The following is a 72,089-nucleotide window of genomic DNA, read 5'->3' as shown; positions in this document are numbered from 1 at the left end:
AATAACCAGCTCAAGATAATCTTTATGCCAAAGAGGCATATTTTGGAGTGGGGTATTCTGCTCCCCTTCACTGTATTGAGAAATCCTCCCAGTACAAAACACTTACATTAAAATTACATTAAAAGTATTTTGAAATGTATGATTGAGCTTCTGGGACAGTAAGGCAGTTCTTGGAGGCCCCATACAACAGGGCTAAAGTGATGTTTATGCTGAGAGTATATTTCTAATTCTGGTGGCCCAAGGCATGTAGTCTGGGATTCAAACCAGTCAGATGGAAGCTCCCTGCATAAAACATAAAAGGAGACTAACTTGAGAAATAAAAACGCATTCTGCAGAGGTAGGTGCTGGGGCTAGTTGCCAATCATAGCCATGCAGCAGGAAGAAAAAATAAGGAAGGAAGGGAGGGAAGGAGGGAAGGAGGAAAGAAGGAAGGAGGGAAGGAAGGAAGGAAGGAAGGAATGGAGGGAGGGAGGGAGGGAGGGAAGGAAGAAGGAAGGGAGGAAAGAAGGAAAGAAAAGAGAGAAAGAGCTTAAAGATATAGGGGAAAATAGAATGTAGGGAGAGAAGGAGAAGAAATGAAGGGAGAGAGGTGAAGGGGAAGAGGAAAGGGTCTTTTCACAGAATTTCTATCCTAAACTGAAACTTACGTGAGCTTGAGAATTAAAATTGAATTAATCTTTGTTCTCAGTAAACCAAGCTAAAAATTTAGTTTAAAATCTCTAGGTTGGTAGTATACTAAGGTGCTTAGGAGAACTAAGTGTAACTATGCTCTAGGAGAATGCACTTTAAGTCCAGACATCAAGGAATTCCCATTAAAAAAAAAAAAACTTTTCCAAGGAGCATGATTTGACAGTCATGACCTCAAGCCATCAAGAAATCAAGCCACCATCAGCAAGAGTCATCAGGAATAACAAACTGCAGAATGAGACACACCATGTCTGCTAATATGGAGTTACCAGATACAGGTTATCCAATAAATATGTTTACTGTGTTTTAAAGAAATAATAGAAGGAACTGAAGATAAGATGAAGAAGTAAGAGGTTATCAAATATGACCAGTCAGAACTGAAAATAGCCAAATAGAAGACAGAAAATGAAAAAAGTAATACTTGAAATTAGAAACACAATGGGTGTAGAAAACTGTTGCTCGTCCACCAGTTCTACAAAGACTGAGTCATTAGCCACTGCAGACGCTAACTGACCTGCACCCTGAAAAGAATGTAGGATGAGAAGTAGGATGGGGCACTCTGTGCTTTGGAAAACCAGACCTCTTATAGTTAGTTGTATGTCTCAGGAAGACTCTTGCATCTTCCCATACACGGAAAAGCACTAAAATCGTTAACTGAGATATCAGTTCCTTGTGACTAGCAGTAAACTTTAACAGAGATGTGTGCTTGACTACACAGATTCCCTAACCAAAAATCATATATATACTGACTTCTCCCCTACCTCGTGGAGCAGTTCCCTCAGAGCTACCGAGAGGCTGTTTCCAGGGCTATAGTCCTCAATACAGCCCCTGAATAAGACTGAAATTCATAACTCTCACATTGTGCATTTTTCTTTTACTTGACAGTTGCACAGCAGATTAGACACAACTGAAGAAAAGATAACCAAAACACAGTCAGAAAGTGATGAGATGGAAATTAGGAAAGAGGTTGAAAGTTTCAGGTCATAGAATGAGAAAACGTGAAGTATAGCTAATCAGTTTTCCAGAATGAGCCAATAGAATGAGAGAAAAAATTTTGAAGAGATATTGGTGAAGAAACTTTTGGAATTTATAGAGAATAACAATTTTCAGATTCAGTGAATCCAAGGAACCTCAAGCAAGATAAACAAAAAGAAATCTATACCTATTGAAAATGTACTGAAACAAAAGAACACCCAAAAGATTCCAAAGTTGCCAAAAAAGAACAGGTATTTACCTCCATCTTTAAAGTGCTAAGAGATTTTTATATTCAGTGAAACTGTCTTTCAAGAACAAGGGTAAAATAAAGACATTTGCAGACAAAGACAAAGGTTACAAGCAAAGAAACTCACTAAAGAACTTCTGAAGTATAATCAGCACTCTGTATCCACAGATTTTGCATCTGTGGATTCAACTAACCGCAGATCAAAAATATTCAGAAAAAGAATATTCCAGAAAGTTTCCAAAAGCAAAACTTGCATTAGCCATGAACTACTTACATAGCACTTACATTGTATTGACAACGATTTATGTGGCATTTAAATTGTATTAGGTATTATAACTAATCTAGAGATGACTTTAATTATACAGGAGGATGTGTGTGGGTTATATGCAAATACTACACGGTTTTATATAAGCGGCTTGAGCATCCAGGGATTTTTGTGTCCATGGAGGCCTTGGTCCAATCTCCTATGGATATTGAAGGACGACTGTATGTTTTTCTGGAAGAAGGAAAATGATCTCAGAAGGAAGGTCTCAGATGCAAGATGGAACAGTGAATGAAGAAAATAATAAATGCATGACTAAATCTGGAAACTCACTGATTACATAGAATAATAATGCCAAAAATGACTACTTTTTGCAAGTATAAAGATACGGAAGGGCTTTCCTGGTGGCACAGTGGTTAAGAATCCTCCTGTCAATGCAGGGGACACGGGTTCGAGCCCTGGTCCGGGAAGATCCCACATGCCGCGGAGCAACTAAGCCCGTGCGCCACAACTACCGAGCCTGCACTCTAGAGCCAGCGAGCCACAATTAGTTTAGCCCGCATGCCTAGAGCCCGTGCTCTGTAACAAGAAAAGCCATCGCAGTAAGAAGCCTGCGCACCACAATGAAGAGTAGCCCCTGGGCTTCCCTGGTGGCGCAGTGCTTGAGAGTCCGCCTGCCGATGCAGGGAACACGGGTTCGTGCCCCAGTCCGGGAAGATCCCACATGCCGCGGAGCGGCTGGGCCCGTGAGCCATGGCCGCTGAGCCTGCGTGTCCGGAGCCTGTGCTCCGCAACGGGAGAGGCCACAGCAGTGAGAGGCCCGCGTATCGCAAAAAAAAAAAAAAAAAAAAAGAGTAGCCCCCGCTCACCGCAACTAGAGAAAGCCCGTGCACTGCAATGAAGACCTAACGCAGCCAAAAATAAATAAATAAATAAATTTATGAGAAAAGAAAAGATAAGGCAGAATCAAAATCTTTGCTAAAAATAGCACTGAAGTTAGGAAAGGGGTAATCAGGGGCAAAGCATTCCAAAAATGCTGGTGTTTAAAATGAAGGTAAATGTTTAAGTTGAGACTTAAGTTAAATGTGAATATTAAACTCTCTAGGATCACTACTAAATATATATAAATAAAATGTATCATTTCCAAATTAGCAGAGCGAAAAAATGGAACATGGCAGGGGGATGCCTTAAATCAGTGCATTTACAGAAGTCAAAAACTGCAGAACGAAGTAATATATATTTTCAAATACATAGATGGTGAAATTACATTTTTTAAAAAGCAAGGGAGGGCTTCCCTGGTGGCGCAGTGGTTGAGAGTCCGCCTGCCGATGCAGGGGACACGGGTTCGTGCCCCGGCCTGGGAAGATCCCACATGCCGCGGAGCGGCTGGGCCCGTGAGCCATGGCCGCTGAGCCTGCACGTCCGGAGCCTGTGCTCCGCAACGGGAGAGGCCACAACAGTGAGAGGCCCACGTACTGCAAAAAAATAAAATAAAATAAAAATTAAAAAAAATTAAGCAAATAAAAATAGCATAGGAACAGAATAGTTCAGAAACAGTCCTTTGTATAAATTCACATGTAATCAGTAAGGAAACGATGGATTGTTTAGTCGGTGATTAGCTTATTATAAAGAGAAAAATAGATTTCTGCTTCCCAACATACATTAAGGTTAGCTCTACATGTTTTAAAGAACTGAATATGAAAACTATAAGGTAACAGAGAAAAATGTAGAAGAATATTTTTGCAGACTTAAGGTGAGAAGGAGTATTTTAAATAAAACCCCAATACTACAAGTCATAAGGTTTAAAAATAATTGATAGATAAACTTATGTTGAAATTAAGGATTTTTTTTCCAACAAAAATCACACAGATGAGATAACCTCATTGGTGAAAGATTGGGAGAAAATATTTGTGATACCTAAAATCTAAAAGGGATTTATTTCTAGAACAGAGACATGTCAACAAAAGACAGGAAACAATAGAAAAATGGACAAAGGATATGATACAATTTAAAGGAAAGGAAATACAAAGGCTAACAAGTATATAAATAGATGTTCAACCCTACTATTAATTGGAGAAATGCAAACTAAAAAGATTGAACTTTAGATAAATTTAGGTAGATAAACTAGACATTAGATAGATAACAATTAGGTAATCAAAAATATGTTAAGTTTTAGTAAAAACAGAGGGAAACGGGAACGATTATGTACTGCAGGTGGGACTGTAGTGTTTTAGCAATTCAGGAGAGCACACAGGTTGTCCTCAGCAGGTCCCATGAACAGGCATTCCTACCCCTGGCTATATTCCTAGAGCGATCTCCATGGAAGTCTACAGACTTGAGTCTGCACACAGGAACTTCACAAAGCAGGAAGCTAAAGGCATTACAGGTGTCCAATACTAGAGGAACAGATGAGTAAAATCTGGTATGGAACTGTTACACAGCAGTCGGAAGGAATACGAATACGGTCTTAAAAACAGTGTTGAGTTTTAAAAGTAAGGTAAAAGATCACAGCACGATACTATCTAAATAAATTAAAGACACATTTATATACAATCAGCAAGGTAACTCTTGCAGAATATATGTATTTATACATTGTATTTTTAAAAAATCCTTTGGGACCAGCGAATAGGAGCCTAACTTGAGTCACTACAATGAGGAATCACGGTCTCTCATCCAGCTCCCAGATATGGGCCAGTTATAGAGGCAGAGTCACTTGAATGAAGAGCCGATAGAGCTCCCTTGAGGAAGGACCCTTCATTACTGCCATAATTATGTACCATAAATCTTTTCCTAAATCTCTAACAAATAAGCATGAGGTCCTTTTCCAGGGTGACTAAGCACTGGGGAAAAGAACACTCCCAGACTTTGGGGATATAATTAGACACTGGATCTGAGCTGACCCTAATCACCATGGAACCTGTATCCTGCTTGGGTCCATTTGTCAAAGGGGCAGATGAAAGGGAAGTGTTGGCCTGAATTGGTCTCAAGTAGTCTGCAAACTCAACTTGTGACTGTTTCTCCAGTTCCTGGGTGTATAGTGGAAACTGTTGTAATAAAAATCTTTCAGCCATGGAGTAAGATATATTATGGTAGAAATGACAAAGTGGGAATCCCTCTGACTGCCTCTTCCTCCTAAAATATCAATCAAAACAACAGCACATCCTAAGGGAATCACAGAGATCAGTGCCACCCACCATGAAAGATGTGGAAAATGTGGGGATTGAAGGGTGACTCTTATGGCATCCCCACTTAATTCACTTGTCTGGCCTGTGAAGGAGACATATGTCTTGAGAATGCCTGTTAATTATCATAAACGTAAATCGCAAGTGGGACAACTCCAATTAAGGTATTTTTACAAATCCGGTCTGTTTCCTGGAGCAAATCAACCCAATTCAGTACCAGCAAATCATTGGGGTCAGGGACTATCTGTCATGATTTTCATATTAAGTGGTCAATTTTGTGGAAGACCAGAACAACTCAATAGGGATAGGACCACTAAGGGCTCAGGCCTTTCAGGAATGAAGGTTTCAAAAACTCAACCAAGTAAAAAAATCATCCAACCTTGTAAAGAATTCCAACCAGCTAAGCTGCTGGCTAAGGGAAAAGAGAATACGAATGGATAGAGGATGAATAAATATTATAAATATCAGCTAGCATAAATATCAACTAATCTTGTGATTATTTGCAGAAAGAAGTTCTAGACTAATCAGCATGTACTAACTGCACAGCTATACTACTCACATGTCATCTCTGAGCATCAGTTTCCTGGTCTATCCTGAGCTGAAGATAATCATATCTACTGTGCAAGGCTTACAGGATTATAATCAATATCTATGTATTTGACACTTAGTAGGTGTTCAGGACATGAAAAGCATCTTTTAGAGAGACACTAGGATCTAGTAGAAAGTGGTTAAGAGCTGAGACTTTGGGGTCAGAGTAGAGGTTGTAATCCCAAATATTTATAGACCCGGGGCATGATGGTTAAGTTCTCAAAGTCTTAAATTTCCTCTTCTGCAAAATGGAGTTAGATACACCTATTTAGCGGTTTTCTTGAAAATATTCAATTAGGTAGAGGATGACACTTGAAAGTACTAAAAAATAGAAGCAATTATTTTTACGAGGTAGAGTGCAAGTTCCTTAAACCTAGTGGGGGAAACACACATAAGTAGATATGTTCAATGTAAGGTGGGAAGTAGGAAGAAACATGTATGTTTGATGACCAGGGTGCAATGAGAACATGGCCAAGTGAATATAATGGAGATATTTAATCCAATCTGGTGGACACTGTTAACAGAACGAAGTCCAGAAAAGTAAAAGTGAATTTGCTCATGGTCCCAGATATAATTAAGGAGAGAGTTGAGACCAGAATATAGAACTTCTAACTATTGCACCAATTTCTTTTATGTGTCTAAATGTTATATTTGTATGAGATTTAAAATAAATACACCTTATTCAATTTTCCTATGCAGAATTCTCAGAAGATAAGATGCGTCTATCATATAATTATATCTTTTTGTGACTAATAACCAAAATATATGGGTTTCTTGTTTGGAACCTCTTACCTCTCATTCAAACCGATCTTTTCAACATAATATAATATGGTAAGACCCTTAACAACTATAGGAGCCATAAAGGAAGCAAAAGACCTTAATTCATTCACTCAAGAAATATTTTAATATCTTTTATGCCAGGAAACTTTCTACATGCTAAGAGTACAGAAGTCAATCAAAACAGACAAAACTGGGGGAGGATTATAAATACATAAGTAAAATATATAGAACTGTATCTGCCTTTATGGGACTTACGGTAAAACAAGCCTGCATGGGGATATGACTTACATATGTTTTCAAATCTTGCTGTTTAAAAAGAAGTGTTTAAATATACTTTGTAAAGTTAGGACTTGTTATAACTGTGTTTTTTGTAGCTCCAACATCTGAGAAGGGTGGCTGTGAAGAGACTGTTGAATATACACTAGGAAAACAATAAAGCTGGAGCTGAGGTTGAGAGAAGATAGAAAGTATTTCCTGATTAGTTAAACCATATCTATAGGGTTCATCCAGGCAACAGTAAAGCCCTTCATAGGAAGATGCAATCGCTATGGAAGGAAGGAAAAAGGAAATCTCAATGAAAGGGAATGAGAACCTCTGAGAATGACCCTGAGGAAAGGCTGGAAAAACTGGCAAGAATTTTAATACTCAGTCATAAAGTTGCAAGAAGAATGTTAGGTATTCTGACTCACAAATTAAGTCAAACTCTCAAAGCTCTGAAACATGCATAGCATGAGAGAGTTTGTGGCATGAAGCCCTGAGGTCTGGAGAGAAACTAAAGAATTTTTTTTTCAGTGAAGAATGAATGAAGAACAAGTGTTTATGAAACAGAGAAAAGAATGTTCATTATATTTAAGCATCTATATTTCTTTGATTCTTGTTCTAATTATATTTTTCAATCAGAAAAATAATCATGCTGGAATTCCCTGGCAGTCCAGTGGTTAGGACTCTGTACCCTCACTGCCGAGGGCCCAGGTTCAATCCCTAAAAATAAAAAGAAAGAAAGAAAAATAATCATGTTCAGGCTTAAAGCTTTATTTCCTTAGAAATTCCTAATAGGAAAAACGTGAAGTTCATATCTGAATCTTAGCTCTAATATGATGACTCCTCATTTGGACCATGAACCAAGGCTCAACGGATTCTGGCATATCCTCGTTTTAATATATGCGTATTCCCAGCACTAAGCTGGTACAATTCTAGCAAATACACGGTGACAGCAATTGTCACAGCCGGTCAGGACAACCCACAAGCAAAAAGAACTTCCGAGAAGCCAACATAGTTCTATGGTTTGTCCCCTCAAATATTTGACTACCACACATTAGATGTTGTTAGAGTGAACACAGCCCTACATTGTTGTCTCCAGCTATGTACAGACTGCTTTCATCGCCAGTTAGCTTTCCTTTCAGTGGCTAGAGTTTGTGTCTCACATCCTGGTCAGCCTCTTCTAATAGGCGGTCAGTTTTCACATGAAGAACTGAGAGAAAGTTTGTGTGAACATTCTTTTTTGTATGTTTAAAAATCATGACCAGAAAAGGAACCTATATCCTAAGGATAATGAATCAATAATAAAGACTTTTTTAGTGGCCAACAGAACATTTATGTGGGACATCTTTACAAAATCTAAACCTCATATCTTCGGGATGAAAAGGTTAATGGAGTTTGAATAAGAGAATGTATAGCTTCTCTTTCTCGATAACTATGGTTAATTACAAAAAAAAAAGTTCTCCCTAAATAAGTTTCTATATCAAATAATAGATAATAAAACCATCTTCCAGTTTTTTGTTTGTTTGTTTGTTTGTTTTGTGGTACACGGGGCTCTCACTGTTGTGTCCTCTCCCGTTGCGGAGCACAGGCTCCGGACGCGCAGGCTCAGCGGCCATGGCTCACGGGCCCAGCCGCTCCGCGGCATGTGGGATCTTCCCGGACCGGGGCACGAACCCACGTCCCCTGCATTGGCAGGCGGATTCTTAACCACTGCACCACCGGGGAAGCCCCTATCTTCCAGTTTTTAATAAAGGAACATCCAGTGTAAGGATTAGAAGCCTCACTTTAGAGGCAAAATAAAGGAGACAAGAAATATCACATGTTCTATTCTCTACAATCTGAAGAATGGGCTGCCCACGGAAAGCCTTTCCCATTCTACTCTAAGCAGAAAGAACTGCTGAACAACAATTTAGAAAGGTTAGAGCTCTTCTCAGTAACCCCAAAATTCCCAGTTTTAAGCCATGTTTTAGGTTATTCAGAACTATTCAATTCCCTGTAACAACAGAGAAACTTTTTAAATGGTCAGCATAAATAGAGTACATTGTGCAACTTCCCTCAACCAAACCACAAACTGTCACGGTGTAAACAGTCATATCCTTACAAGAGAGCAACTGAAAATTGTAGATCCAAAGTAGGGACCAGGGAAAAGGGACAATTTCTTTGAAATGTACCTTTATGTGCCTTCTGATGGGGAATACCTCTTTCTGTAAGTTTCAGAAATAATAAATAACAGTTATTTAGTGCTGTGTGCAAGATACTGTACTGATTTATTCTTTGTGGAATTCTATGAAAAATACATTGTTGTTATTGCTATTGTTATTATCTCCATTTTACAGGTGAGGAACATAGGCTTAAAGAGTAGGCGACTTGTCCTAGGGTGGTAGTAAGCAGAGGCAGATAGAAATGGTCAGATGCTGGGCAAGTTTTGAAAGTAAAGCCAAAAGCAAATGCTGATGGAGGTGATGCACATGTGAGAGAAAGAGAAGTCGAGGCTGATCTCTAGGTTTGGAGCCTGAGCGTTTAGAAGAAAAGAGGAAGCCTGCAGGGGGACACAGGTTTGGGATTATGGAGGCCAGGAGTTTGGCTGTGGAGACGTTACATTTGAGATGCCTATTAGACACCAGGACAGCAGTGTTAGGTAGGTAGTTAAATATGCAAGTTGGGTTCAAGAAAAAGGTTCAGGCCAGAGATATAAATATTCAGAGGTGGAGGAGATAAGGAGGAATCAACAAAGGAGAACGAGAAAGAGCAGGCAGTGCTGCAGAAGGGGATTCAGGAAGGAGTAGTATCTTAAGGTTAAGAGAAGAAAGGGGTATCTGGTGCGTCAATTGACCTACGTCAATGCTGGTGATAAGTTAAGTAAAACGCAACTGGAGGATTTCCTGATCACTGGATTTAGTAAGATGAGGACTCTGTAAAATGCAGTTTCTCTTTGATATTGGAATCCTTTTTCTTATTCTTTAAATGTGAAACTTCAAGCATATCAACACCTTATTATCCTCACCCCAATATTCAGCTTTTAATTTAGATTATACTTTTATCCTATCCATCCTTTTTTTTAAAAAAAAATATCCTATCCAGCCTTTACTAATACTACAACCTAATACAGGTCCCTGTGACCTCAGGACTGGGTTCCTGAGGCCCCTTCTACACTACCTCCTGATTTCCAGTCTCCTCACCAGCAGCCCATCCTGATTAGTCATCCTGGAGCAAAGGTCTTCTCAGGGATTCCCCAAGCTCTTTGTCTGTTATCAGAAACATACTAATAAGAGGCTTTTCTCACCCACTTCCCCACTCCAATGCACGAACATGCCTTCCAGATACCCAGCAGAGCTTGATGAACCTGTGAATGGCAAAGGTCTGCCTGGAGCCCACAGAAAAGAAGCCCCAGTTTGAACCACCAGTAGAATGGTTGGGCCCCTCCCTTTGCCACAATTTGATGGACTCTCTTAAATCTACCAGGAAAATGTGGGACATTGAAAAATACCAACGCTGATTAAACTGGGCAAAGGACTGATGCTTTCCAATAAAAAAATAAGCTCACACACCTAGTAGAATGATTAAAGTAAAATTGAAACAAAAACAAAGCCAACCTTACAGCACCAAATATTGGCAGAGTCAAGAAGCAGCCGGGACTCTCATTCGCTTCCTGTGGGAATGCAAAACCATGTGGCCACTTTGGAAAGTAGTCGGGCAGTTCCTTATAAAGTTAAATACTTAAAATAGGACCCATCAGTCCCGCTCCTAGGTATTTACCCAAAAGAAACTAAAACATATATTCACATACGCCCAGAAAGTAGGTTAAAAAAACCCATAAGTGAATATTTACAGCAGCTTTATTCATAATCACCCAAAACTGGAAACAACCCAAATGACCATCAAATGGTGAACAGATAAACAAATTGTTGTACATCCATAAAATGGAATTCAACTCAGGAATAAAAAGAACAAACTCCTGATGCCTCCAACAACATGGATGAATCTCAAAGGCATTATGCTAAGTAGAAAAGCCAGACACAAAAGGCTACATACCAAATGATTCCATTTATATGACATTCAGGAAAATGTTAAACTAAAGAGAGAGAAAACAGATTCCTGTTTACCAGGGACTGGTGGTGGTTGGAGGGTCTGACTACAAAGGAGCCTGAGGAAACTTTTTCGGTGATGGAAAAATTACTGTAACTTGATTGTTGTGCTAGTTACGTGCGTGTATAGGTTTATCAAAAATCATAGGGCTTCCCTGGTGGCGCAGTGATTGACAGTCCGCCTGCCGATGCAGGGGACACGGGTTCGTGCCCCGGTCCGGGAAGATCCCACGTGCCGCAGAGCAGCTGGGCCTGTGAGCCATGGCCACTGAGCCTGCGCGTCTGGAGCCTGTGCTCCACAGCGGGAGGGGCCACAACAGTGAGAGGCCCGCATACCGCAAAAAAAAAAAAAAAAAAAAAAATCATAGAACTGTACACCTAAAAGTGGAGAATTTTACTGCATGTAAATAATACCTCCATAAACCTAATTTTCGAAAGGAAGTTCCAGAAGGGCAGGTACTTTGTTATATTCACTGCTTTATCCCTAGCACCTAGAACAGTGACTGGCACATAGTAAGTATTTATAGAAAGGAAAGAATATAGGAAAGAGAGGAGGAAGGAAGGAAGGAAGGAAGGAAGGAAGGAAGGAAGGAAGGAAGGAAAGGAAGGGAGAGAGGGAAGGAGGGAGGGAAGAAGAAAGGAAGAAAGGAAAGAAAGAGAAGAGAAAGAAAGGACAGGAAGAGATAAAGGGAGGGGGAAAGGAAGATCTAATTCTAGATTTTAGGCTGAACAGTCTTTAGATTTTCTAATACAAAAATTCTAGAAACAGTAAGTAGCCCATTCTAGAGCCTTAATTTATTAAACATTTGATTTCAAATTTATAGTCTAGAGCAGAGAGACAAGGTCAATATAAGGATTAAGAAACTATATACATTTCTGGTTGAGATAATGCAGATATAAAACAAAAAAAGAAAACTCACAATATAGTACATTTTTAAATTGATTGGGAGTCTAAAAGAACATAGAACAAATTTACCTTTACATATAACTGTAGAATTTTCTATTCAAATTGCCTAAGCTAGGAGTCAAAATCAGTCATTCAAAGTTAGATTCCTCTGCACAGAATCATCAAAGTAAACATTAGTGAGTTCCAGTAGCCAGAAATAAAAATCTTAAAGAGAACTGCCTTTAATTAATCAGTGTGCTTTATGTCAAACTTCTACTATATTAAGTTCAAGTGTAAGAGTCTGTGTGGTCCCAAGGTATAGTGTATAGAGGATGCTTCAATTAGTAACAAGCTTAAGGAGTAACAGTAGCCAGGTCTTCATAAAACTATGTCCAAACATAATGTTGTCCAATTCATCTATTTTCTCAGTAGAGACTTCATTCATCCCACTACAGCAAATAAAGTAAGAAAAATAACAGCTCAGACCTTAATGCTAACTAGTCCTCCAGATTCTCACAGATAATACTAAATACACAAAAAAGCATTTAAAGGCTGGCAAGAAAATGTTTCAGTAACATACATATGCAGGAAAGAATTACGCTGTGAACATGACTCATCTATGTGTTACTACTGGCGAGAAAATGCATTGCTCTTCCTTCCTGGCAAGGAGTAAGTTCACCTTTCATAACACTTTCTTGCAAATGGGTAAAATGCTGGAGGAGGATGAGAACAGCCAAGCAAAACTGGAAGAAAAGAGTGAGAATGTTAGGTTTGTTTAATTAAGGCCACACCCAAACACTAACAGGAAAGGATTTTTGAAAAACTACCTTGTGAAGTATACGTATCAGCACCTATACAGAGGGAGTCAGTTAAGAACATGGTAGGGAAAGCAACTACAATGTTGGGAAATGAAATTAATTTTTAACAAAAAGTTGTTAGAATTAGTTATGTCTGTGGCAAGTAAGAAATGTAATAGTAAGACTGTTCATGAAAAGAGGGAAGGGAAAAGAAAACTTGGAGGCTGTTTTTCTCCTCTCTCTGCTTACTTGTTTTTAAACCTCAACAGTAACCAAGCAAAAGAGCCTGAGACCAACATGGTGACCACAGGTATGTAAAGAAAATGGCAGAAATGAAGGACATCATTTTCTAGCTTGGTAGATGTTCATGCGAGCCACCTATGTGATTTGAAATTCTCTAATAGATATATTAAATAAGCATAAAAAAGTATAAAGAGACAGAGGAAATTAATTTTGATAATATATTTTATTTAACCCAATATATTCAAAATTTATGATTGCTCAACATATCATCAAAATTAAAAGAATATTAATGTTATGTCCTACTTTTTTTTTTGTACTAAGTCTCCCAGATCCGGTAAGCATTTTGTACATCTCTATTTGGACAAACCACATTAAAAGTGCTCAGCGGCCACAGTAGCTAGTGGCAAGTCTAGGCTCTTCAAACATCTTTAGATATTTTACTCTTTCTCATTTCCTAACCTCCAAACCACACTGGGTTTACAGATTTTTAAATCCAAATCTTCACCTTTTAAAAATACATTGTATGCGCGGTCCATTTTTTGTTGTTGCTGTTCCAAAATCTTCCATGTAAAATAGAAGTGTTCGTTCACGTAAATCTGGACTAAAGCAATGTGTACAGTGAGTGATCTAGTTAAAAACTACAGTTGTGGGGCTCAACCAAGTCCCCAGCTCCTCTTCACTGCTGACACATTAACACACGCATTTTCAACCACAGAGTTGAAAAAAACAAATCTTTTGAAGTGATGATGAAGTAATGATTAGAATCTAACACCTTCGAAAAAGGAAACGCCTCGCTATAGCTATATAAACTTCTAGGCTCTAATTTTTTTCGACAGAGAAAATGACAACAATTTTTACCATCAAAAATTGTTATTTCTCTATTTTCTTTTTTTTTACTTAAAATAACAAAAAATAACTTAAATGTAATACAGTCATCATTACAATAATCATTTTATAATGAAACTATTACATTGCTGAAAATTTTAAGGATTGGGGGTTTTACCTGCAACCTCACCCAGTCAGAAATTCGGCCCAGGTCCTGCAAGTCAAGATCAGGATACTATTCACCTCCTTCATTTTGCCTCTGTCTCAGATTTCCAATTTTCCTGAGGTACCTTGCCCAGCACGTATGTGAAAACTGTAGCGGACACCAATTGTCTTCTTCCTGAAGCAGATTCTACTAATTTGCCTTTTTCTGGATGTTTTGCTTCTCACAGGTAGTCAGGTCCAAGTTCAACAGTGTAGCTAGGAAGTTAGGCCTTTTCTGACTCTCCCAGGCCTGCTTCTGGGAATTTGGTTTTATGCCAGTCCCTACCCTCTTCCTTGGCCGGCTTGGAGACAAAGACCCCCCCCAAACTGCAATAGCAAGATCCAGTTCTGTCCACATCACAAACCAATACCTGCGTGAGTAGGAAAAACCTATGAGCCAGTGAATTGTATTATCCTGAGAAAGTGCTCAGAGTCTAACTTTACATTTAGTATCTATGGTTAATGTTATGGGTCAGCTCGGTTGGGTCACAGTGCTGAGATAGTTGGTCAAACATTATTCTGGATGTTTCTGAGAGAGGGTTTTTGGATGAGATTTACATTTAAGTTGATGGACCTTGAGAAGGCAAATTGCCCTGCATAATTGAGGAGGGCCGAGAATGTACGGCTGGGGCAACTCAACCCAAAACCCATGACTGCTACGTAGCAGGGGAGGGCTGGAAGAGGTGCTGCAAGGACAACCACAGCGTTCAGAGCAGATCCCCACACTCTCCCTGACTTGGTCAGAAAGGCTATCGGCAGAGTCTATAAGTAACCAACTAAACGTGTGAAACGCTAAGCATGATTGCATAAGCCAAGCGAGATGTATTTTAAGCAATTAGCTCATATCATTATGGAGGCTGACAAGTCTAACATCTGCAGGGTGGGCTGGCAGCTGGAGACCCAGGAGCCGATGTTGCAGTTCAAGTCTGAAGGCTGTCGCTGGCAGAATTCCTTCTTGTAGTGGGAGGTCAGTCACTATTCTATTAAGACGTTCATCTCACTGAATGAGGCCCTCACTAATTGTCCGGCCCTGTGGCCTATCATGGGTCCCCCTGCCAGCCTTCTCTCTCATGGTGATTTTCTCTCAGAGGCCTGCTTCTCACCTCTTCTGTCCTTCATATCAGGGTCTATGTTCCTAAGTCCCAGTTGCAGGCAGGGTTCAAGGTCATCTCAAGAGGTTCCCAGTCCCATTTAAATCAGAGGATACAGGGACTTCCCTGGTGGTCCAGTGGTTAAGAATCCGTCTTGCAATGCAGGGGATGCCAGTTCGATCCCTATTCGGGGAACTAAGATCCCACATGCCGCGGGGCAACTACGCCCACGTGCCACAACTACAGAGCCTGCACGCTCTGGAGCCCACACGCCACAACTAGAGAGAAGCCCGACAACAGCAATGAAAGAATCCACGTGTCGCAGCTAAGACCTGACGCAGCCAAAAAATAAATAAATGCATGAATGTAATATTGTGTTAGTTTCAGGTGTATAGCAAAGTGATTTAGTAAAACATACATATTAAAAAAAAAAATCGGGCTTCCGTGGTGGCGCAGTGGTTAAGAATCCGCCTGCCAACGCAGGGGACACAGGTTCGAGCCCTGGTCCGGGAAGATCCCACATGCCGCGGAGCAGCTAAGCCCGTGGGCCACAACTACTGAACCTGTGCTCTAGAGACTGTGAGTTGCAACTACTGAGCCCGTGCACCACAGCTGCTGAGCCTAGGGTCCATGCTCTGCAACAAGAGAAGCCACCGCAGTGAGAAGCCCGTGCACTGCAACGAGGAGTAACCCCCGCTCGCCACAACTAGGGCAAGCCTGCACGCAGCAATGAAGACCCAAGGCGGCCAAAAATAAATGAATTAAAAAAAAACCAATCAGAGCATATGGCCTAGCACCTGTTTAAGGCTCCTGAACATTTCATGACAGTCAGCAAATCCCCAATATTCCATGACCGTCCTCGGCTTGTTTGTTCCATGTGCTCTGAGGAGTTTAGCAGGATTTCAGCTGTTGATAGAAATAATAAACAATCCATAACAGTAATAGAAAAGAGTTTTATTTGAGCCAAACTGAGAGCTATATAGCCTGGGAGACACAGATTCAAGAAGCACTTGAATTGTGTTCTGCTGGACCATAAAGTGGGGGAGTCTTATAAAGGCAAAACCTGCAAAACTACATAAGTCGTTTGTCAAGAATTATCACTGGAGCTGGCAAGAAATAAGGGTGATGGTTGTGCAAGGATTGGTTGGGATCCGAACTGGTTGCATAGTTACCTTGAGACCATAAGGCTGCAGCTGGAAGCTGACAGCAGATATTGTTTTGAGAACGGCTGATGCTGTCCTTGAGTTTGATACAGTTCAGAAAATTCAGGTTCTCAGTGATGCAGGAACATGCCTGAAACTAGATTCACAATGGCCACCTTGCTCTGTTTTGGATGCCTGGACCACGCTCCATTTTTTATTTTTAAATACATTCTTGTCTTTAATGGTTAATGCAGATGTATAATGCATGTTTGACAGGCCATAAGACAGGCTGTTCTAGTTAGCATAAAATTCAAGCCAAGTTATGCATAAGCCAGAATGACTTCCACATACACTAGTAGGTGAAAATTTCTTCCATCACACCTAACATACCAGCCAAAGTCTCAGCTTCAGCCCCACTAAATAACCAAAGTTAATGTCAGAAATGTCAAAATGGAATGGGCTTGTATATAGAGTGTGCTGGGATTTGGGGACAGAGGAAAGATGATGAAACTGTGACCAGATGATGCTAAGAAAAGAGAAATACTAGCTATGATTTCTCAAGCACTTTCTCTGTGCCAGGCATTGCACTAATACTTTTACCCCCATTCACTGAATCCTCACCTCTGCCCTACTGAGGTGAGTATCCACATCTCACAGACAAGAAAATTGAGGCACACAGAGATATAATAACTTACTGAAATGCACAGAGTTATTAAATAATGGGGCTGGGATCTGAGCCCAGACAGCCTGGTTTACCACACTCTTAATTAACTGCAGTATTCTCTGATAAAGGGACTACATACGTGCACAATCAGGAAATGACATCTCTCTCTGGGACTCTGCTGGGGGCATACTAAACAGTTTTACCTTCCTGAACTCCACTTTTTTTCTGTGTTTCCAGCATAACCATTCCTCTTCTTCTGATGCAGTTTTTTTTTTTAATTATGCTAATGTCTTCACTTAGGTCACAATTAAATTGTTCCTCCCTCTTTTGGCCTAAGAGATAAGTGTTAACTTCATTGCATCTTGATTTTAATAAGCAAGCTCCTTCATAGATAGAGAACAAACTGAAGGGTTGCCAGAGGTGGGAGGTGGAGGTGGGTGAAATGGGTGAAAGGTGTCAAAAGGTACAAACTTCAAACTTCCAGTTATAAGATAAGTAAGTCATGAAGATGTAATGTACAGCATGGTGACTCTAGTTAATAGTACTGTATTGTAAAAAAAAAAAAAAAAGAAAGTTACAGAGGGACTTCCCTTGTAGTCCAGTGGTTAAGACTCCCAATGCACGGGGCGCAGGTTCGATCCCTGGTGGGGGAACTAAGATTCCGCATCGTACTGTGCAGCCAAAAAAAAAAAAAAATTTAAATAATACTGTATTGTCTATTTGCAAGTTGCTAAGAGAGTAGCTCTTAAAAGTTCTTATCACAAGAAAAAAATGTTGTTAATTATGTGTGATGTTAGATGTTAACTAGACATTGTGGTGTATATACACACATTGTATACATTTGTATACAATGTATACAAATGTTGAATCGTGTTTTACAACTGAAACTAATAAAATATTATAGGTCAATTATACCTCAAAAAAAACCCAAACAAGTTCTTATGGTCTTCTACCTGACTGCCAGCGTTCTTAAATCTGACATGAGTGACTAAGGAATGGAGCGTGGTCGAGGTGCAGAGTTTGTGGGTCTCTAGTTCAGGAGTTATAAAAGGCAAAAACGGGAAATGCAAGCCGATTCGGTACTTGTATCATTGAAATTTATGGCAGTGAGCATTTTTCTTGGTCAAAGATAGTCATTTCTTAGTAGTCAATAGGAAAAAACGTACTGTTGAAATTTTGTATTTTATTTTGTCTGCCACTATTTGGTGGTTGCTAGGAGACCAAGGTAAGAGTAAAAACTGGTTTCAAGATTTAGTTCAAAAATTCCTGCCTCTTGTAAAGAATTTCCTGATTATTCTCCACCACTTTGAATAGAACTGACCACTCCCTGCTGTGTTCTACCTAGAGCTGACGCAGACTTCTATTACAAGACAAATAAAGCTGTGATACCATTTTTAGTTTACAACTCCCCCCCTTCTCTCTTATAAAATAAGTTCCTTCAGAAAAGGAATGATAGCTTATTCTTATCTATATCACTGTGTTGGGGGATATTGAGCAAATACTAATACAGCTAACATTTATCTACTTTCCTGTCAGGCCTGGGGCTAAGCAATATTCAAAACTATCTCATTTAACCTTCACAATGATCCTATGTGGTATACATTATTCTATCTCCACTTTACAGGTAATGAAACTGAGGCACAGAGAAGCTAAGTAACTTGACCAAGACCACATGGGCTATTCAATAGTGATGAACCCGGGCAGACCAGCCTCAGAGGCTTCATGCTTGACCATTGCACTGTACTGTCTCTCTCATAAAATGTCTGATGATGAACTGACTGAAGAAAAGACTGTCTTGCTCACTGCTAACCAGCAGCCTGGATTCTGTAACAAGATTAACACACTTCCACATGATAAATTTCCACGTAGATAAAATTGTTCTCTACATACTTTGGAGGACTATCTTAGTCTGTTCAGGCTGCTGTAACAGAATACCATAGACTGGGTGGCTTATCAACAACAGAAATTTATTTCTCACAGTTTTGGAGGCTGGGAAGTCCAAGACCAAAGTGTCAGCAGAATTGGTGTGGGTCCTCTTCCTGGCTCATAGACTGTCATCTTCTGGGACAAATGTGTTCTCTGGGGTTTCTCTTATAAGGGCACTAATGCCATTCATGAGGGCTCCACCTCATGACCTAATCACCCCCCAAAGGGCCCACCTCCTAATGCCATCACATTAGGAGTTAGGATTTTTAACATATGAATTGTTGGGGTTGAGGGGGACACAGACATTCAGTCTATAGCAAGTAGTAAGAAATTATCTTCTTATTTTGGTTTGATTTCTAGTCCAAAATATCATATTATGAATTCTTCTTTCACACAAACTTAATGTATTTCAATTCTCTTTCTAGAGGTCTGGATGGTAGGACATATACATTCTTTGATCAAAGTATTGATCATGATAGCTTTGTGGAAAGCTTTCATTAAAGGTTAATTTAAATGAAAGAATGATATGAAGTAGAGGTCCCAAACTCAAATGCCTACAGGAACCCAGAAGGTAGCATAAATAAGCAGCGTGTGAAGTGAATGAGACAGTGGGCCTGCGGTTCAACTGGGGAATGGTAGGCTGTAGAGAAAAATTGTTTGTTTTATGTTTCATGCTATGATTTTCTGAGCAAATTTTACTGACATTGGGGATCTGAGCTAAAAGAACAAGACTGGATGTGAATTTATGAGTGATTGCCTAATGAGAATTCCAGAGAGATTTACCTAGAGCTTTTTGTTTTCTTTAGCGTCAAAGAGCAATGAAAGCCCCTCACGCACCCACCCCACCTCATCCCCACCCCCGCAGGACCATGCAGACATCTTCTGTGATGTAAAGCTGGAGCCTCTAGTCTTATCTTGTATGTGGATAAATTGATTCACATCCCAAAGGGTAAGAACCCAGGATCCGTCTCCTTTGTGTCCTCAAGGAGAATTTATTCACAAGAGGGAGCAAAAGATTTCACTTTTTCTCTCAGAAAGGGAGACATATATAAATGTGTAGGCTGACTTGGGGGACAGTGATTTGCTCCCCTAAAGGAGACGCTGTTGCAAGCAACATGACATCGTATGGCCCAGGGATAAGAATCGGGACAGAGGGGAGACGGGATGATTATTTGCTGTAAGTAAATAATAATCTGCTCTGGGGCTCCCCTGGTGGCACAGTGGTTGGGAGTCCGCCTGCCGATGCAGGGGACACGGGTTCGTGCCCCGGTCCGGGAATATCCCACAAGCCGCGGAGCGGCTGGTACCGTGAGCCATGGCCGTTGAGCCTGCGCGTCCGGAGCCTGTGCTTCGCAACGGGAGAGGCCACAACAGTGAGAGGCCCGCGTACCGCAAAATAAATAAATAAATAATAATAATCTGCTCTGCTCTAGAAACCCAGTATTGGTGTACAGGATAATATTAATAAATATAAATATCAAAAACTTAAAAGGAATCTATACTCTACCTAGAACCAATGAAAATAAAATTATCTCTGCTGACCAAACAAAACATGTGTACAGGCTGACTTTAGTCCATGAGCGGCTAGTTTGCAGTAACTAGTATTAGGTGTGCCCTGTCTTTTGGAAAGTGGGTTGTCATATAATTTTAAAGGCACCTAAAAGACCCCTCTTTCAGAGCAAAATGCGTTACTCTCTCGGTTTTTGTCAAGACCTCCAATGTCATGGTTGTAAATTCATTGCTGTGCTAGTTAGAAAGTTATAATGCTAAAATATGTAGGAGTATTAACCCCAAAATGGCTTTCAAAATGCTCATATCTATAAATTAATCTATTATTCATCTTTACTCAGAGCCAGCTAAAAGCATCTGCCTGCAGATTACAGAACCATTTATCTAAATGTTGATCAAAGATTAAGGTGGAGAGAAACCTTAAGCTGAAGCCTTGTGACCCAGGGCAGTTCTAGGTATCCTCAAAGGAGGACTCCCAGTCTCTGAAAAGCAGCAAGAGGGCATTGGTGTGATGTGGGAAAGCACTTTGAGAGGAAGAAGCTCTGAAAGAGGAAGTGCGAAGCACTGGAGACAAGTTGCATGCTTCTTTACATGGCTTCGATCCTGCTCAGCAACAGTTTATCCAGCCCTGTGTTTTGTGTGATATTGAGAAATGTTTTCTAAAAGAACACGATAGCTGTCCTTTATGGAACTGACCACACATGGCTGGAAATTATGTTAGGTGGGTTCTTTTAGTTGCAAGGGACAGAGACACTCTGATTACCTTTAGTGACAAGGAATTTTGGTGCAAATGTATGGGAAAGTCAAAAGAGGAAACAATCACCATTGAAGCTGGTCCTTAGGGAGCACACTGGGGGAGCACTCTTCAGGGTACACAGCAGTGCTATGAAGCCTCTGGCTGCTGCTGCAGCTCCAAGACTTGGGCCTCTTGTTCTCCCCTCAACAAGGGATCTTCTTTGCCTACTATTCTAGTGTTCTACGTTCTGTTCCTGAGTTTCTTGTTTCTTCTTTTTTCTTTCTTCCCTCCCCCTCCCTGCCCCCCTCAGCCAACCTTCCTTCCATTGAGGTTTACATCCCAGCTCTCTGAAAGAGAATTTGTTTAGGTTGGTCTGACATTGAGTGTGAAAAAATGTCAACTTAATTAACAGAAAACCAAACTGGCAATGGCTTGAATCAATAGGGCTTTATTTTTCCTCCTATGACAAGAGTCCAGGGGTAGGTGATTGCAGATATTGGTTCAGCTGCTCAATGCTAACTTCAGTATCTCAGGTTTTCTATTTTTCTATTCTTCCATTTTTAGCTGTTGGTTTTTCATCCTTAATCGTGTTTCCTCATGGTTGCAAGATAGCAGCTGCAGATCCAGGCATCATGTGCCTACTTTTAAGGCAGGAAGATTAGAGAAGGGTCAAAGCCAGCAAGCTCTCTTGTTGCATCTCTCTCTCTCTCTCTCTCTCTCTCTCACACACACACACACACACACACGTGCTCACAGACTTCTGCTTACGCCCTGTTGACCGGAACTATGTCATATGACTATGCAGCTGCCATGAAGCTTGGGAAAGTGACTATTGAGCCTTTATAGACTCTATAGTGGGAAGGAAGCAAGGAGAAAGGTTATTAGCAGTCAGTCAATGAACAATGCCTGCCACAGTCATAATCTAGCATGTGGCATTGATCTTAGGCAGTGCTCCAAAACAAGCCATCTACTAGAAGACTCTGCAGTCTATGGATAACTGCCTTTGAGTCAGGGGTTTGATCTGATATGATCAGATGTCAGCATGAGAGCTCTCCTCAAAAGGGGGCTGTGTGCAGGGCAAGAACAGATAGTACTTGGTTTGGTACCAGTATGATATCCAAACATGGCTGAATTCTCATCAGTGATTTAATTATAGCTTGATCGACCATAAGTTTAACTATACCTGCTACATTCCCACAAGCTTGCTTTGTTCACAAGCTTGCTTTGTCCATTCATACATTTATTCAATAAATATTAATGGAATTATAGGCACTTACCCTGGTGCAGGGGATATGGCAGTGAAGAAAATAAGGAGCTTACTTTCTAGTGGAAGAGAGAATGTATGCTCCAATAATCCTGCTCTTCTCTTTGTAATAATCACCACAATTTCAGTGCGTATGTGTTTGTGGATACATAATGGCTAAAACATAGTTAAGTAAGGGGCAGTGTGGAGGCAAGGGTAGAGTGTGAGAAGGTAGGGGAGTATCGGCTTTAATTTATAGAACAATCAGAATTCAGAACTAAATGCTTTAGCCACAGGGGCTTCCCTGGTGGAGCAGTGGTTAAGAATCCGCCTGCCAATGCAGGGGACACAGGTTCGAGCCCTGGCCCGGGAAGATCCCACATGCTGTGAAGCAACTAAGCCCATGCGCTACAACTACTGAGCCTGTGCTCTAGAGCTTGCGTGCAACAACTACTGAGCCCGCGTGCCACAACTACTGAAGCCCACGTGCCTAGAGCCCGTGCTCCGCAACAAGAGAAGCCACCGCAATGAGAAGCCCACGCACCACGATGAAGAGTAGTCCCGCTCGCTGCAACTAGAGAAAGCCCGTGCACAGGAACAAAGACCCAACACAGCCAAAAATAAAAATAAAAAATAAAAAAATTTATTTTAAAAAGAAAAAATAAATGCTTTAGCCACAAACTTTTCAATCTGTTTCCTTTACAGGGAAAGCGGCAGACATTTCTGCTCTAGAGAAAAGGGGAAGGAAATGCTCGGGGCCAGGAGTCAAAGTGTGGTTGGTGCTGTACACCCAGTCTCTGTTCTTATTACAACATAGTTTTAATTTCTTAAATTATTTTATTTGGCCTCTATTTAACTTCCTCTAGGCCATGTTGAACGTGGCCTACAAAATGCAGCTTTGCTCCTGAGCAGCACTTCTCTTTACACTTGGCCCTGGATTTACCCACCCCATAGCCCACACTGGGTTTTTTTGGATTTAAAAACTCACCAGAGGATATAGTGGGGACCAACATATACTTGGACACTCTCTGGCCATTAGGCATTAGATGTTTACCAAGGGAACTGGCACTGTTCATTCGCCTTCTGTGTGACTATATAAGATTTATTTATTGGATTTTTAAATTATTTTACTGATCTTCCTCTTACCTCTCTGTGATTCTCCCTTCCCCCAGCTTTATTCAGGCTAATCCTCTTTTATCCTTCATAATTGTAACCACCTAAAGAAAGAATTGCCTTAAAACTTAGACTAAGTTCCTGTTTATGCTCCTGTAAATCCATGACTCTCCTTGATAATAGTTATAAGTTCAGTACTTATAACAGCTTGATTAACATCTGCTTAATCCCTCAGTAGACGGTAAGCTCCATTAGGGCAGGGGCCATGTCTGTCTTGCTCAGGTCTACACCTCAGTGTGGAGCAGTGTTGGATACACACAGTGGCACTCAATAATATTTAGTGAATTAATAAACATCTTTAGTCTCCAAGTGACTAGCACAGAGCCGCCAATGGATGCTGATTGTGAAGCTCTGCCCAGGACTATGAGATTTAGCTCCATCCTTGCCCTGCTGCTGGGAGTGCTACTGGCAGACACCCTAGGCTGCCAGTACTCGTTGGAGAATGCCTTACTTAAAGAAACAGGCAACCCCAAATCATGTCCCCTCTCTGGGTGGTTTGTATCCAATGACTAATCAATGCTGGGAGTTGAAGGTAAAGCCACTCGTGCCAATTCAAAGATACCTCTAGAAGGCCATCCTGGCTCCAAGGGGTCAGCTGAGGCCTTTGTTAGGATAGCATTATAGATCATCTTCTGCTCAATCCTGTTCCCTCCACCTCCCTTTCACAGGAATCGATCCCAAGAGCATACAAGAGCATGTCTTGCACATCAATCTCCCCCAAGAGTCTACTTCGTGGGTAACCCAACCTGTGATGTCTGCTACGAAGATATTTACTGAACTAAACTGAATATTATATTCAATTGATTTGAATGTTATGCTCCATAAACTCCCAAACAGCAACGATCATTTCTTACTTATCCTTGCAATGATTAGAAGGTGACTTTTATATAGTGAGTGCTATGATCTGAATGTTTGTGTGCCTCCAAAATTCATATGTTGAAATTCTAACTCCCAAAGGTGATGATATTAGGTGGTGTGGCCTTTGGGAGGTGCTTGAATCATGAGAGTGGAACCCTCATGAATGGGATTAGTGCTTTATAAAAGAGAGATCCTTCCTTCTTCTGTCATGCCAGGAAATAACTAGAAGCTTGCTAGCCAGAAGAGTAGCCCTCACCCGACCATGCTGGCTCTCTGTTCTCGGACTTCTAGTCTCCAGACTGTGAGAAATACAATTCCGTTGTCTATAAGCTACTGAGTTTGTGGTAGTTTGTTATAGCAACCCAAACAGACTAAGAGAGCGGACATCACAAATACATGAAATGAAATATTTCCCAAAACTTAGTCTAGTTGAGTTAAAGCCTTACTATGCAAAGTGTGGCCTTAGTGCCAGTGGCATTGGCACTCTTTGTGAATTTTGTTACAAATGCACCCTCAAGGCCCAACCTGAATCAGAACAACGAAATCCAAACTGCATTTTAACAAGAACCCAGGTGGTTCACATTGATTTTCAGAAATACTGAGCTAAGGGATTTATTCATATAAGTAAAATTAATATTTATTCATACAAATAAATGAATATTTTTCATATAAATAATATAAATAAAGCCTCTATTTTGTACAGCATCTTCATAAGGTTTTTCTCTAAAATTTTTACTTAATGCTAGTGTAATCATGCCTTCTTTCATCCAACAAATACTAAACGAGTGCCAAAGATTTCAGCCCTACAAAGCTTACATTCTAGAAGGGGGAGAAAAATAAAATCAATATGCATATCATAGAGTGTGAGAGAAGGTTAAGTGCCACGAAATAAACAGTAGGGCAGTGTAAAGAGGACGGGAAGGTGGGCTGCAATTTCAAATTTTTGCAGAAGGCCATAATAAGCAGAGACTTGAAGTAGGTTCGGTAGTTAGCCATGTGCACACCTGAGCACAAGCCTGGAGTGTTCTAGTAAGGGCAGAGGCCAATGCGCCTCGAGTAGAATAGGTGAGATGATGCAGAGTAATAGGAGATGTGGTCAGAGAGGAAAGATCTCGTGATGAGAGGCTGCTTAATAAATCGCTATTTGATATTTAATTGCTGAAAAGGTAATGCAAGTTATTTTTCCTCCAAGAATAAAGTAGTTCATGGCCGAGCCAATTCTATTTGGGCTATGCAAGTTTGCACAAACCATTTCACCCGCGAAGCTTCGGGTTCCTCAGCTACAAATGCAGGGATTAGAGAAGGCATGTAAGGGCTATTTCTGCCCTAAAATCTAAGTTCCCTGACGCATTGATGCCGAAGTCTTATATAAGATAAAGTAAGCATTGTGCTGGGTTGTGGCCTAGGGCAAAGTTCTGCAAGTCCAGAACACTGCAAAAAGAGGAAGATGCATCACGGAAGGTCATGCAAAGCTTAAAGAACATGACCATTGGACCCAAGTTACTCACAAACCTGCGAGCCAAGGTCGCGACCACAGACTGTCGTGCCCCTAACGCCGAGCTACCACAGAGGCGGCCTTCGCGTTGTAGTCCTCCTCCCCTCCCAGGCCCCGCTTCCCCGGGCACCTCCGCCACCCCGCGCACCTCACCCACCCCGCGCGTCTTAACTACCACGCTCAGGCCTAACTCCGCACCCCGGCCCCGCCTCCGCGCCCCGGGCCCCGCCCTCGCGCCCCGGGCCCCCCTCCCCCACTCTGGCCCCGCCTCCCGTCCAGGCCGGCCTGCCAGTCCTGGTGGCGGCTTTGCTGTCCGCGCCCCACTTTCCCGTCCACGCTCCGCCTCCCGCTGGCGGGATGGTCTGCGGTGGAGGAAATGACGCCAGCCTAGGCCCGAGGGCCGCGCCGGGGGCCTCCCGCAATTCTGGGCAGCACCGGAGTCGGTCCGGAGCAGCATGGCTCTCTTCCTTCTCCTCGTCCTTACCGTGCAGGCCGGAAGCTGGGCTGAGATGGGCGCCGCGGATCAGAAGCTGTCCTCAGGTATTGTCGCTCGCGGCAGCGCCGCGACCGGGTGGGGACGGGAGGGGAGAGAGGGAACCCCACCGGCCAGGAACCCTCCCCCGCGCTGAGGAGCCGCGTCCGCATTTGTCCTCGACTCTCGCATTTGTCTTTGATGCCCGGTGGCTTCGGGTTCTAAGGGGGCGGCCACCGGGAAGGCGACGCAGGGTTTCCGCGGTTTGCAGCCTTCCCTTCGCTTTCTCCGGCCCCTTCCGTGGTTACCAAAACAACAGAACACGTTCTCTTAATTTTTAAATAAGTGAGTTCCCTGGTCAGCAGTTGTACACTGTGGCCACAGCTCATGACTTACATATTCGTAAGGTAGGCCCCAAATCCTTAGAAGTTCTTTCGCCAGCTGAGAATTGTGAAAAGGCAGTAACCGCCTCTTACGTGTAAGTCTGGAGGTGGTCCAGTGCGTGCACTCATGAGCCCATTTGTCAGACAGTAAGGTCTCCTCGCATAGCCTAGTTCCTCGTTTATCTCCGCCTGCTTTTTGATGTTTCCCAGGAAACATGATAAGAACATGTTTTTTCTAAAGCTAGGTATAATGATAATTAAGAGCTCCAGTGAAATCAGTAGTTTTTCTGCAAAAGGGATAAACCTAGATTTTCAGAAAACCGGACAGTCTTGAGTGTCTCCTCTGTGCAGGCAGGTAGCAGCTGCCTGGAAGGGGTCAGGGAGACCCAGCCTCCTTTACCCTTGGCAAACTCTGGGTCTGCACCTCTGTGTTATGACTTCCTCAGTGAAACTTGTTAGATGTGCTCCATTCATATCCAGCTCTCCTTTGGCTTGCCGTTTAGAACTCAAGCAAACAAATATCATTCCTTGAAAAAGAAATTGTGCCAGGTGTTGGGAATACAAAAATGGGAATTATTTAGTTTCTGCCTTCAAGGATCGTGATTTTATAGCTAACAGTTATCAGGCACTATTTTAAGTTCTTATCACACCATTTCCCACAAGTCCTATAAAGTAGGTGCTGTTGTATCTCCAAATATGGATGAGAAACTGAGGCACAGAGAGGTCTAGCCAAGTTGCTGCTATTCACTGGGGGGCTTGGCAGTTGGGTTCCAGAGTCCAAGTTCTTGACTCTGCACTCTGCCATTACCTAGGGCGTTAGTCATCCACAAGGGCAGTTGCAATCCTTTGTGATAAGATATTGAACTTACACATAGGTTACTGGGAAGCAAGATATGGGTGTCTGCCTCTGAGCAGGGGAATCAGGAAAGACTTCACAAAGAAGGTGACCCCAGAGTTGGAACTGGAGGTGGAGAGAGACTTGTGTGTGCAGAGGAAGGGCTGTGAAACAGCAGGTTGAACTAGTGGAATAATTTAAGCATTTTATTGTACAGTACGTGTGTGAGGATATAAGGGGAGAAAGGATATGTGGAGAGGTAGGAACCAGTTAATGAAGTGCCTTGTCATGTGTAACAGCAAAGGACAGAAACACAGCTTTGGCTCTCACAGACAAAAAAAGGAATTTATTGGCCCAGAGAATCCAAGTGAGAGTTGAACAGAAAGGTACAGATGCCAGCTGGGCCTCAGGAAGTTGAACCTGGAACTCAAAAGTGCCCAGACCCTCCATTTCTTACTGCTGACTCAGTGTTGGCAGTCTTCTCGATTTGGCAGAAATCACGGATGTTGACAACTCTTGGGTTTTGGCATCTTGCAGCTTCCTCCACCATAACAAGATCCTGGAAGAAGGCTCTGATTTGCCTAGCTTGGGTCAGACGCCAGCTTGCATGGGAAGGATATTGTTACAGGTGGTGGCAGTAGGAGACTTCCCAGAAGAAGAGCAATAATGTTCCTGAAGGAAGTACAGGTGCTGAGCCAACAAAATAATAGGCTCGCTCTCCCTTGCTCAAGTCAGTGGACAGCCGTGGGGTTATTTTAAGGAGATAAATGGTTTCATGCAGGATCAGATAGGCCACTTAGAAAGACCATTCATCTTACAAAATAGTTTGGCGGTAGACTCAAAGGAGGGAGGTCACTTAGGAGACTGCTGCTCAAGTCGGGGAGGAGGCAGTTTAAATGGAGAAGAAGAAATTAGAAGACAGACTCAGCATAACTTGGTGATTCACTGGATGTGGGAAGAGAGGAAGAGGGTGACCGAAGTTCCTGGCTAGGGCAGAGCATTAAACCAAGTGCACGGCCCTTCCTTCTGAGTACAGAGCCCTCCTGAGCATGGGGCCCCTCGTGACTACACAATTCGTATGTCCTTGAAGCCGGCCCTGGGAGTAGGATTGCCTGCTTTCCCCCCACAGGGAGATCTTCTGTGGCTTCTGTACTCCAGCATTTTATAAACACAGGTGTCAGCCACCTTCTTCCCGTTTGTTTTTCCACTCTGGGTATCATCTGAAGAGCATACTGGTTTAGCACAGCAGTGGGGCTCTTAACTTGCCTTCTCCACTTGCTTATCAACTCTTCATTCCCTAACTTTAGGTAATGCTCTGGGTGTGTTGAAATTTTTCATTATTTTCTTTGGAATCTGTATGTTTTTCAGAGATTCAAAATACTTAAATCTGTGCATTTCAATTATATTTATTGAAGAGGGTATTAATAATAGTTTTTTCATTTTATTCTGATTCATGGTTTGTATGGATTTTTGAAAGATCCACCTTTTGCTTCTATATAAAAGAAACCCTAAAGAATTGAAGAGAAAAATAACCCCTTTAAAGAGCTGTCTTATACAATTTGACAGTAATAGCGCAATTTTTGTATAAGCTAAATGGATAATTTATGTTTCCATTTTAATTGGACAAAGAATCAGAATGAAAGACGTACCAGAATTAAGAGAGTTCCTGACAAGAAGGAATGAGTTTACTTGTAATTTTCTTATTAAGGGAGTGTATTTTAGATTATCCCAATACTATTCAATAGATATCCATTTCAATCATGTCCATTCTAAATAAATAATTTAATTTAATACATTGTTCAGATTTTGCAGTGCCGTCATGTGATGTGATGGTATGATAAATCAGGCAAAATTACTTGAAGCAAATGCTTGTGATGTCATCAGGAAACAGTTATCTCCAGTTCCTATTTATATATGGAGATTATTTTCCCCATCTTTTATTAAACTATCATAGAAATGATGCTTAAGCAGCTTTTGTTAATTAAAAACAACAAAACTTTACACACTGTCAAGTCTTTAAGTAGCTTCTCTAAGCCTTTTTTCTCTTTTTGATAAATATTACCTCCCTCCTAGGATGGTTTTGGTGCTTAACTGAGATAATGCATAACAAAGTTGAGCTCGTAGCTTGTCATGTAGTAAATGTTTAATATATGTTGGTGACTATCGTTCAATTATGTGCATCATTATTTTCACAAATATATTTTTAAATATTAAATTGATTTAGTTATGAATGAGAAATTGTGTCAGCTTTTAAAAAAACTCATCTAGGGCTTCCCAGGTGGCGCAGTGGTTGAGAGTCCGCCTGCCGATGCAGGGGACACGGGTTCGTGCCCCAGTCTGGGAAGATCCCACGGCCCGTGAGCCATGGCTGCTGAGCCTGCGCGTCCGGAGCCTGTGCTCCACAACGGGAGAGGCCACAACAGTGAGAGGCCCGCATACCGCAAAAAAAAAAAAAACTCATCCAGATCAATATGAAAAATTTAAAGTAAGCTCAGCAGCTGACTCCTTCCACCTATTTCCTGTTCTTCATAGACTGAAAAGGCCTCTTTAGTTTTTTCAGTTCCTAAACTATTTCTCAACTTAGAATGAATTAGTCCAAAAGGGAATTAGTCTTGAGAAATGACTTCTCTCAGGGACTGGATGGATCTAGTTCAATTAGAATTTATTGGCATGCCAAGCAACCCAACTAGATGAAATTGAATAAACAGGAACAATAATAGAACCCTGCATTTCAGATCAGGAAAGTGGCTGGGGAGAAGTTTTTTGGATAAGCCCTAACTTGGTGATTTGAGTGAAAGATCTGGGGGGATTTTAGTTAATTACGGGTTCAGCGTAAGCCACTCTTTGATATGCCCATCTCTTCAAAAAAAAAAAGGAGGAAAAGTATTTCATTCACATCAGGTGCATTACTTCTGGGCCCACATTTAAGAAAGAGAGAGTGAATGGTAAAACGTGAAGACAGACAGGAGGAAGAGAAGACTGCAGGGATACTAGGGGTCTTGACCCGGCTAAGGAGCTATCATATGGAAGGTGAAATGGTCCTGAAATATTTTAGATGTCCTCACATGAACCCTTAGTTCTGGTACTCTTTTTCTGAAGGTACAAGGAAATAACAGAAGGAAGTAGAAAAAGGACCGTTTTTCCATTAGTTTCACAAAGTGATGGATATGATTCATTTCAAAGCCCCCAAATATTGATATGTTTCAGTTTTAAAACTTCTATGAATGCTTGAAACACCATGTGCAAGAATTCTTAAATGTCTTTATTCATCTTAAATCTAGAGGATGCTGCTACTTGCTAAGAGAAAAAGTTGGAAAGCATTAAGAAAAAGTTATTTTATCAGCACTATAAAACCATTCAGTAGATAGATCATAATCATAAATATATCTGAAAAAGATGCCAAAGTCCGGATTTGATGTTTTTCACTTTTTCTGCCTGGATTTCTCATGCCATTTCTCATTTTGCAGTATAAGAAGAGACCTTTGTGAAAACGTCCATGGCCCCTCATCTTTAACACGAGGAAGTTGTTAGCTCTTTTCTCTGAGAGTTGTTCATTCAGTAAAGGGTCTGGGTGCTTTAATTTAGAGTGTTTGTTTTTGAGTTGTAGTGTCAGATGACCTAGAATCCTCCAAAACGATTTAATTACTGGCCCGTGTATCCTTACTTCTTCATGCTTCTCAGTTTGTCCTTCCCATAGAGAGGTTGGTGAGCACATAGTCACATGGTGTCTACAGAGTACAGAGCTCTGTTTGGCCTTAGATGCATGCATCTTTTATTTAGTCTTCGAATGCTATTATGTAAAAATCGGTGAACTACTGAGGCTGTGCCTCTTCCAGTAGAGGCACAGATACTTTTGGTGGTTATGGGATGGAGCACAGGAGGCAGCCCATGCTTCTGTCACCGTCCATGCAGAGGAAACCTGGAGATGTCTGTAGCTGTTTGCTTCCCCTTCTGCTGCCTTCCCCAGTAATTACTACAGAGCTGTTCTGGCTGCTGGTTCGGGGGCTTCCGTGACATCTCCACTGCCGCATCTAGCGGCACTGCTTCACCACTTGCTGATCTTCATATGTCTTTTCTGTTCTCTGCCTTGGTCTTTTTTCATATTTATCACCAGGAAACAGTTAGTTGTAACCAGAACTCTCCTTTTTGTCTGCATTGTACTTAGAATGTTGTGAAAAGTGATTCTTCTCTCCTTTGTTTGGTTTTGTTTAATCCTCAGCTGCTAGTTCCTAGAGGAGTTCTGGGAAGCAGATCTTAAAAGAGCTAAAGTTCACTCTGGATAGGATGCAGATACAATGCTCCAAATAACTCTGAACCCATTTCCAAAAACAACATGTGTTACAGAAAACTGTCGGCATTTTAAGAGCTAGGGAAATCTGCAAGATTATTCTACTTCGTGAAATCCTCTAGTAGAATCTTTCCTTTAACCCCACACTCTATTTCTACATATATTTTTATTGACATAGGGTAAATTTTTTATGAATAGAAGTTTGCTGTAAGCCTCAATTATTTATCTGAATATGAAGCCATGTAAACTTTAGGTTATAAAATTCTGAAACTTAAGAAAACGAGTTACTCATGTCAATTTATCATGAGATTTTAGCAAAGATGACAAAGGCAGATGTCTAATAACCGCATGGTTTCTCTTCTGGTAGCGTTAAAACCACAGGTTACATCCTTTGGTGTCAATATTCAAAAGTTTCTCCTATAATCTAGTAGTAATTTCTGTTTGCTAGTTCCGTTGAAACCTCTTCTCCTACCACCTGTCTTGATTGCTTTGGAAGCTATGGTTTAAGTCCTTATCCTAGTCTAACCATGTCAAGCTTTTACTTAAATTATGGGAAATATCACCTGACTCACACGAAAAACTAATCTAATGTAGCACAAGTCTATTGCTGTTTGTATTTTATAATGTATGATTCAGTAACCTCTTAAATTTAAATGCACTTTATTTGATATTCTAGAATACAGATTGATTTCTATATGCCTTTTCCTCAAATGCAGAAATTAATCTCAGATTGAGTACGTACAGTTAAAATGTCATTCCTATTGGGAATAATTTTTTTAAAGGGGGCTTAAAAGGAAGTGGAGAACTTCACTGGAAATGAGAAAGAGGATCCTTGTTACACAGTGGCAGGAAGCTTAGCAACACCATCACCTTCAGTAGCAGGGAAAGTAGGAAATGTACCTGGTGAGCCCAGTGGCCTAGTGAAGGAGGTTTCCAAGCAGATTGCAGGTGCCACGTGGTTTCTTCTTGTTTCTTGTAAAATATAAGATTAGAGAGAGTAATCGAGGGAAGGACTGTTAAACAAAAAGAAACCAGGACCTGACGGTTTGTAAATTCTCAGCCATGAGAGAAGCAAAAGATGCTAAAATTAAGAAATGGCTTCTGAGGGAAGTTCTGATTCATTATGAGTTTGCTTAACGTCAGGTACCTCTCTTTCTTATCTAGTTGCAAAATTATATTTGTATGTGTGATTATTATTTGATATCAATGTTGAATTGAACCTGGAGAGGGGTGCCTTAATTTCCTCCTCAACCATAGAATGCAAGCTGTTTGAGATGGTTGTTCTGAAGTTGAGGTGTGAACACACCATAGAAAAAGGAACCCTGTTAAGGAGACCTTAGTCTACCCTGCTGTGTATGGCCATGGGAACTCCACCAAAACCAGGGCTAAATCTGGCAAGACCAGTACTTCCTGACTCACCTGCAAGGAAATTGCTTAGAGAACCAAAGATGATAAGTACCAGCAGCCATCAACAGTATTCCAGAAAGAAAGAGTAAGTAGAAAAATGGTAGATATCTGATCACTGGCTGCAGGTCAAAGGGCATGTTGTGCTTACTGAGTACTTGAATCTGAGACATCCTTCCAACTTCATAATCTCAACCTTTAGGCACAAATCGTTTTGCTGCTTTGGTGAGTCATACGGAAGTTAGACATTTCAACAGTAACCAAAGCTATTCGCTGAGCGGGAAACATAAAATGTACTGGTTTATCAAAAAAATTCTGTTTTATTTATCTATTTATTTATTTATTTTATTGAAGTATAATTTACAATATATTAGCGTCAAGTGTATAACATAGTGATTCAGTATTTTTATAGATTATACTCCATTTAAAGTTATTATAGAATATTGGCTATCTTCCTTGTGTTGTACAGTATATTCTTGTAGCTTACTTATTTTAGACATAGTTTATGCCTCTTAATCCCCTACTCCTATCTTGCCCCACCCCCGCCCCGCTGGTAATCACTGGTTTGTTCTCTATATCTACGAGCCTGTTTCTCTTTTGCTATAGTCTGCCATTTGTTTTTAGATTGCACATATAAGTGATAACATACAGTATTTGTCTTTCTATGACTCATTTCACTAAGTATAATACCGTCTAGGTCCATCCATGTTGTTGCAAATGGCAAGATTTCATTCATTCTTTTTATGACTGAGTAGTATTCCATTGTGTCTATATACACCATATCTTCTTTATCCATTTATCCACTGATGGGCACATGAGTTACTTCCATATCTTGGCTATTGTAAATAATGATGCTATGAACATTGGGGTGCATGTATCTTTTCAAGTTAGTGTTTTCATTTTCTTCAGATATATACCGAGGAGTGGAATTGTTGGGTCATATGGTAGCTCTGTTTTTAGTTTTTTGAGGAATCTTCTTACTGTCCTCCACAGTGGCTGCACCCATTTACATTCTCACCAACAGTGCAAGAAGCTTCCCCTTTCTCCACACCCTCTCCAGCATTTATTGTTTGTAGATTTTTTGGTGATGGCCATTCTGACTGGTGTGAGATGATTTCTTATTGCATTCTGTTTTTAAATTAGTTTTTCCTCCTAAATAAAAAAGATTCCTGAAATTATAATAAAGCAGGGTTTCTCAGTGTTTGGCACTCGTGGCATTTTGGACTGCCAGAATGTGGAAAGCTATCCTGTGCATTATCGGATATCAGCAGGATCCCTAGTCTCTATCCTTTAGATGCCGGTAGCACCCCACCACTAACACCCAGTTAGGAGAACCAAAAATGTCTCCGACAGTGCCAGATGTCCATGGGGGACAAAATCACCCCTTGTGGAAAACCAGTGATATAAAGGAAAAAATAATCAGAAAAAAGGGAAAAAATGGCAGTAGAATCTAATTGTCCTTTAGTCCATATAACTCTTGATCCATGTTCTGCTTTGAAACGATAATACAGGTGCTAAATAGTTGTAAATTAAGACAATGTACCAGTTCAGGTTCAAATATTGGAATTTTTACTTTGGGAAAAATATAGTAGGTGTTTTCTTCAACAGTAAGCAAATAGCCTATGTGTGTGAAATTAACACCTCACTTGACAGGTGAGGAATTCTGAAGTAACTCTTTAGTAGTATAGCAAGGAAAGAACCCAGATTTCTTAATAGCCAACCCAGGGAATATTTTTCTTATTAGAGCAGTCTACTAAGTGTAAACATAAGTGATCGTCATTATCATCTGGGATACTTTAAAAAAGTATAAACTTTTGGCTCTCTTTGAATTTTTTAGGATGATAAGTTATGTTTGGAAGCCACTGTACCTGACCACATTGCTATTCATTTATTTATTTTATTTGTATAAGCACATCATGTTTAGTGGCGTTTTCCAGATAGATGGGATTGAATAAGCTTAAATTCCAGGTCATATTGCGAACTCTGTCTATACCTTCATGTTCATTCGTGAAGAAGGGAAGGAAAGGAGGGAAAGAAAGAGGGAGAGAGAGAGGAAGGGAGGAGATGTGTGTGTGTTCAATTTTTTAAGGGGTGCTGGACAATAACCTTTTACACTGAGCAGGGGAAAAAATAGCTGCTTTTAGTAACTAGATTATGGTCATGGTAGTGTTTGATTATAAGATGGTAAAATGACTTCTGCCTGTTCTCTTGTGTGACACTTTAATGTCTTCTCAACAAACGTTTTCTTAATTGGTTTAGAAGAGCAAAAGCAGGAAGAAATATAGGGTATGTTCTGAAAAAAGCCATGCACACCTCAGAGAGCAAAATGTTGATGAAACTGGAATGCTTGATGGCTCCGTCAGGCAATCATTAGGCATCTATTCCTGTGCTAGAGAAAAGGTAGTAAAAGTGTGTAATAGTCCTGGGTGGAGGGTTGAGAGCCCAGGTAGTATTTTAGAGTGAAATTGACCATCCCTCTTGTAGCCAGTTCTTCTCTAGACATTGAATACAGTCTGTGGTATCAAATATAGAAAATTCTAGTGATTAAATGAGTTGAGGATTATTATTGCAACAGGCAGTGCAGTTATTTATAAAAACTCCTCAAACATTCTAGGAATTTATTGCTCATACTATATTTGTGTTCCCCTTGCATTACAATGTTGTTTCAGTAATTTAAAATGAATTCAAACACTTCTATACATTTTTTAATAAAATTAATTTTTAGAAATACCTTAATTTAAATACGTTTATTATCTGTTCCGGTGAATTCTTTTCTTCAAGTACATATTTGGCTAATTTGGCTTCTTATATTGAGGTTTTCTAACGTTAATGTTAGTTTCTGACATCCATCCGTCTTACAGTGCCAACACCAACCAATCTTACCATTGAGGCCTATAACTTGAATACTGTTCTGTTTTGGGATTACCCAGTTATGCCACGGAGCCCTGTGTTTACCGTACAGGTGATGACCTATAGGTGAGTGTCACTCTTATCTTTTTCATTCTGTTTTTGCCTAGGTCCTTGCACGGTTCATGACTGTTTCCTTCCATCATTGTTCCTTCCCATGTGGCACAACTTCCTGAACGGCTTATAGACTTCCAGAAGTAATGCAAATTAAGGATGCAAATTAGTTCTTTTCAAAATACTTCCTGCCATTTAGTTCTTCTTCCTGTCAGAATTGAAGTAGAGGAGTATCACTAACTTCTGACATTTTATGGCATGACAAATAAAGGTGACAGTTCTGTATTAAAAACAGTGAAGTCCTCTTGCTTCCTATAGTGTATGTACTGTTGAATAGAAAGAAAAATTTAAAAAATTTTTTTGACAAGTGTTAGGAGTGATTGTAATATGTTGGATTCTGTAATTAAGTAATGACTCAATGAAATCGATTCATTTAAAGAACAGATTTTTAAAAATTACATGTGGAATGTGGTTTGTACAGGTCTTATTTTGAATTGAGCCTCTTTATTGTAAATGAATTTACTATAGACCTTCTAACCAAAGAGTAAAGGTTTCCTACTTTGTCTAGCTTCTCCATCCTATTCTTACTCAACTCTTTCTACCAGCTCCATGCTATGAATGGAAAGCAAAGCACAGACAGAGGTGGTTCAAGTTTATGTATTAACAATAAAAATTACCTTTGTGTTTCTTTTTCTTCATTTTAGGGACGGGCAATGGATTGATGCCTGCAATACCTCCCATCATTCTTGTAATATCTTTTCCATAATTGATGACCCATCAAGTCCTCTCTGGGCTAGAGTTAAAGCCAGGCTTGGACAAGAGGAATCAGTCTATGCACAGTCAAGAGAATTTATTTTATGCAAAGAAGGTGAGTGGAATGTATACATGTCTAAATTTCAATCTTATGCATGTCTTCTGTATATATTTGCTTTTATAAGCAGTTGCTAAAAATTATCAGAATGCCCCAGAAACATTTGGAGGAATTTAGGGAGTTCCTGTCTTCTCTTCTCCCAAGCCCCACAAAATAGGGTTAAGAGGCTCCCCTCACTTTGCCCCTTCTAAGCAGTGACACTTCCATCCCATGCAAGTGTGGGTCTGGACTCTGCACCCCTTCCTCTCTCTGTCCTCTGTCACTCCTCCCTTAGTCGCGTTCACTAGGACTGTGAGAGCTGCTCTCTGTCTTCCCCTCTACCTTAACTCCTCAAGGCCTTTGAGAATTTTAATACCAATTTAATACATTAAAAATTTTAGAGTTCCATAATCGCCTTCATCCTAGTTCAGCTTCAGCCCCCACCTTGGTTCTGCTCCTTCTTTTTTGGATCATGCCTACTTTTTTCTCTTCTACAGGCCCCTCCTCTACTTGCCCTTGAAGTAGTTTTATTCCCCAGAGTCCATGCTTTTGTCACCTGACAATTATACCATCTGTATGTCAGACTTTTCCCACACAGATTTTTCAAGGGCATACTATGTGCCAGAAAGTATGCTAGTTCCTGAGGATACATTGGTGAGTAAAGACAGACCTGCCTGGCGCACAGTAGGTGTGCAATAAATACGTGAAGAATAGGTAAATGGTTCACCTACAAGGTTCCAGACGTCAAAGACATATAGTAAATATTTGTGGAATCAGTGAATATCTAGTTCTGATTTTCATAATAAAAATTGAATGTATTTAGCAAACTTTTATAGAGCCTCATTCCAGGTATCCATAGGCATTGGAAATACAAAGAGTTTCAGTGAGGATTCAAAGATAACTAAAATGCCTTTTCTGAAACGATTTTTAGAGAACATTTTCTGTTTTCTGTTTAATGTTTTTTAATCTACAGAAGCAAAGATAAAGGAAAACTAACTTCTACTATGAAGAGCTTCTACTATGTCAAGGCTTTTTACCAAGATTCATTCACTAAGGACAGTTAAAATATCTTCTAGGTATCTGTGGAATGATTTAAATGTGGTCCTGCTTTAGAACAACAAGAACAAAAAGAGTAGGTTGATTGAGTTTTGGTAGTGATATGTAATACACTGTGAAGTTCCAAGGCTGGTACAAATTCTACTTCTTTTTTGTCCCCTCAGGGAAAATTGGACCACCTAAACTGGTTATCACAAAGAAGGAAGACCAAATCATTGTTGATATATTTCACCCTCTAATTACTGTAAATGAAAACGAACCCGAAGCCATATACGATGATGAAAATACTTGTTATACATTCACGTACAATGTGTTTGTGAGAATAAATGGAAGTGAGGTATGTTTCTATTTCATCTTTTTCAAAATGGAAATTTTTCTGTTGCTGGCATAAGTTGTTTCCATATGTGGTGTAATGAAAGTGGAATGTTCATGAATATTCAGGCAAGACTCATGGATCGTAAGTTTTACTAAGAAAAAAGAAATATATGAATGCTGCTGCAGGGAATCAGTACTGGCATTGATCTTTAACACTGGCCATGTGAAAACATTTTAAGTTTTTCTTTGCCTCTTTTAATAGCATGGTCCTAATCTAGGATATTAACCTGTGTTTTTCCATTTCTCCACTGGTAAGATGAGGATAATTTTAATCTTTTCCTCCTCATTGGTAGTTTTGTAGTGATATGAAATAACATGAAGCTCTAATTGGAATCTTTGTTTTTGAAAGAAAACACCAACAGTACTACTGTGTGACACGATTACATTCTAGCACTGGTGTGCAGACCACACGTTGACTAGACTTTTTCTGTTCCATCCATCCTCCACAGCACTGCCATTCCTTTATTTAACAATATTTGTTAAGCACACGCCTGGTGCCTTCTAGGCACCAGGAGATAGCCGTGAACAGTACAGACAAAAGAACTCCAGTGATAAGTACTGTGGAGAACAACACAGCAGAGAAGAGCGCTGGGCAGTAGTGGTTTCCAGCAGGCCGGCCAGGCCTCACTGGGAAGTGTTAACTGGAGCCAGGGCTGGAGGAGGTTAGGAGGTGAACTCTGTGGATGTATGTGGGAAGAGTGTGTCAGGCAGAGCCTGGCAATCGCACCAGGCATGTGAAGGGAGCAGCAAGGCTGGCTAGAGCGTGGGGGCAGATGAGGTCAGAGAGTTCACTGGGGGCCACTTCTCTAAGGGCTTTGGAGGGATTGGACTCTTATTCTCAGTGAGACATTGTGCCTCTGGAAAGATTTAAGCAGAAAAATGACATCTGATTTAGGTTTTACAACATCACTTTGGTTGCTAGCTGAGTTGTCTTTCTAAAGTGCAGATCTGACCATATTACTTCACTGCTTAAAACTCTTTAACAAATCCCCATCGGCTACAAAATAATATCTAGATCCTCTTCCATGGCACGGCCTGCAAGGCCTTCATGATTTGGCCTCTTGCATCATTTCCAGCTACCTGTCTCCCGTTCCTTCCAATTCATTTTCGTTTGTGCTTTGGTGAACTGCTTCCTGTTCTTAGTTGCCTGAAGGTACACTGCTCTTTCACAGAATGCCCTTCTCCACCTTTTCTACTTTGGAAAATTTCTGCCCGTTCTTCAGTATTCAGCTGGCATATCATCTCTCCTTCGAAATCTTTTCTGACAAGGTGGACTGTTTCCTCTTCTGTGGTCTGGTTGTTCCTTGTTCCATAGAGTGGTCCCCTAGGAGTACTTGTGACTCTCTTACATTTCTTTCTTATCTCTCTTCCACACTCTATCGTAAGTTATTTGAGGTCAGACACCACTGCCCTACCTTTGTGTTCTCAGGCCCTAGCACAGTGATCCATGCAGTGTGGCTGGTTGAATGAATGATCAACTCCCAGAGATTGCTTCAATCCCTTCTGTGTCACTGCCAAGAGATCCTACAGCCTTTGTATAATACCTGTGTTATTCTTACCATGAGATAGATGCTTTTCTCTCTCACCAGCTAAGTTTCTAGCACTAGAGGAATAGGACTAATGAACATTTGTTGGTTTGACAACTAAGAGTGAACATTACTGCTATTTGAGTTTTAAATTCATAATCTCTATTTTAATTTTTAAATTTATTATCTCTATAAAGAACATTTTAATGGATATATAGCACCATGCCATGTTGAAGTAAAAAATTGACTTATTGTTTGATATCAACACTATTTTCAGACATGTTCCCAACATTCATCATATTGAATGATATTTTCTTTTCAAATTAAAAGGAGTCATGCATTTTCATTGTTTTTTTTCCTCTTTCCAGACCACAAATAAAATGTACATAAAGAAGGAAGATGATTGTAATGAGACTCAGTGCTTCTTAAGTATTCCTGTGTCCTCGCTGAATTCTGAGTACTGCGTTTCAGCAGAAGGAGTCTCAGAAACGTGGGCTGTTACAACTGAGAAGTCGGAAGAACTTTGTATTACTGTTTCTGATAATAACAGCACAGAAGGTAAGTTCTTGCCATTTTTTCCTAAATGTAGTGAGTGATCACTAAAATAGGGTAATGTAAAAAGAGGCAATTTGTAATTTCAATAAACCTCTGCTCTTTTAAAAAATACTCAGTAGTTCCGTTCTTCAGAGAAGTTCTAAATTAAAAATAAGGCCATTTTTCAGGCATTAAGAGATACAAAGCAACCAATTTAGAAAGCCATGTGATGACCTTTTGACCCAGGAAAGAAAAAATATAACAAAAACATAAAGCCATGTGCATAAATGTCTGCATTTCAGGATCATGCATAATAATATAAGTTAGTTTATTACTCCAATATAACAAGATGTTATATATCCATTAAAATGTTCTTTATGGGGACAGTAAGTTTAAAAACTAAAAGCCGCAATGTTCATTGACTAAAATTGTGTGATATGTGAACTGGACAAGCATTGGAAATGAACATCCAAAAATAAATATAGATTGGTTTAAATGATGGATTGTACGTCAATTTTATAACACATTTTAAAATCATTATTTTTATTTTATTATTTCCTGTGTGTGTGAGGGGGATACATATGATAGAACTTCAGAACTGGCATTCTTATTTGGCAGGTACCTAACAAAAATTTAGACTTTTTTTTCATGGTACAAAATTTAAATGTTCATTATAGATAATTTATAAGGAAACAAAATTATCTGTAGTTCTAAGTTACAAACACTCAGTTACTCACAGTTTGGTGGTTTTTTTCCATCCTGTTTTTTCTTTTGCTATGTAGCCTTGATCATATTATGTAGTATATGTAACTTTGTATACTGCCCTAAGCATATGCTATAAATATTTTTCCATGTTATTTTACATACTTTATTAATATTATTTTTAATATCTCTAGAACATTTTATTATGAAGATCATATTTATTTAATGTTCCTCAATTTTTGGACTTTTGATTACTTGTAGATTTTTTGCTGATAAATCATGCTTTGGTGATTGTCTTTGGGTGTATATATAATTGTTTTGATTGTTCAGATGTTTTTAGAACATATCTTCTAGGTTAAAAAAGTGTACAAAAAATAACACAGTACAAATTTCTTTTTGAAGAATGGAAATCTAGGCTGAAGAATCAGACCAAACACCTAAAATTAATACTAAAAACTTTTAGGCCATTATATGAGGGTTTCAAATAGGTGACTTAAAATAATGCAGTGCATTTAATACCAGTTTGTGTTATACTATTTGGAGGAAGAAAATCCTCATCAATGCATAAAATTTGAAATAATATAAATGCCCTAGATTTATTTAAAAAAAAAAATCCTGAGTTACAAACTGGGCTGATACTGTGTCCACACGATGGCACCATCGTGGCTCATAAGCAGCATCCCCTACCTGCCTGCTCAGTGCTTCTAAGCAACGTGCCAGTGTTTCTTATGGAGTTATTTTATCTTTTCCTATTGTAATAATTTTTTTCACCTCCTGTAACAGGTGTGATTGATAGAGGCATTTATTTGAGTAACTTCCAGAGTCATTATTAGAATAGAAATTAAAGGTAATAAAATGCTATGAAGGAGGGCAAACACCACCACAATATGTAGAGTACTGTTAATTTGTTTGTTTGGTTTGTTTGTTTGGTTTTGGATTTGTTTGTTTGTTGTTTTTTTGTTTTTGGCTGTACCACACGGCATATGGGATCTTAGTTCCCCGACCAGGGATCGAACCCGTGCCTCACGCCTCTGCAGTGGAAGTGCGGAGTCTTAACCACTGGACCGCCAGGGAAGTCCCAAGTACTATTAATTTGGAAGAGAAGACTATGGAAAAAAAAATCTTGAAGATTGTGCTGTGAAAATAAAAAGCAGCATTAGAGAAAAATATACAACCGTGATTATAGATGTTTGTGCTCTGAAACAGATCTTCCCAATTTTATATTATTCGTTGTATCTGGTTTTCATTCGGGGGACTTTATTCCTGTTCAACTTTCCTGTGTGTGTGTGTGTGTGTGTGTGTGTGTGTGTGTGTACGTACACACCTGTGTATTTTTATAAGTTTTTGTAATCTTTAAATAAATAACAATTTAAGAATTCAGAAGGGTGGGACGACATTATTTTAAGAGTTAGAGACATTGCCAGAATTTATTTCTAAAGAGATATATTTAAAATTTTTTTCTTTTGCCTCTTCAACTGAGAGAAAAGCGTAACTCTAGAAACACTCTGTATTTGGGGCTGTAAGGAAATTGTTATGAAAAAGTTATTTTAGCCACATCATATCATGACAGTGTAGTCGCAGAAAGTTTAGGATCTCAAAGCTGGGAAGAATCATGTTGATATCTAGGACAGGTATGTAATTTTTTACTCATCTCTCCTGACTTCTGTGTCAGTGTTCTTTAAAACTGTGACCATATTAATTACCTGATATGTAAATGTGTTGAAGAATAGCACTAAGACTTTATAACTATCTGATGGATATAGCAGTGTTCCATTGTAATTCTAATTTGTGGTTTTTCCCTTTTCTTAGATCCTGTTTGGATTCCAATTGTTGCTGCTTTACTACTCTTTCTAGTACTTGCCCTGGTAGTTGTATGTTGTCTTGTTAAGAAGATGAATCCATTTAAGAGAGAAAACATCATGTTACCCAAATCCTTGGTAATATATTTAAATATTTTTTCTTTAATTGCATACAGTTGGCCCTTGAACAACACAGATTTGAACTGTGTGGGTCCACTTATACTTGAATTTTTTTCAATGAATATGCTGGAAATTTTTTGAGATTTGTGAGAATTTGAAAAAACTCTCAGACAAACCACATAGTTGAGAAATACTGAAAAAATTAAGAAAAAGTTAGGTATGTTATGAATGTATAAAATAGATGTAGATATAAATATAAGATGCAGAATATGTGTGAATTGACCATTTATGTTATTGGTAAGGCTTCTGGCCAACAGCAGGCTATTAGTAAAGTTTTTGGAGAGTCAAAAGTCATATGTGGATTTTTTGACTCCAGAGGCGCTCAGTGCCCTTAACCCTTGTATTGCTCAAGGGTCAAATGTACACTAAAATGTTAATTTGAAATTTTCGATAATTCTTAAAATTTGTTTTTTAAAGTAGAATGATGTTCAGCATGTCACCTATCATAAATAACTGAGTCTTCCACACATCCAAAGCCACATATTTTTTACTATGCACTATGCTTTTTTATGCATGGGGCAAAGGCACAGTGAGACAGTGCTAAGGAGCTTAAAGTCTAGTGGGAAAAATGATAAGTATTCAGTGGTTGTCCAGTGTGATAGGTTCAAAGACAGACGTTTATGTACATGCCAGTGAGGACTTCTTTTCTTGTACTTTTGCAGGGTAGGGTTAGTCATGGCTTTTCCAGAGACAGTGATGCCTGAACAGTCTTGAGGGACAGATAGGAGTTTACCCAGGTACTAAGGGACAGTGTGTGCTAAGGCCCAGTGTCAGGAAAGCGTGGCTTTTGAAAATCTGTAAATACAGAAACTCTTCATGGTGGTTAGAGGGTAGAAGGAAAGATGACCCAACAGTGAGTCTAAACGAGAAGTGTGACATTTTAATGCCTAACATTTAAAAGTCTTTGTCTGGGGCTTCCCTGGTGGCGCAGTGGTTGAGAGTCTGCCTGCCGATGCAGGGGATACGGGTTCGTGCCCCGATCCGGGAAGATCCCACATGCCGCCGGGAAGATCCCACATGCCGCCGGGAAGATCCCACATGCCGTGGAGCGGCTGGGCCCGTGAGCCATGGCCGCTGAGCCTGCGCGTCCGGAGCCTGTGCTCCACAATGGGAGAGGCCACAACAGTGAGAAGCCCGCGTACCGCAAAAAAAAAAAAAAAAAAAAAAAGTCTTTGTCTGATGAAAAGAACATTTAAAAGTATCAGAATGATAACTATTTAAATCAAATATGACAGGCAAAATATCTGTGATATGCAAAGGGCATATTTAAATGTGTTATGGAAACATTATCTTTAAGTAGCGGGGTTAAGAACTATCAACAGTTAGTAGACAATTCACCTATGAATTATAATGTTCTTACTACTAGTAGTTAAGCACGAACCAACCTTGCAGCGTGCTATTTTACACCCGCTAGAGAAGGAAAAATAAACCTGAATATCCATTAGTACCTTGTAATAAAACTGGTATACGCTGGCAAAAAGTAATTATAGCCCTGAGGGGAGGGTGAGCACACAGTGGGTGCACAGAGTAGTAGCATCCTAAACATGCCACACTCCTAGATTTAGTAATTCCTCTCTTAAGAATTCTTAAAAGATAATTTCATAAATAATAAAGACGTATAGAAATATTCACTTCAGCATGTTCTATAAATGGTGAAAATTGGAACACCTTAATACTTAGTATTAGAGAAATTATTTAAGCATCAGTGTAAAATTACTGAGCCCATGAAGATTAGAATTATGAAGACAAATGATGAAATACTACATAAAGTAAGTAGCTGTACTCCCATTACAAATGTAACATGCATACGTGTCGAAGGTAGTACACAAAAAGCAACATAGGTTGGTGAGATAGTGACTTTCTAAAAATTCTAAAATATTGTTTTTGATCTTAATATATTTCCATTAAAAAGAAAGAAAAGGCAACTATCAGATTCTATTACACTGTTATCCTAAATATGCCATTCAGTTGTATAGTTAACCATTACCATTAGACCATTTTTCTTTTGAGGATGAGCACTTAAGTTTAATAATTTATTTATTTATTTATTTATTTATTTATTTATTTATTTTTTTTACGGTACGCGGGCCTCTCACCGCTGCGGTCTCTCCCGTTGCGGAGCACAGGCTCCGGACGCGCAGGCCCAGCGGCCACGGCTCGCGGGCCCAGCCGCTCCGCGGCATGTGGGATCCTCCCGGACCAGGGCACGAACCCACGTCCCCTGCATCGGCAGGCGGACTCTCAACAACTGTGCCACCAGGGAAGCCCTAATTTATTATTTTTAATCACTGATTTCTCTTCCCCTAGCTGTCTGTGGTAAAAAGTGCCTCTTCAGAGACAAAATCTGAATCAAAATATATATCGCCCATCACCTACCAACCAATTGCCGCAGGAAGTGAGCAGCTCTCTCCAGGGACAATTTCAAGCGTGCATACTGAGGACAGTCCAGGAAAAGCAGAGCATGGAGAAGACCTTTCTAGTGAAACAGAAGTGGTGATGACTGAAGAAAACATTTCTGACTTGGCCTCTGGTAGCTCTCTGACCCCAGTAAAGGGAGAAAATTCTATGCATGCAAGCAGTAACCAGTCTGAAACCTGCAACATCACTTTAAATGTGTATCACTCCAGAAATGGTTCTGATGGTGGCCTTGTTGTATCAGAAAACTGCTCTGACTCAGAATTTCCCCCAAGTAATAAAACTGAAATAAAGACAGAAGGACGAGAGTCCATAACGCTGAGAAACACCATCACCTCCTTTGGTTATGACAAACCCCATGTGTTAGTGGATCTGCTTGTAGATGAAGGTGGTAAAGAGTCCTTGATTGGTTATAGGCCTACAGCAGATTCCAGAGAGTTTTCATAAGATCAACCAAGGTCACCAACTTGGAAGGATCTGCTTTTCCTGAACAGTTTTTCTGCTTTGATTTCATGAAAAGATCATGATTTCAGAAATTGTGTCTTCTTGGTATTAAGCAAGTGGAGTGTCATGGTTTAGATAAAAGTGTAAAGAGCCTGTTTGACACTGTCACTTTTGGTCGGAAAACTGCAGAGTCTTTAATAAAAAACAAAAACCACTGTCACATGTGAACCTTTCCATCTAGATTTGTGAACAGTAACAGTGAACGGTCTCTAATAACCCTGCTTCCTATAATGGTAGGTGTTATGCCCAGGGTCTTGTGTAACCACTTCAAGAGATAAAATGGATTTTTTCCTTTCTGTGCCTCAGCATGGTATTTGTTTTTGGAAGTTTATGTATATAGTCTTTCCTAATACTTTCAGAAAAAACATGAATGCTTTTCAAAATTGTCCTTAAAATTGAATTGAAATCAGTAGTGTTAATAGAGTGTGTAAATAAAAACATGTATATATTTTTTATGGAACATTGCATTTAAGGATTTTTTTATAATAAAGTAACTTCAAAGTTCATTTTGGTATTCATTTATTCAGGGTTAACTAGAATATTTTTTATTCATTTGCTTGTTTCCATCCATTAATGTTACAGAATCATTTTCTAATTATTCATCTCTGATCTTTAAAATAGTCCTAAAAATAGCCTAGTCTTTAAAAATGGTCCTTTTATATCTGTATCTTAATATTTAGCAATCAGTGTGCAGAACACACAAGCTGTGTGTCCCAAGCTGTTTGGGGGGAGAAGCAGAGATTTAGCTGTAGAGGGTGTAGCGTGGGGAGTCTCTAGCATAAAGATGGTGGTCAAAACCACAGGAGTGGGTGAGGAAGAGCTAAGTAGCATGTGGCGTGAAGAGAGAATCCCCAACCAGAGGCAAACCAAGCGTTTATATACCACAGAAAAGTTCTTGGGAATTACTAAGAGGATAGGAATTTTAAGACTCAAAAGTGAATTAACTGACTAAAAAAAAATGTTAAATACAAATTACGTGAGTAAATTAAGCCATGGAAAAAATATTTCTCCTCATTTAAAAGTGCAAATGGAAACGCGTTGCTGGTTTATTACTGGGAAAAAGGTACTAGTATACTCATTTGGGGTATACTCATAAGCAATGTCTTATGAATTGCTTTTTAAACTGGTATAGGAGTACACATAACATCCCATAAAAATCCATATCCTTTACAGAATCTAATCTCTATTGTAGGAAAATTATAAGAAGTAAATTTTTAAGGCAAATGAAAACTGTAGACATTAGAATGGGAAAAAGCAAAAATATGAAAATAATGGATATAGCCAAGGATAAGGTGATAGTTACCACTCTTCATAAGGAAGGTGATAGGTATTACCACCAAATGTAAACAGAGTACCTGTTCTTTTTACCCTAGCTAATTCTGATAATCTTTTTCATTTCTCCCAGTCTTTATAGAAAAAATAGTGCCTTCATTTACATTTCTTTCATAATTAGTAAAGTTGGGCATATTTTATATATTAGGTATTTATACTTCTGTGATGACTAAAGTTGTCCTTTGTCCATTTCTTTCTGGGCTGTGTACATCTTTTTTATTGACTGTATCCTTTGTCTGCCATGAGTTACACATTTATAATTTCTTGCCTTTCACCCAAGTCTTACTACGTAGATGTTTAAAACGTTTATAAAGTCAAATTCATTTTTCCTTTCATTCTTAAGAAAACTCCCTTTCCCAAGAAGATAAAAATTTTCACCCATGTTCTCTTCTACTATTCGGGATCTGCCTCTCTTGTCACATTCTTCCCTATGTGTCTCTGTGTCCAAGTCTCTCTTTATAAAAACACTAACCATTGGATTACGGCCCACTCTAATCCAGTAAAACCTCATTTTAATTTGATTAGATCTGCAAATAGGTTATTTCCACATAAGATCACAATCATAATTACGAAGGGTTATGACTTAACATATCTTTTTAGGACACACAATTCAACTCATCATCTATTTTCCCCTTATAAATTACTCAGTTGTCCCAACGCTACTTATTAAAACATCCAACTTTTCTGTGCTGATTTCAGATGTCAGATTTGTCATGTGCTGATCCTCAGTATTCCCGGGACTGTTCATTGTTTTGTCTTGTATCCATACCACACTGTTTTAATTCTTACAGCTTTGTACTGGGGTTGTTTTACCTTGTGAGCCCCTCCTTAATACTTTGGGTCAGTGTTCACTGCTCATGTTTCTCGCAAATGATTGTTCTTTCAGGTGAGTGGTAGAAATTTTTCCCAAGTTTCCCCCAAAATTTGGAGGTCCTTTTGGGATTTTTATTAACCTGCATTGACTTTGTACAATGTTTAGGAATAACTAGCACTTTCCAAATTTGATGTTCTGCAAGAATGGAGTATTGAATATAGTATTTCTTTATTCAAGTCTTATATCCCTCATTAGAGTTTTATGCTTCCTACAGGTGTATGGCATTTCTTACATTTAGTCCTTGATATTTTGTGTTGCTGATGGCAATATAATCTTGCATTATGACTTCGAAATGACTGTATGTAAGAAAACTATTGTTACAGATTGTTTTTCATCCAGCTAACATCTAAACTTTTCTTTTAATGAAGTTTCAGTTGATTGTCTGGTTTTCCCAGAATACAACTGTGTCGTCTATAAATAAGAATCATCTTGCCTTCTTGTTGCCAATAATGTACTTTGTATTTTATTCCCTTGTCTTCAAACTTTGATAAATTGGAATAGTCTGTTTCTCTAGAGCAACATACCTACTAAATTGGTCAAAAGCTGGTGACTGTGGGTAAATCACTTAGCCTCATGGGAGTTGGATTAAATTCTCTCTACCTTTGGCTCTAAGAATCAGTGTTTCCATTTACATTAACCAATAAGGGGATCCTCTTCCTGACACAGTTCTGATTCTTAAACTAATTTTTCCCCTAAATTACTACTGCTTTCCAAAAACTCGTGCCATTGCATCATCATTTCATGCCAAGTTAAATTGTCTAAGATTACTGCCTGTGTCACCTTTAGGATACTGGATTTTATGCCTAAGAAGAGTATAAATGGATGACTTAAATCATAAATCCCAGCTTCGTTTGTTCGGTGACTAGTTTATGAGGTGCAGGACTTACTCTACATTCTCCCCTTCTATGCTTCCACATTCTCCCCTTCTATGCCTCTATATTCTGGAGCTTGGACTCTTTTGGTCACTAGAGTTACCAGCTGGGAATGAATGAACAAACAAAAACACATGTATAATTATTGAACTGTTTTCAAAAATACCCACCTCGTCTCATCTTTACAACACCCCGTGAGGAGGAATTGCTGTCCGCATTTAAGGTGAGATTAAGAGACTTACCCAGTAAGTGGCGGAATGGGGATTCTGCTTCCAGTGCTTTCTCCAGTAGATCTCAGCTGCCGGCTGGTGGTTATGGCATAAATGTGTGGAATTATAGTCAGATGCTAAGAAAAGCTAGACAATTTGCAAAACTAACAAACAAAAAAACAGCTCTTTTTTTTAATGGATTTGTACCTGCTATTTTTTTTGTTTAGATACCATTCGTATGCAAATGGGCATAAATCTTTTTTTTAAATTCATTAATTAACTTATTTAATTTTTGGCAGCGTTGGGTCTTCGTTGCTGTGCGCAGGCCTTCTCTAGTTGCGGCGAGCAGGGGCCACTCTTTGTTGCTGTGCGCGGGCTTCTCATTGCGGTGGCTTCTCTTGTTGCTGAGCAACGGCTCTAGGCGTGCGGGCTTCAGTAGTTGTGGCACGCAGGCTCAGTAGTTGTGGCCCACAGGTTTAGCTGCTCGACCAGGGATTGAACCCATGTCCCCTGCATTGGCAGGAGGATTCTTAACCACTGCACCACCAGGGAAGTCCAAAATCATCTCTTCGGTTTTTTAAGAGTACCAATCTTCACGTTCCATAACAGGGTGCTAAACTCAGTGAACTGATTTTACCTCAACAGTTCCACCTGTGTTATGCCATCTATAGAACTGTTCTTTTCCATCATTTCCAGTGTTGTCGTGCAGGGCTGCATGGAACCAGATATGACTCTCTCCAGATCTGTAGGGATCCTCTGTTCCACATAGCAGGATTCCCACTTGACTCCTGCTGAATGTTTGGGAAACATTACTACAGCTGTCCCCACACACCCAGCCTGCAGGTAGGACTCATGTTTATCAAGTCTCTGTTATAAGCAGATGTTTGGCAAATTTCTCTTACTGATCCCCTAGAGACCTGGTGAGGCGAGTATTACACATTTTTTTCCAAGTGAGGAAACTGGGGCACAGGAAAGCTAAAGTTGTTAGGTAAACTAGAAATCACAGAGATATGCCTTGGGAATATAATAGGAACTCAGAATGTAAATGAAATTTTGAGGACAGCAGGGCTGAGGCCTTGTGCAGCTAGGGCATGGGGACAGGTGCAGCTCAGAGGCTAAGTCAGCCAAGCGCTGGGATATGGGAGACAGGAGCCCAGCATGACCTTGAGCAGGTCCCTCTGCGGGAGTCTGTCGGGCTGAGGGAAGGACACATCCCTTCCCCCAGGGATTGGGGGAAGGCAGACGGCCTCTGCAGTTATGAAGGTGGAGTCCCTATTTTGGGGAATATGGGATGTTTAAAAGAGTCCAGAGACCCCAGTAATCAAAACTTAGTCAGTGTTCTGGGTTTGTCTGGGCACTTGGGGGAGGGGGATAAAAATGGCATCCTATAGGACTTTGAGCACCAGGATGGGGACCCTGCTGCAAATGAATGAATCTTAGAGAAATGAATTTCAGACTCAAACTCGAGTTTCACTTATCTCCGAAGTCCAGGCTTTATCCACTGTGGTCTGATGTCTCTAGCTTCCTATGTAAACAAAGGGACACTAAACCTTCCACTTGTCTTTGAATATACGTTATTCTTTAACTTTGACAACAGGCACCTACCTCCAGGTACAGCCTTCAGTGAAGCTGTAAATACACTGGAATAAGTTACGATGGTTACTCATGATGCTATAATAAAATAGTACATAAAGTACTTTATGTAAAATAGTACATAAAGGCATTATTTTAAAATAGTACATAAAGGCATTTACATAAAGGTACTTTCCTTACTCTCAGGTTTATGAGGATTAAAAAAAATTTTTTAGAAGCTCAGTGTCCATCTTGTTGTATTGCCTGGATGTTTTACCTTTGCTCATGAATAATAAATGAACACTAATCTGTTTCTCTGCCCTTCAACTCCCAGAAAGCAAAACAATAGGAACGGGGATTTCCAAATTGCAAATGGTTGCCAAAGTCAGCGTATTTTTCTTCCCTGGGAATCATGAAAACACAACAATGAGAACTGAAGTGAAAAAGCTTCTCCACTTGGAAGGTTTGTTTTTTAATTCTCTCTGTAAAAACCCTTGGGTCAGAAAAAGTAATCTAAATTGCAGAATTGTTAAAGAAATAGATAGAGAAAAAAAATTACATTTCAGAGCCAAAGGGAGAGCCTGTGGGATACATTCCAGAGTAAATTCCTAGTGTAAATACTTGTACTGATATAAAATAAAGAATAAAACCAATGAAATAAACATCTGACAAAAGGAGTTTTTTGTAAAAAAAAGAAAAACAGATTAAATAGAAGAAAGAAGAAAGGAATTTTAAAAGGTAGAAGGAGATATGAATGAGACATTAAATTTTTAAAAAGCAGAATATATAACTAATCATAAAATCTGGTTCCTTGAAAAAATTTTAAAGATACATAACTAGCTAACCTAAGTAAAAATAAGAAAACAAGGGAGAAAATATCACTACTTAACGTAGGAAATTATAATAGGGAAACTACAGAAACGGAAATTGCATACATCATAAGGGAATGATTTGCTCAACTCTCTGCAAATACATTTAAAAGCATAAATGAAGTGCACACTCTTCTAAAGAAAATATAATTTGTAGACTTTTCTGAAGAGAATAAGGACCACGTAGCCCTTCATTACCAAGAAGGGATGAAGAAGATGACGTTGGCCCCCTGTGGATGGGCTCTGCTGGCTTGTTCAGTACTGGATGCCTAACCTGGGGCCTGGCACACAGCGCATGCTCAGTAAAGATTTGTTTGAGTGAATAGAGAAAGGAATGAATGGTCAAATCTTTCTTTATGGAATCAACATTACAAGTGAAAACAACACATGATTTTATAATAAACCTCATACCCTGAGGGCAGCGAGATCTGACTGCACCCCTCACTGTGTCCCTGCATGCTACGGAGCCTAGTCAGGTTCTCCTAGCCTCTCTGTGTCTCAGTTTCTTCATCTGTAACATCAGGATAATAATACAGACCTCCTGGGCTTGTTGTGATGATTAAGTAAGATAATGTATGAAAATGGGACTTCCCTGGTGGTCCAGTGGGTTAGGCTCCTTGCTCCCAATGCAGGGGGGCCGGGTTCAATCCCTGATCGGGGAACTAGATCCTGCATGCATGCTGCAACTAAGAAGCCCACATGCTGCGACTAAGGATCCCGCATGCCACAACTAAGACCTGGCACAGTCAAAATAAATAAATAAATTCATTCATTAACTTTAAAAACAGATAATGTACGAAAAGAATCCATCATAGTGCCCCACAATTATTAGATATTATTATCAACACTAAAACATCATTAAAATTGCTGTAAGAAATTTTATAAAGATGACATCTTGTAGATAAGCTTAAAATTTTTTTCTTTTGTTATGAAAATTTTCAAATATATACAAAAGTACAGAGTATAATGAACCCCCGTGCACCCAATACCCAGTTTCAATAATTATCAGCTCATGGCTGGTCATCCCCTTCCCCAAACACTTGGATTATTTTGAAGCACATCCCAGACTTTATGTCATGTCATCTATAATACTTCAATATCTATTTCTAAAGCAATAATAATAACCAAAATCCCATATCACACTTAAAAATAAATTAATAATGATTCCTTAATTAGATGAATTGTTGGTCGGCTGGAAGCCACAGGAGAAAAGAAGAGAATCGAGTCGGTCCAAGGCAGGGCTTTAGGTAAGTTCTCTCCAGATCCAACATGATAGAGGCATCCACTGTCACTGTCAAGGCGGTCTCTTTGTGCTGAGGGTCTGATGGCTGAGGGGTAGGGGGGGTGAGATAGAGGGGAGGGGAGGGAATAAGTTTGAAGCCAGCATTTCATGCCTGAAGAAAAGTAAAGCAAGGGTCTCCCATTATCTATAATTTTCTTACTTCCCAAAGCAAATCTCATTTCATTTGAAACAATTCTGTACAAATTCTTCTGCTTCCAAATTGGTGAGATTTTAGAATTGAATTGTATCTTTTCATTACCTTGAGTCACAGTTGGTAGTGTGGCTTTTATGCAGACTCTGATATCACACAGTGAGCTCATTTAAGGGTGACAAGACTAGTTTAGTTTCTGAAATTTGTTTTAAAGATTTTTTGATGTTGACCATTGTTTAAACTATTTATTGAATTTTGTTACAATATTGCTTCTGTTTTATGTTTTGTTTTTTTGGCCCCGAGACATGTGGGATCCTAGCTCGCTGAGCAGGGGTTGAAGCCTCACCCCGTGCATTGGAAGGTGAAGTCCTAACCACTGAATCACCAGGGAAGTCCCTGGTTTCTGAAATTTAACATAGCACAGAAGCTCACACATCTCTGAGAGAATTCAGTTCTTAGAATATTTGAGGCTCTGCTCTCTTTCCCCTATTTCCCCTTATTTGTTCTACAATATCAGGAACCCAGTGGAAACCCCAATTTCCTTCTCTGCTGCTACTTATTAAACCTTAAATTAAGATATTTTCTTTTTTTCTTAACTGGAATTTGAAGCAATTTGGTTGCTCCAAAACATAAGCTATTGGCATTAAAGATATTGAACATCGATGGTTCAAACCCAGATTTCTATTCCCCATTTAAAACCAAGGTGAATGAAAAGTCTAGAGTTCAGTGGCTAACATGAGCAAGGAGATGAAGGACGATGCTGAGGAGGTAGGAGACAAGGAGTCCCCAGAAGGGGCAAAGGGCACCTAAGATAGGCTGCTTGTTTCTTCTTTGAAAGCCTAAGCCAGCTTAGAAGCAATGGAAACTTCACCTGGAGGAGATAAGGAGTTTGGATTCAGAAGTCTGACCCAGCACAACGGCACTGGGAAACACCCTCCATCCTGCTGGGGAAGTATGCCTACTTCCCCCTTTAGAAGTCTGGTTTGGGTAGGTAGGGCAATGTCTATTTTATTTGCTGCTGCATCCTTGCTGCTGAGAACAATGCCTAGCACGTGGTAGGGCGGCAAATATATGTTCTTGACTTAATTAATTAATTAATTAATACTTAAATAATTATCGATTAATTAGTACTGCTCAGCAGCCTTCACTATTCCTTACTAAAGGGGCTATTCTACCAAGAACTTGAAAGTTTGACTACCCAAGAGGAAAAAGAAACCAACATATATTTCTTCTTTTGACCCAAAAAGCCCCTTTAAAACAATCTTTATGACTTTCTTGTGCTTTAATGTATAATTTTAGTGTCTCTAAAATCATGTGGTAAAAAAAATTCTTTTGGTAATAGAACTGATGTAGTGAATCATGGGCAAAGAACAGATGACCTAGTTTGATTAGATAAGAAGATAGGACAAAGATTTAATGTAGTTCAAAATGAACATTGCCCCCGCATTCATCCTTTTAAGGGATTACTTGGTTTGACGGGCTCAAAATCTTTATCAGCTAGGTTGCTGGAAACCGAGGGCAGGAATGGAAAAGGAAGAAGCATGAGCTGAGTGGGGCCCATTGACCGGGGCGGCTGTGGAGTGTGGGAGGGAGCCCTGCAGAGAGGCTGAGGGGGCAGAGGGTATGAGGTCTACACCAGGGAAGTTATTCGAGGAGCTTCCATGAAAGCAAGAAAAGGAAGAATCAACCAGAGACCCCACCTGCTTGAACCGCTGCCAGGGGCCCTGATCATTGCAACTGCCAAGGCGTTTACTCAGAATCACCCTGGCAGCCCCTCTGCCCTCTCTGCCAGAATCCCCGAAGGCCTCCTTCACTCACCTGCGAGCATCTTGCATAATTCCTCACCCTACCTGCCCTCTGGGCCACCCATCCTCAGTGTTTTGCCTTTTCTCAGCTAGCAAAGCTCCCAAAAAAACAAGCGTCCACATCAAAGTGACTTAACAGCAAATGTTTTCTGAAATGATTCTTCATACTTATTACCCCCAAATTATAATACAATATAATTTATGAACGAAATGAAATTGTATTTGCTTCAAGAACCATGGTTACAACCAAAAAGGGGATGTTGAGTGGGACGATTCGAGTTTCCTCTCCTGTCCAGAGCTGTCCTCCCCTTGAGGGGAACGCCGGTCGCCTGACCAGTCTCACTCGCAACCATGACACCTAAATGTTGTTTTCTAGGCTTCCTCATCGGTGTCCTCCTGCCTGGTGTGGTAGGTAAGTCCTTCATTTCTTTTTAATTGCTCACAGCTTTGTCATCTGAGTCTGCTCAAGGGGACTGTCAGACATGGCCGTGGTGCATTTCTGGGCTTTGTAAAAATTTCAGCTTTCTCCTGTCACTAACTGGTCCGGACAGACATGGGGTCCGTTTCCCTCTGCAGCCTGAATAACTGCATGCGGACTTCACGAGTAGCTACTAAAGAGGAGGCGCTCTTGTGGGTGCAAAAACTTCGCACAGGACAAACGTACACCCCTCTCTGTCTCCTTAGCCTTTCTTTCGCCTTCAAGGACAAGATAGCATACTGGTTACCAGCATAGCTCCTAAGCCAGACTGCCTGAATCTGGACTTCAACTCTGCCATTTTATTATCTAGAAAAACTGGGGCAACTAGCTTAAAGCCCCTCTGCCTCAGTTACTTCATCTGTAAGGTGGGGATTGTAGGTCACTGTGAGGATTAAATGAGTTAATACATGACAAGTGCTTAGAGCAGTGCCTAGCACAGAATAGACCATAAATAAACAACATGTGAGAATTTGCTGTGGGTATTCATGGAGAACTCTTCAAGAGCAGAGGGCATCGTATCATCCCAACATACCTCTGAGCAAGGTCATTAGGACCCCCAGTTAACAGATGCATACCTCTCAGTATAAGTGTCTCAAGTAACTTTCACAAGACTGTACAGTTGCCCAGTGACTGATAACATAACAACAATTCAATCCTCCATTTCCCAGAAATATGTGGATCTGAGTAGACTATGACTTTGGTCTTTGGTCAGACCAAGAACTCAATTAGCAGAATACGGCAGGAATTCAAGTGGTACCCAAATGACCTCGGCTCTGCATCTTACCAGACCTGTAACCATATGGACAAGATACACAACTTCTTTAGACCTCAGTTTCCCCACGTGTAAAATGTACTAATAAAAATACCTACCTTATTGGGTGGTTGTGAGAATGAAAGAAGGTGTAAAGCTTTGAGCACAGGGCCTGATATACATTTAAGGTTCAAATACGTTCAGTGATTAATGAAGGCCGGCCAGGGGGAGGAGGCGGAGGGAAAGAAGAAGGAATATCTTCAGCCTCTCGTTGCTCTGCTTGCTCCATTAGCTCCTCTCTCCTGAGGCTCTTCTGTGGGTTTGCTGTGACGGGTGAGAGGCAGGGTCCAGGACCAGACAGCCTGGTTACAAAATCAACCTCACCGTCTGCAGCTGCACCAGCTCTTTTACTTCTCCAAGACTTGGATTTTGGTCTGTAAGAGGAAGACCGCAATAATATCTTTTGCACAGATGAGCTGGGCAGACTCAGTGAAGACAGGTAAAATCCCCTCTGTGTCTGCTACAGAGGGATTGCTATTTTCTTTGATGGAGGTTAGCAGTGGTGTTACAAAAATGAGAGAAGAAATCTGAAGGCAGACAAGGTAAAGGACACTGGACTATCTATGTTCAGGACAGCAAATCGACTCTAGGAAGGATCTTCCGGAAAATGTGCGTGCTTGTCACCTCCTGAAAATTTCTGCTAAGTACAATTTTATGTGCTAAATACGATTGATCGGGTAGTGATCTGGGTGAACAAAACCAATGGTGGCATTTGACTCTTTCCAAGTACACATCACCACTTGATGCACTGAAGGAGGTCCAAAAATAAAAATAAAAACAAACAAAAACCAAATAACAGTAATGACACTATTTGGTTGGTAAAAATAACTACCTAAGGAAACAGCCCCATTCATTAGAAAATAACACATCTTGAATGTTCAGAGCTGAGACCATGGGCTTAGGAGAATTTGCTTCCGTCTTACTGATATTTGAGCAAAGACCTAAAGGAGATGAAGAAATGAGGCATGTGGAACACCCGGGAAGAGTATTCTAGGAGAAGGGAAGGGCCAAGGCAGAGACCTCGGATGGGGCCATTCCCAGCATGGTGGACCAGGAGAAAGGAGGTCACTCTGGAGAAGCCAGGGAGCAAGTGGTAGAAGATGAGAAAAAGACAGGGGATGTGCTTCCTCATTTCTCCTGCTCACCACCTATCCCTTAGCAGAAACTTTGGGCCTATTGGAGAGGCAAAGCTTTACCTCTGCCCATTTTAGGTTTTCAGCTGGGACTCTTTTTTTTTTTTTTTTTAACTTACACAGTGTTACATGTCAGATTTATTCAATAAAAAAGTCGGCTTAACAAAAAGGCAGATTAATAAAACAGTTTATTAATGAGTGCAGCACCCAACACCAGGGGGATCCTGTATGAAGAGAAACTCAAAATGGCGGCTTAGAATTCCAGCTTCTGTAGCATCTTCAACAAAGCACGATACACCTGTAGGAACACGATAGGACAGAGGAAAGCAGTTTTAGTCTTCCAAGGGAGGAAACTGCGGGAAAGTAAATATGTGGGAGAAAACTAATGGAGTAAGTTTCATTTGCAGATTCTTCTGGTGCCTTCTTTGGGCTGATAAGAATCTGTCTCCAGCAAAGTAAAAGGAGACTTTATTGGGCTGGCCAAAAAGTTCGTTTGGGTCTTTCTGCAAGAGCTTGCCAGAAACCCGAACGAAATTTTTGGCCAGCTTTATATATCCTGCCTTTAGGCGGAAAAAGGGGGAGGTCAAGAGAGCTTTTCCTGCATTTGCTGCTTCTTAATTGCCTTCAGCTCAAAATAATTTTTATGTCAAAGAGGCATATTTGGGGGTAATATATTCTGGTTTCCTTCAGACCCTAGAATAAATTTTGTCAAAGGTCTGTTGCCTCCAGTGGACTGAATGTAGGTGAGATTGAGTTCTCATGTTGCATGAATTGACCAAGAAAGCACAAACTATGCCAGTGCGAAATTATCCCCCTTCCTGCCATGACTCCTGTTGAGACTCTTCTCGGGAATGCTGGGTTCCATGGCAAGCCCTTGGGCAGTTTCCCTCCACAGCCCGGACCATTCCACCTGAGCAGTTATGCTCGGGCACTTGGAACCAGGATGCAGGCAGGTAAGAGCATCCACTCAGGAGTGGAACCGGCCTACATGCAATAAAGCCAGGTCAGCTGAGAGAGGTGAGGGACAATGAAGTAGGAAGAAGAGATGAAGCAAGAACCAGAGAAAGGGGCTTCCCTGGTGGCACAGTGGTTGAGAGTCCGCCTGCCGATGCAGGGGACACGGGTTCGTGCACCGGTCCGGGAAGTTCCCACATGCCGTGAGCCATGGCTGCTGAGCCTGTGCGTCCGGAGCCTGTGCTCCGCAATGGGAGAGGCCACAACAGTGAGAGGCCCGTGTACCGCAAAAAAAAAAAAAACCAGAGAAAGGAGGAATGAGTTCCAGGCTGAGGTCCTGGAGGCAGAATAGAATCCAGGCAAAAGCTTGCCTCAGAGGAGCAGAAACGCAGGGTCTCCTAGGAAGGTGGGCAAAGTGGCCCTGGTGAGGCCTTTCATCTCAGTCATTACATTCCATCACCACCAGGGGTGGAATCAAGGACAATGCTATCTTTTCACTGCTGTTACTTCCTCTCCAGCTTAGGAGTGGGGTGGGAGTTTATCACGTATGTTTTTATAGTCTGGATCACCACTGTCCTGACACTTTAGCATGCATCAAAATCATCACATCAAAGATCAGAAATGTTGATTTCTGGGCTCCACTTCCACCATCTGCACCTGTAGCAACTATTTCAAGGAATCCTGATGCAGGTATTATTACATTGAAACTTATGGCTAATAACGATGGTGCTCATATCAATGTTCAGTGTTGCTCTGTTTCTTATTGTTTTAGAAACTCAGCCAGCCCACGAGTCTCTGAAACCTCAACGAGTACATTTTCAGTCCCAAAATTTTCACAACATTTTGCACTGGCAGCCTGGGCGGGCTTGTCCCGGCAACAGCAGTATCTATTTTGTGCAGTATAAAACGTAAGTAGTCTGAGCTTCCTCCAGCTAGTAGAGATGGCCACTAAGATTCCATGTTCTAGAAGGCGATGGAGTGTTAGGATCTGAACTTTTGTCAGTTTCAGAAGGATTGAGAAGAAGCAGGGGTGGAGGCAGGAGTGTGTCTTCCCTGAAGGTGACACAAAATGCATGATGACGTGTAGTCTGTGACGGGAGATACTTCATCCCTCAGAGACCCAGCACTGAGGCTTCACAGGGTCAGCCTTTGGTTTCACAACAGAGACTCTCAATAAACATTTGTCCAACTGAATGTTAGAAGCGACTTGTTCAGCACCTAATAGGTCCTCAATTAAATTGACGCTATTGATAGTTGAAAAAGAAGTTGTGGGACACATGGATGTGAGTGTGTAAACTACATTTTCAATTTAAAGTTCATTTCTTTAGAGTGGGTTTACTATTTAGAAAATTCCTTTCAAAAATGAACGCCTCCTGTAAGCATGAATGCAAATTGGAACACGCTGAGGCATGTTCCTCCTGTGTGATCTTGAGACTAATTCTAGTGGATCGTTGCCAAAACTCAGATATAACCCACTCCTTTCCTGAATTGAAGCCTGGAAACAGAAGCTCCTGATTTGCAAATGGCAGGTTTTCCCCTTCACACATCTCTGCTCAGGGGGCTGGGGTGGGAGTATGCAGAGAGGAGTTGAAGCGCTTCCTTCTCTTACGTAGATTGAGATTCCGGCTGAACATGAGACAGGAGATATTATAGTTTAGCTTTTATGATTTTCTATTCAGAAATTCAGAAGATTAGATGTAGCTATGGACCAAAGTAGCAATTTTTGTGCCATAAATTCCTTCATGTCTCTCCAGCATGGGGTAGATCTAAAGTCAGATTTTTCCGTTTATCAAGCTCTCACTAACTTCAGAAGGACTATTTCCAGAAGTTTCTCAGTCTTTAACTGCTGCTTTTCTCAACATATTTTGTGTAGCAACTGTAAACTTCACAAATCTTTACAATAAAGATTTCTCCACTCCCAAAACAGATGTGTGCATCGTTGGAAATGCTTCCCTGTAGGAAGTGGGGATTGGTGATCTTTTTATCTCTCCCCTGTAGGCAGTATAAACATATCCAAAGTGGGTCTATTTACGGTTCAACATAAACAGTGGATTAGATGTTGTTTTTCCATGAAATTAATGAAGATTAAACTTTAGGGCCCCATGGAAACATTTCATAGTTGTAATACGTTTTCTTAAATAGAGCTCTTAAATTTGTATACATTTCAGAATACCTGGATCCATTCCTACCTATGTGATATTTTCAATAGCACAATGCAGATTTATATTTTCAAAATCTTTCGTTTTGGGTCTATCCAGTTCTCATGGGTCTACTGACAGTTTTTGTCCCATGTAGGACAGGACAAAAAATGAAGTATTACACTAAAAAAGAAACCAGTCATTACAGCTAAATTCAGCTAGGAAAGGCAATGTCTAATAAGAGAAAACATTAAATTGTGCTTAATATATGTTGTTGGTTATGTTCTTATGGTGTCTTCTGATATAATGAAACTGCTGTCAGCATATAGTTTACAGAGTACAGACATCAGCAATGCTCTTCATTATATGGCTAAAAAGTTATATTTCAAGTCCTTCAACAAATATTTTGGTAGCTTTCTCCCCAGCCTCTAATTCCTGCTCTGTTCCCACCATCATCTTATTGCATTTTCTTTGATTTGTGACTGGTAAGGAAGGGAAGCATTAATCCTCCCTTTTGCTGTTACACCATCCCACAGTCTTAGGCTGAATCAACGTATCTGGTGCTTTGCCTCATTACCTTTTCTTCCTGGGTTCTCCCCATTCTCTGCCAGCCTCTAATTACAAAACTCCTTAAAGAGCCCTTCCTACAACCCTCGTTCAGTTGTCAAAAAAGAGATTGACGTTATGTGTTGGGTGTCACCTGAGATGAAAAGTGGTAGCAACTTCTCAGAATCAGCCACGTTACTCAACAGCAAGCTGATAAGAAGTGAGGAAAACCACAAAGTGTTGAACCTCAGGAGGCTGAAGGACATGGAGAGCTCGTAGTCAAGAATGGAAGTTGGTTCAGACCCCAGAAGGAAAACTTCACTAAGTACTAAAAATCCAAAAACCCTCATGCTAGTGTTACAGAAGGTATCAAGCTTGAGTTTATATTTCAACGAGATAGCACTTTGATAGCACTTCAATTAATTTAAAACTTTTAAAGATACTTAAGAACAGCTGTCAGCTTTCACAGTGGTGCTGATATTGGAGGACAAATTTCAGCCAGTCTGAAAACTGAATAGACTGAAAAAACTGAAGACTCCTTCAATGGAATAAAGGAATGCAGATTTTTGTCTTTTCCCTTCTGTAGGTATGGACAGAGACAATGGAAAGATAAAGAGGACTGCTGGGGTATTCAAGAGTTCTTCTGTGACCTTACCAATGAAACGTCAGACATATGGGAACCTTACTACGGGAGAGTGAGGACGACCCTGGCTGGGGTCCACTCAGGCTGGACCATGACACAGCGGTTCTTTCCCTGGTGGGAAAGTGAGTTCCATGGAGTTTCTTTGCATTTGCTTTTCCTGCCCTTGAATAGCCCTCATGGAGCATGGTTAGCTAGCTACCAGGCCCTGTGCTCTGGTGAGGTCCACACCATCGTCTCACTTGATGTCATTCTCAGAACAGCTCTACAGATGGCTTTTACTATTCTCATTTACAGCCCAGGAAGTCAGGGCACAGACACTTTAGTAGTAGCCCAGGTCTCAGAATTCAAATTTGGCTGCCTCTGATTCAGAGCTGACATTCTATCCCACTGCCAGGATGTTGCCTGCTAGAAAAAAGAAGTATTTTTAGATAGCAGAAAAGGAGCCATATGGGGTTATTCCTAAGCACGACGGTGAGGTTCTTGAAAATACACATTAGAAAAACTTTCTATTGAGGAAATTAAGACTTTTAGTCACCTGTCCAAAAGAGGAGACAAAAAGTGCTCTCTTGTATCCATTTCTCAATGATGTATATTCTTCTAATTTAGTCATAATGTCAGAATAATATACTATAATCTATGATGTAAATTATAAATGGAGCCATTGCCAGCAGACCTTATATAAGGGGCTTCCCTGGTGGCGCAGTGGTTGAGTCCGCCTGCCGATGCAGGGGACACGGGTTCGTGCCCCGGTCCGGGAAGATCCCACATGCCGCGGAGCGGCTGGGCCCATGAGCCATGGCCGCTGAGCCTGCGCACCCGGAGCCTGTGCTCCGCAACGGGAGAGGCCACAACAGTGAGAGGCCCGCGTACTGCAAAAAAAAAAAAAAAAAAAATAGACAAAAGGTATGAGAAAAAAAGTTTAATGTATATGTACAAAGAAATGCATAACAAGACAGAAAACATGGGTATTTACTACAGTCCTCACAATGGCAACTAGTCATGAAGCTGTAGTTAATATTTATAACTGCTTTTCTCATGATTTAACTCAACGTTCTCTTTCTTTTCAGCCAGCATCTCAACTTTCCATTTTTGAGGAGTTTGAGTCCTTTTGATCTTTTTCATATTAGCTTAACATAGTCTTAAATTAATTTTTATCACTGAATATAGGAGTTCTAAGAGGCACCTCCAAGGATACCAAGCATACTTGACCCCGCTGTATATATAATTCTATTTCCCTTTGATAATTGGAACCAGTCACCCTAGACAACAGAAGTACCACATTTCCTCCTTGTTGGTTAAATGGCATAAAGAGATCCCAACCTTCAGGAGGCAGCCTCAACTTCCAATTCTTTGAAAATATTGTTGTTATAACCCAGAAGAATTAAGGATCAAGTGTATGGGCATTGCCTCCACCTAGATTTATTAAACAGCTTTATTGAGATAAAATTCACATCCCTTACGATTACTCATATAATGTGTACAATTCAATAATTTTTTACTCTATTCACAGATAAGTACAACCATCACCCATAGTCAATTTTAGAACATTTTCATCACCAGAAAAAAGAAACTCCATACTCTTTGGCTATCACCCTCCTATTCTCTCCCTCCTTAACCTCTCAGCCCTAGGTGACACTAATCTACTTTCTGTCTCTAAGGAGTTCCCTCAGCTTGATATTTCATATGAATAGAATCATATAATATGTGATGTTTTGTGACTGGCTCCTTTCATTTAGCATAATGTTTTCAAGGTCTGTCCCTTTTGTAGCATGTATCAGTGCTTCGTTCCTTCTTGTGCCTGAATAATATTGCAGTACACGGATATACTGCATTTTGTTTATCCATTTCTCAGTTGATGGATATTTGAGTTGTTTCCACATTTTAGCTCCTGTGAATAGAGCTCCTATAAACGTTCATGTACAAGTTTTTGTGTAGACATGTTTTTATTTCTCTTGGGTATATACCTAGGAGTGGAATCACTTGGTCACCCTGTAACTGTATGTTTGATCATTTGAGAAACTGCCAGACTGTTTTCCAAAGCAGCTGCACCATTTTCCATTCCGATCAGCAGTGTATGAGGGTTCCTATTTCCCCACATCCTTAGCACCACTATGTCACTTTTTGATTATAACAATCCTAGTGCATGTGAAATGGTATCTCGTGTGATTTTGATTTGCATTTCCCTGATGATTAGTGATGTTGAGCATCTTTTCATGTGTTTATTGGCCATTTGTATATCTCCCTTGGAAAATTGTCCGTTCAGATACTTTGCCCATTTTTAAATTGAATGATTTGTCTTTTAATTACTGAGTTTTTTTTGTATATTATGGACACCATTACCTTATCAGAGAGATGATTTTCAAATATTTTCTCCCATTCTGTGATTTGTCTTTTCACTTTCTCAGTGGTGTCATTTGAAGCCCCAAAGTATTTAACTTTGGTGAAGTCCAATCTACCTATTTTTTCTCTTGCTACTCATGCTTTCGGGGTCATATCTAAGAATTCTTTGCCAAACCCAAGGCTATGAAGATTTATCCTAAGCTTTCTTCTATGAGTTTTATAGTTTTGGCTCTTACATTTAAATCTTTGATCAATTTTGAGTTCATTTTTATATATGATGTGAGGTAAGGGTCCAACTTCATTCTTTTGTATATGGCTATCCCGTTGTCCCAGCATCATTTGTTGAAAAGGTATTCTCCACCCATTGAATGATCTTGGCACCCTGTTGAAAATGCAAGCCATAGAGAGAAAATATTCACAGTGCATGTTTGGGACAAAGGACTATGTCCAGAATGTACAAAGAACTTTTACAAATCAATAATAAAAAGACAAGGCAACTAATTTAAAAAATGGGCAAAGACTTGAACAGGCTTTTCACAAAAGGGAATATTCAAGTGGCCAATGAACATATGAAATTCCATTAGTCATCAGGGAAATGCAACTTAAAAACACAATAAATTGGTACTACACACTTACCAGAATGGCCAAAATTAAACTTTTTAAAAATAATAATGCCAAGTATTAGAGAGAATGTGAAAAAAATGGGAACTTTCATACACTGCTGAAGGGAATATAAATTGGTGTATCTACTGTGGGGAAATGGCAGAATTTACAAAAGCTAAACACATATAAACTCTATCACCCAGAAATTCCACTCTTAGTTATATTCCCAACAAAATGAATGTTTCCCAAGTGACATATACAAGAATGTTCCTGCTACTTTACTCAGAATATCCAAAAACTAGAAACAACCTAAAAGTTTGTGAATAACACAATGGATGAATTGTGTTATTCATACAATTAAATACCACACAGCAATCAAAAGAAAAAACTCTTTTTTTTTAAATGTTTTTATAGCATTCTTTTTTTATATATATATATAAATTTATTTATTTTATTTTATTACTTATTTTTGGCTGCACTGGGTCTTCTTTGCTGTGCACGGGCTTTCTCCAGTTGCGATGAGTGGGACTACTCTTCATTGTGGTGTGCGGGCTTCTCATTGCGGTGGCTTCTCTTGTTGAGGAGCACAGGCTCTAGGTGCGCAGGCTTCAGTAGTTGTGGCACGCAGGCTCAGTAGTTGTGGCTCATGGGCTCTAGAGCACAGGCTCAGTAGTTGTGACGCACGGGCTTAGTTGCTCCACGTCATGTGGGATCTTCCCGGACCAGGGCTCGAACCTGTGTCCCCTGCATTGGCAGGCGGATTCTTAACCACTGAGCCACCAGGGAAGCCCCGAAAGAACAAACTCCTGTTACATGCAACATGGATAGATGTATAGACTTTAGATTGCCAGGGCTACCATAGCAAAATACCACAGACTTGGTGGCTTAAACAAGAGAAATTTATTTTCCTACACTTCTGGAGGCTGGAAGTCCAAGATCAAGGTGTCCACAGGTTTGGTTTCTTCTGAAGCCATTCTCCTTGGCCACTTTCTTGCTGTGTCCTTCCATGGTCATCCCTCTGTGTTCAATTGTATGTGTCTTCTTATAAGGACACCAGTCATATTGGATTAGGGACCACCCATACCACCCATATGACTTCATTTTTTAAAAAGCCATATGCTTTTTTAAAAAAGACCCTATCTCCAAATGCAGTCATATTCTGAGGTACTGGGTGTTAGGACTTCATCCTATGAATTTGATGGGAGGCACAATTCAGCCCATAATTATATATATACAAATAAAAGTGAAAGAGTGAAACAAGGCAGACACACAAAGAAGTGTATATTGTATGATTCCAAAAATGAATGTACATGGCGATAAAAGTTAGGAAAAGTGTGGTTATCCTCTAGGGTTAAGTAATTGGAGGAAATGTGAAGGAGGTTTCTGGGGTGTTGGTGATGTCCTGTTTTTTGTTCTGGGTGGTAGCTATACAGGAGTGTTTATTTGTAAAGATTTGTTGAGCCATATCCTCACGATTTATTTGTCTGTATCTATCTTATAAGTTGATAAAAAGTGTATTTAAAATTTTTAAATTCTAACTAAACAACAAAAAAGAAAGCATCAACTTTCAACATGTGTTCACAATAAAAACACAAGGAAGCAGGTCAACACAAGCAAGGTTGGAAGAAACAAGTACTGGCTGGACCAGCGCTTCAAGGTTTTGTAATATTGGAAGCAGATAATAAATTAAATAGGCTTAAAGAAATAACAGAGGGAATAAAAACATAATCAAAGGACAAAATGTTACTCAGACCAAATAGATTGAAAAAGACCCAAATAGAGCTCATAGAAATGAAAAAAATATAACCATTGAAATTCAAAAATTTGATTTGGGGGTTAAAGATCAGTTTAGACATGACAAAGTAGTAAACTGATGGACTGGAAGACAGCTCTGAAGAAACCCTTCAGAATACTCCACTGAGAAAAAAAAGATGGAAAAAAGAAAATGACATATGGAAAATCGAATGAGAAATGCTAACAGATGTTGAACTGAAATTCTAGAATAAAAGCATGTATGTCTCTGTCTCTATCTCTATCTATCTCTAAGTTGATTGATCATGGCTAGTTTTCAAGAATTATAAAAGATATGTATCTACAAACTAAAAATACATAATGAATGCCGAACAAGAAAACAAAACCCATTAATGAATAAAATCATTTAGATTCCCATAGTTAATCTGGAGGAAATTAAAGTGACTATTAATTTATTTAGTTTTCTTTCCTAGTTAATGGTCATCTGATTATTGATATCAAATGCAAGAAACAAAAATTCTCTTGATCCTTCTCCTGCTATTCCATAGTATATAACATAATTCTGTTGAAATAATTTTATAGCAACAAGTCTTCAAATGATTTTCAAGCTGCTTTGAAATTTTACATCTTTAAGGACCTACAAAATATTTGCCTTACACTAAGATCTTCACCCAAATAACTTTTTATACTTCATTTTCCAAAACAATCACTGCAGGCTGTGGAAATGATTGATAAAGGTCCTCTTAAAGCTGATTCAGAATATATGTCTTTGCAAATAAAGAATCATCTGCAAAGAAACTTCTCAGATATTTATATTTTAGTTGTTAGCAATATCTCTTCATAATGATTTTTGCCAGATCCCTGAGCTTAATAATGATTTGTTATTATGCATAATGTGTCCATATGAAATATTACATTTTTGGGTGATATTGTCAAATTTTCCTATTTTTCCTCAGCAAAAATAGATCCTCCGTTCATGAATATAACCCAAGTTAATGGATCTTTGTTGGTGAATCTCCATGCTCCCAACTTACCATATAGGGACCAAAAAAGAAAAAATGTATCAATGGAATACTATGGGCTAGTATACCGAGTCTTTGTAATTAACAATTCACTGGAAAAGGTAAGTTCAGATGAATAGATAAGTTTGGTATTTTTTCTTTTGTTTAAGCAACATTTTAGCCATAAAATAGGTCCTGTCTTTTGCTACTCTATCCCCTCTTATTTTTCCTTATCGTTTTTTAGTTCCTTCTCATTTTCACCCTCATTGATAAGAAATTAGTGGTTACCATCGCCATCAGAATTGTGTGTACGTGTGTTTGCACCTTTTCCGTCATTCAGCTGGTTTCCTTTTGATTTTCCCTGCATATCTAAAGATTGGTATTAACAATATTTAATTCCATTTGATTGTCACACATATTCATTTTTATGGACTTTACACACCTTATTTTAAAGTGGCTTTTGGATCGGAGCATTATATATTAGTGCCAGTTTTGCTCTGATATTATAATCCTCCATTAGTGACTTTATTTTGGTTTGGTGAATGTTCCTTTTTTTGTGTGTGCATCTAAGACAGGGTTCCTTTGGCTGTAGAAAACAGAAACCCATTCAAACTGGTTCAAATAGAAAAGTGGAGGGGAGAGGAGGATTTTTACTCAGAGGTAATGATCAATCTTACAACAGCCAGAAGCAAGAAATAAAGTGCTGCCAGGCTTTGCAGTCACTGGAAAGGAGAAATGGAGAAGCAAGTTGTAAAGAATCTCACTCTGTTTCTCTGTGGTCACATGCCACATGTCTACAACTGTCTCCAAATCTACTCCATTCTCCTCACTGCACAGTTCAAATTCTTAAAAAAGAGACTCTGACCACTGGGTCAATCAATCAGCATCACTAGGGACAAGTCATGTGGTTCCTCCACAGCCATGTGACCTGTCCCTTTCTCAGTCTGTGAGCTAGGACTCTGGAGAAGGAGGATGTGTCTCGGAAGAAACCCTACAGCCCATCTAAACTGTCATGAACAACTTAGTTTTATCAAAAATAGAGCAAGTCAATGACTTACTGGAAACCATTTTTCATCTCATTTTTCCCCCTTGTGTGTAGGAGCAAAAGGTATATGAAGGAGCTCACAGAGTTGTTGAAATTGAAGCTCTAACACCTCACACTGGTTACTGTATAGTGGCTGAAATGTATCAGCCCACATTAGACAGAAGAAGTCAGAGAAGCCAAGAGAGATGTGTGGAAAGTCCTTGAAGTGCTCTGCAGAGTGGCAATCCAAACTCTCTGAGAATAGGACGGCTCGTTTTGAAGAATCTCATTGAAAGTTGTTTATATATATTTTTTTTTCTGAAATATAGTTGATTTACAATGTTGTGCTAGTTAGTTTTTATATATTCTTAATGCAATGTTCACCATTATACTTCACAGACCTCTTTGTTTAATCATTCTTTCTTCCTTTATATTTTATTTGTAAACTAAATTTAAGCAGTTCCCCCCCGCAAAAAAAAAAAAAATTAGAATTAAAGAAGAGGCAGAAAACAAAGGGCTCTGTGAAATACAGAACTTTATTTCTGACTGTAACATCTCTAACATAATCTCCATTCTTCTAAGTCAGCTAAGTAAAAATTAAAGAACCAAGGAGCAGTAGGCATGTTTTTAAATGTTGAATGAATTTTTTAAAATAGCATCACAGACAAGCAATCCTGATGCAATCCTTTTTCACTATCTATTGACAGTTAACTTGACATAGATATTTCAACTTTCACATAAGTGGAATTTTTATGTGAATGAGCATTTTCCCATACATTTCTATTTTATATGAATATACTTTCCATACATTCATTTTCTATTATATAATATTCTTACTTAATGAACCAATATTTTCTTTTAAATTCTATTCTATGTAAATAAGAATAATATTTGAAAAAAAGCCTCTCATGATCTCTGGATTAATATCTAGGTTAAGTTTATCAGCAATAACATCTAAATACCAAAGGATGCCTACTCAATACAATTTCCTTCATTTAACACATACTCACATTAAGGTTTTCTTTTCTGTTTTTGTTTGTTTTTTAATATTGCCTGAGAAGAATGTATCTTTATTCTCAAAGTCAGGTATAAGATTTTTCAGCAACAAAGTAAAAAAGAACATTTAGCTCTAATTTATACCACACTCATTACTCAATCCTCCTGGTGAAGAGTCCCTTGCCAGTGGCATCTTCATAATCTCTACATACAACGATCTTTTGAATGACAGTTTGTTTGGGGACATAGGGTATGGTTGGGGACCAGGTAAAGAAGTTGACTTGCAGCTGAAAGCATAGCATGGGTGGTAGGTTTATTGGAGAGAGGGGCTGGTGCTGGCAGAGACTGTAGAGCCAGTTAAAGCCCACCAACAATCTCCTAGCAGCTCCAACCCACAACAAGTGAAGGTCTATGGGCTCAGGCTCCATGTAGCAACAGAAAGCTACCTTCCTCACCTTGGGCTCAGTGTTTAAGGCTGTCCTTTTTTGTGAAGAGATATGAATTGGAGAACATTTGTACGATTCCTCATGAACATTGCTACAAAATGTGACAAAAATATATTAAGTGTTTCTAGTTATATACAATTATACACAATAATAAACTGATTAAAAATTCAGAAATGTGTGGAGGGAGATAGTAAGAGACAGAGAAAGAGCTAGAGAATTATTTTCACCGCTTTCCCATGTGGTCAAAAAAAATGAATTTGAGCACACATCTCGAGATAAAAATTACTTTAATCTATGTTTTTGAATTACAGTTTGTTGTTTTTTTGGTTTTTTTTTTTTTTTTTTTTTTTTTTTTTTGCTTGCTGTCCTTTTGAGGGGGAATTAAGAGCAATGGGATGGGTATGGAGTAAGGATTGTGTGTGGCCAACAGCATTTAAGTTTTTGAAATTCAATAGTCCTGAAGACTGATCTAAAAACAGTTATGGCTGCCTCATGAAAGTTATTAGGTAGCATCAAGTTTTATTTTATGTTTGTTGTACTTTATTTTTGCTTTCATGCTTAGGCAAGAGTAAAATACTTTGTAAAAAATGATAACTGTTACATTCTTCATTGTGTTAGGAATATATTGTACTATTTTAATAAATCTTTTAATTTTTTTGCTTTGTATTTTGACATATCTGTTACTTGGGTTTTTTAAAGGATAGACTTGTAAATTCTGTCAGATGAAATCCTAATTAGACTTCTTAGACCTACACTAAGTTCCAACCAGAAAAGAGCAAACAGTGTTGAGCAGGACTTCAGGCATTCCTTGATCTTGCCCTATGATCAAATGGCAATTCCACTCTTACAGGTTCTCAGGCCAAAAGCTTTGGGGACATCTTTGTTTCCTCCCTTTCAGTCACATCCTATATTCAATCTGTCAATAAATTCTACTGGCTCTAAACTCCAAAATATAACTTTTCTCACACCTACCTTATTCCAGGCCAACACCCTTTCTCATCTGGATGATTTCTAGAGACACCTGGCTGGTCTCCCTCTCTGCTCTGGCCTCATTCTAGTCTGGTCTCAGCAGGGTGGCCGGGTGATGCTTTGAACATAAATCAGATCATGTCACTCTTCTGCTCCTAACCCTCCAATGGCTCCCCGTCTCATAAAGGTAAAAAACCAAAGTTCTTCCCATGGCCTCCAAGGCCCTGGATGATCTGATTCCTTTTCTCCTAATCTCTCAGGCCTCAGTTCCTAATTCTGGCCACTCTCACTTTGTTCCAGCACACTGACCCTGCTGCTTGGCCCTCAAATGCAAATGTTCTGGCCTGAGGTCCTCTCTACCAGCTGCTTCCTGGAAAGCTGTACCAGCAGTCCGTAGGCTGGCGCCCTCACCTACACTAGGTCTTTGCTGCAAGGTTGCCTTATCAGTGACGCTTCCCTCACCATTCGATTTAAAATGGCAAACTACCCACCGTGACTCTCTCTATCCCTCATTTTCCCTCACAGCACTTAAACCACCTGACACACTGTCGTTCACTTGTTCATCCTGTTTATTGTTTGTCTTTCCCTCCTCCACTAGACTGTAAAGGCGGTTCTGTCATTTTGTTTTGCTTTGTTTTGTTCTGTTCCCACAGCTGTCTCTTCATCCTTTAGAACAGAACCAGTGCATAGCAGATGCTCAATTAATATTTGTGAGATAATTTAATGAAGCAAGAGTGGAACCACTGACATCATGAGAGAGTTGGTGAGGAGGACAGGGGAGGAGGCTTTTCTTATCATTTTGTACAATCTGCTGCCTATCTTCCTCCACAGGTTGGTGTGGGAGAGTGAGCCATTCTTTACAGAAATGCAACGACAGAGATAAGCAGAGATATAAGGTCTTGGGCAATTCTGAGCAGAGCTATTCTGGAGTAATTGTTTCTTCGTCCAACTGAGTGTCACTTCCTAGGCATTGTTTGCTTTCCTTGGATAGTGGTCATGTCCAGATTTCCCGCCCCAGGTTTTCTTTAAAAGGAGAGAGGGAGTGAAATTGGGAATGTGAAAAAACATACCCACTTTGATGACAAGGAATTTTAGAGAGAGTTCTCAATATAGGGTTGAGGTTGGTGTTCATGGAGTAAATTCATT

At 39.9% G+C, this 72,089-nt stretch overlaps 2 protein-coding genes and 1 long non-coding RNA gene across 3 annotated transcripts; 2 read left to right on the top strand and 1 right to left on the bottom strand.

The window, feature by feature from the left end:
• Window positions 1-21,522: 21,522 nt before the first annotated feature.
• LOC109552843 (uncharacterized) lies at window positions 21,523-26,779 on the bottom strand. The gene is made up of 2 exons (XR_002179764.3): window positions 26,344-26,779; window positions 21,523-21,731 (listed from the first exon to the last, which is right to left on the bottom strand). It is a non-coding gene; the product is annotated as an uncharacterized lncRNA (long non-coding RNA).
• On the top strand, window positions 26,216-46,649 carry IFNGR1 (interferon gamma receptor 1). Its single transcript, XM_019951824.3, has 7 exons — window positions 26,216-26,399; window positions 36,103-36,217; window positions 36,907-37,070; window positions 38,273-38,445; window positions 40,378-40,567; window positions 43,055-43,182; window positions 45,532-46,649. Exons 1-7 carry the CDS (start codon window positions 26,315-26,317, stop codon window positions 46,084-46,086), a joined length of 1,410 nt encoding a protein of 469 aa, XP_019807383.1. The 5' UTR covers window positions 26,216-26,314; the 3' UTR covers window positions 46,087-46,649.
• An 8,811-nt stretch (window positions 46,650-55,460) lies between these two features.
• IL22RA2 (interleukin 22 receptor subunit alpha 2) lies at window positions 55,461-68,757 on the top strand. The gene is made up of 5 exons (XM_004318541.1): window positions 55,461-55,521; window positions 59,258-59,393; window positions 61,756-61,934; window positions 67,464-67,630; window positions 68,608-68,757. Exons 1-5 carry the CDS (start codon window positions 55,461-55,463, stop codon window positions 68,755-68,757), a joined length of 693 nt encoding a protein of 230 aa, XP_004318589.1.
• The last annotated feature ends 3,332 nt before the right edge of the window (window positions 68,758-72,089 follow it).

The sequence above is a fragment of the Tursiops truncatus genome, chromosome 12 (assembly GCF_011762595.2).
Source record: "Tursiops truncatus isolate mTurTru1 chromosome 12, mTurTru1.mat.Y, whole genome shotgun sequence".
Classification (NCBI taxonomy): Eukaryota; Metazoa; Chordata; class Mammalia; order Artiodactyla; family Delphinidae; genus Tursiops; species Tursiops truncatus.
Note: the sequence above shows the minus strand (reverse complement) of the source record. Positions and strands in the feature narration are given on the sequence as shown.

What these genes read in the sequence shown, in the direction of transcription:
- IFNGR1 (XM_019951824.3), top strand. Translation starts at nt 26,315, where the DNA reads ATGGCTCTCTTCCTTCTCCTCGTCCTTACCGTGCAGGCCGGAAGCTGG. An exon ending in GTACAGGTGATGACCTATAG is followed by an intron (nt 36,218 to 36,906) that starts GTGAGTGTCACT and finishes TCTTCATTTTAG; the next exon opens with GGACGGGCAATGGATTGATG. An exon ending in TGAGAATAAATGGAAGTGAG is followed by an intron (nt 38,446 to 40,377) that starts GTATGTTTCTAT and finishes TCCTCTTTCCAG; the next exon opens with ACCACAAATAAAATGTACAT.
- IL22RA2 (XM_004318541.1), top strand. Translation starts at nt 55,461, where the DNA reads ATGACACCTAAATGTTGTTTTCTAGGCTTCCTCATCGGTGTCCTCCTG. An exon ending in TATTTTGTGCAGTATAAAAC is followed by an intron (nt 59,394 to 61,755) that starts GTAAGTAGTCTG and finishes TCCCTTCTGTAG; the next exon opens with GTATGGACAGAGACAATGGA. An exon ending in TTAACAATTCACTGGAAAAG is followed by an intron (nt 67,631 to 68,607) that starts GTAAGTTCAGAT and finishes CCTTGTGTGTAG; the next exon opens with GAGCAAAAGGTATATGAAGG.